The sequence below is a fragment of the Silene latifolia genome, chromosome 3 (genome assembly GCF_048544455.1).
Source record: "Silene latifolia isolate original U9 population chromosome 3, ASM4854445v1, whole genome shotgun sequence".
Taxonomy (NCBI): Eukaryota; Viridiplantae; Streptophyta; class Magnoliopsida; order Caryophyllales; family Caryophyllaceae; genus Silene; species Silene latifolia.
Window position 1 is genome coordinate 1,591,295 of NC_133528.1, and position 70,880 is coordinate 1,662,174.

At 39.1% G+C, this 70,880-nt stretch overlaps 6 protein-coding genes across 9 annotated transcripts in view; 3 read left to right on the plus strand and 3 right to left on the minus strand.

Moving 5' to 3' along the window:
* The first annotated feature begins 14,025 nt into the window (after positions 1 to 14,025).
* On the plus strand, positions 14,026 to 26,374 carry LOC141646659 (putative E3 ubiquitin-protein ligase ARI8). Of its 2 annotated transcripts, XM_074454555.1 has the most exons (16): positions 14,026 to 14,434; positions 17,515 to 17,639; positions 18,193 to 18,298; positions 18,405 to 18,495; positions 19,335 to 19,507; positions 20,051 to 20,155; positions 20,797 to 20,885; positions 21,810 to 21,917; positions 22,672 to 22,762; positions 22,864 to 22,953; positions 23,644 to 23,691; positions 23,811 to 23,882; positions 23,954 to 24,053; positions 24,143 to 24,269; positions 25,232 to 25,389; positions 26,101 to 26,374. In XM_074454555.1, the coding sequence occupies exons 1-16, from the start codon at positions 14,264 to 14,266 to the stop codon at positions 26,103 to 26,105; spliced, it is 1,659 nt and encodes a 552-aa protein (XP_074310656.1). In that variant the 5' UTR covers positions 14,026 to 14,263; the 3' UTR covers positions 26,106 to 26,374. The 2 variants fall into 2 exon arrangements, with proteins under 2 accessions (XP_074310656.1, XP_074310654.1); XM_074454553.1 differs by lacking the exon at positions 26,101 to 26,374 and having other exon boundaries at positions 25,232 to 25,960.
* A 462-nt stretch (positions 26,375 to 26,836) lies between these two features.
* LOC141646658 (leucine--tRNA ligase, cytoplasmic-like) lies at positions 26,837 to 32,060 on the minus strand. 3 transcript variants are annotated; one of them, XM_074454550.1, is made up of 4 exons: positions 31,893 to 31,978; positions 31,007 to 31,088; positions 30,649 to 30,693; positions 26,837 to 30,358 (listed from the first exon to the last, which is right to left on the minus strand). In XM_074454550.1, exons 2-4 carry the CDS (start codon positions 31,030 to 31,032, stop codon positions 27,046 to 27,048), a joined length of 3,384 nt encoding a protein of 1,127 aa, XP_074310651.1. In that variant the 5' UTR covers positions 31,033 to 31,088; positions 31,893 to 31,978; the 3' UTR covers positions 26,837 to 27,045. The 3 variants fall into 3 exon arrangements, with proteins under 3 accessions (XP_074310651.1, XP_074310652.1, XP_074310653.1); XM_074454551.1 differs by having other exon boundaries at positions 31,863 to 31,978; XM_074454552.1 differs by lacking the exon at positions 31,007 to 31,088 and having other exon boundaries at positions 31,893 to 32,060.
* Positions 32,061 to 33,350: 1,290 nt separating this feature from the next.
* Positions 33,351 to 38,749, minus strand: LOC141646660 (putative metallophosphoesterase At3g03305). The gene is made up of 4 exons (XM_074454556.1): positions 38,363 to 38,749; positions 36,693 to 36,934; positions 34,677 to 36,227; positions 33,351 to 34,079 (listed from the first exon to the last, which is right to left on the minus strand). Exons 1-4 carry the CDS (start codon positions 38,649 to 38,651, stop codon positions 33,963 to 33,965), a joined length of 2,199 nt encoding a protein of 732 aa, XP_074310657.1. The 5' UTR covers positions 38,652 to 38,749; the 3' UTR covers positions 33,351 to 33,962.
* A 995-nt stretch (positions 38,750 to 39,744) lies between these two features.
* On the minus strand, positions 39,745 to 44,242 carry LOC141646661 (uncharacterized). The gene is made up of 2 exons (XM_074454557.1): positions 40,758 to 44,242; positions 39,745 to 40,116 (listed from the first exon to the last, which is right to left on the minus strand). Exons 1-2 carry the CDS (start codon positions 43,822 to 43,824, stop codon positions 39,746 to 39,748), a joined length of 3,438 nt encoding a protein of 1,145 aa, XP_074310658.1. The 5' UTR covers positions 43,825 to 44,242; the 3' UTR covers position 39,745.
* A 17,928-nt stretch (positions 44,243 to 62,170) lies between these two features.
* On the plus strand, positions 62,171 to 67,009 carry LOC141646663 (acyl carrier protein 2, mitochondrial-like). Its single transcript, XM_074454559.1, has 2 exons — positions 62,171 to 62,551; positions 66,600 to 67,009. The coding sequence occupies exons 1-2, from the start codon at positions 62,315 to 62,317 to the stop codon at positions 66,774 to 66,776; spliced, it is 414 nt and encodes a 137-aa protein (XP_074310660.1). The 5' UTR covers positions 62,171 to 62,314; the 3' UTR covers positions 66,777 to 67,009.
* A 1,133-nt stretch (positions 67,010 to 68,142) lies between these two features.
* LOC141646662 (calreticulin-3-like) overlaps positions 68,143 to 70,880 on the plus strand; it is a 4,610-nt gene continuing 1,872 nt past the window's right edge. The window contains exons 1-5 of the mRNA XM_074454558.1: positions 68,143 to 68,567; positions 68,878 to 68,985; positions 69,177 to 69,369; positions 70,025 to 70,283; positions 70,752 to 70,808. Of these exons, the coding sequence (XP_074310659.1) occupies positions 68,450 to 68,567; positions 68,878 to 68,985; positions 69,177 to 69,369; positions 70,025 to 70,283; positions 70,752 to 70,808 (735 nt within the window). The 5' untranslated portion in view covers positions 68,143 to 68,449. The remainder of the gene's footprint in view (positions 68,568 to 68,877; positions 68,986 to 69,176; positions 69,370 to 70,024; positions 70,284 to 70,751; positions 70,809 to 70,880) is intronic.

The window sequence follows — 70,880 nt, forward strand, 5'->3', positions numbered from 1 at the left end:
CGCATGTTTGTATATGTTTTAATGTATTAATTACATATCATATGTTGCTTATGTGTTTATTATGGGTGTCATGAGCGTAATTAGGGTTTACGAGTGAACCCTAATGGCGGCATGATAGGCGGCCAAAAGTTCTCTCCGAAGTTATAGCTAAAGCTAGTATAACCTTGATGATGATTCAAGTGTTATAGCTAAAGTTAATACAACTTTGGGTAGTTACTCTAGTTATGGCTGAAGCTACTATAACATTGAAGTACGAGATAAGGTTATAGCTGGAACTAACGTACCCTGAGATTTATGGCTCAAGGTTATGGTTGGAACTAGTATAACTTTGAGTTTCGTGTCAAGGTTATAGTTGAGGTAAGTATAACTTCAAGTTATATATGTTGAAGTTATAGTCGAGGTTACTATAACCTCGCATCCAGAGTTTATGCTATGGTTAGGGTTACTATAACATTGAATTCTTAAAGTTAAAGTTATAGCTAAAGTTACTATAACATTGGTTGCTTATACTTGTTTCATATGTTGTATTGTATTCAACTTGTTATAACATTATATTTGCATATATCTTTGGTTACTCTTGTTCATATGATAAGTAGGATGGTCAGTTATACTATCCTATGAGTTGAGTCGTGATGTCGTTCACGCATGTTAGTACAGTCAGTTATACAGGCAGTGCGTTATACGCTCTGTTCCCCGAGTGTCGTTCGGTGTACAGTTATTGCACCGAGAGTCTGGCCAGATCTTAGACATATAGGCAGTGGTTATACGCTATACATAGTACCTTGGAGGCGATCGTTATACGCTCCACACCGATGGAGGCGGTCGTTATACACTCCATCAGCTAGAGGCGATCGTTATACGCTCTAGCGATTAGAGCGATCGTTATACGCTCTAACGGCGTTCGCTCTATTCGGCTATGCTTTGATGATAGTTTTGTGCCTTCTGTTGCTGTGGATTGTGTGTCGCCATGTTTGCTATGCTTTAATGCTAGCTTTGTGCCTTTCGTTGATGTGGGTCATTTGTCGATACTAGTCTTGTAAGTGTTCATGGTCTAGTGGTTACATATGGTCTAGGTTTGCATGTTTGCATCCGTCCAAGGTTGATAAGTCATGGTAAGCTTTGTTGGGTTTTTCATGAGTATAGATGGTATCACATGTTTACTGGTTTTACATTTCATTTGTTAATGATTGTTGATTATATTCAATTGTTGTAAACATGACTGGGAGAGCATCTAGTTACTCCCGACTGATTGTCGACCCCCTTCTCAGGTTGTTCAGATTGTTGCTGGCTGGTTGATGCTTGCTTGGGGAATGTGCGAAGCGAGCTTAATAATAAAATAGGAGTTTGCTTTTAAGTTTTAGGAACCTTTGAATAATGTATTAGTTGTTTTGGATTTAGTAGCAAACCGGATTGGTCAGGTGTTTCCGCCACCTTGACCCTTTTATCAGTATCGTACTCTGATATTTACTTTATATAAGTTTTTCCTTTGTTTTATAATCCGGGTTGTTACAGTATTCAAATTAAATTTGAACGTTATTTGTTGCGTAAAACTTGCTGGATTTTTTGAATTGTAACATGTATAATTTTTATGAGCTATACGGTTCAATCGTGTAGCGGTTACGATAAAAACAGAAATATTTATAAAAAAAATGTCACGATCAAAGAGAACGGTTCCAGGTAAACCCGCTCTCTATTTAAAATTAACTACCAGGACAATTGTACATCATAATTGTTCTCTTTGAAAAGGTCGAGCAAAGGCGCTTAAAAACTCGACATCTTTATCAAAGAGACCTGCCTTATCAAAGAGACCGGTTACTACAAGCAACCGTTCTCTGAGATATATCAAAGAGCACGGTTCTGTGGCGTAACCGTTCTGGTTGTTATTACAAAGAGACCGAGTTGACTTTATTTCAACCGTGCTCTTATATAAAAGAGAACGCTTGGCCAGAGGACGATCCAAAATGGCTTTAAGAACGGTGTTTGGCCGTTCTCTTTGATCAATATTGTAGTAGTGTATGAACACTTTTCTACAACTTACACAAAATTTGAGTTTACGGTGTCATTATATAAAAATACATATTAATTCTTTTATTATGGAATCGGATCGTAGGACCGTAAAATCGTAGGATCGTATTATGATCCCAACTCTAGAAATTTTTAAATTAACAGGATCGTAAGATTCTGCAACTATGATGGAATCATAGGATCTAGGATCGGTCAAGCATTTTTTTATCGTAAAATCGTAGAATCGTTGGATCGAATTGCGATTCTGACAACAATGCTTTGGAGTGTGGAAATATTGAACATCAAGCAAGCCTGCAATGGGTGCCCTCGTACAAGTGTATTTTGCAATGTCATCATCTTCATGACTAATCGACATGATATAACATTATTCGTGAATACATAGCAAGGATGCGGGTACTGTTTCTGCTGGGAAAGATCTGGATTTCATGTCGACAACAAGGGCTTCTAATTCTCAAGTTTCTGCAAGAAAAGCTCATTGTGGATGATGCATAGAAGAGGGTAGTATGCTGTAGTTTCATCAGAAAGTTTTTTTTTTTTTTTTTAAAATCATTATGAAAGGAAATCAACTTATTCCCGTTTAAGAAGCATTTTCTACGAGATCCCGAAATCACCCAGGAGGTAGTGCTTGCTATCTAAGAATTTTAACCCCGGTTGTTTGGATCGGAGAATTCCCTAGCTTTGCCTTGAACTCGACTAATCTAAAGTGAATTATTGAAAAAAAATTGAATTATTGAAAAAATCTAAAGTGAATTATTGAAATTTTTTGAATGTGAATTTTAAATTCAAACCAATTCCAAACAAACACAACTTTACTTCATAATTATGGACGAGAAATAATTTTCATCTCTCACTTTTTGAATTACCGAAATGCTTAAATACAACTTCATCAAAAAAGAAATGAAATATTTTTTTTAAATGTCTAAGGGGTCGTTTGATTGATGCGTGAATTGCAAGATCAAGTAAAATACAATATCATGGGAAATAAACTCCCCTAATCCAATTCATGGGAATTTCCCAAAAAAAATTGGTTGCCAATGTGGGAACTTACTTCCACAGGAGGTGTTGGTAAGCAACTTCTAAGGGGATGTTTGGTTGGGAGGTTTGGAATGGAATGGATTCTAGTGATTCTAGTTTTTGGTTGGGGTATTTTGGAATGATGTCTAATTCTACCGCAACCCCTTAAAATCTCATATGCACCTTCTTCCAATGGATTCTAACTCCAATCTTTTATATTTATTTTTCTAATGAACCAAACATAGGAAAATAGGATTATACATCAAGTAATATATAAAGCTGTTCCGAGTGTAATTCCAGAGCAAATATTTGTTACCACTCGTGGCTCGTAGAATGATGTCTTTGCTTGACTTCCTCTCGGGCTCTCCTGAAACGACGAACAAACTGAGGGCTCGGTTTTGGCCGAGCGTACTCACTCCGACGCTCAAGTCAGTAAACTTAAAGGGATTAAGTTGTATGTTACTTAGCGCAATATATCGTAGAGAGATAAGGAAGATAATACCAGTTTATGTGTGATATTTGGGAGAATTGTGGATCCTTTCCTCAATGAGAGTTGAGGAGTATTTATAGACTTTCACCTTTTGTCGCGTAGTGGCCAAGTGGCTAGCAGGTGGAAAGACCGTTCTACCCTTGGCCGATGGACCTATGGCAGGCCGGCCAAGGGGTCTTGGATATGAGTACGCGGATATGTGCCCCGGCTGGCTAGTTGTCCTAGCCGGGACCCAAGTGACAGGCCGACAGGTTGCGTCGGCTAGGCTGTCCAAGGTGTTGACTTGCTTTGGATATCTTTGACCTTGCTCATTATGTTGACTCGGTCAGCGGGTGCAGAATATGCCCCATCAATTTGCCCCCAGCGTAGTCTATGTCGTGGTATGGGCTCCGATGTGTGTTGAGCGTATATTCTGCGCAAGTTAAAATTTTTCTGCCCCGGCTTCTTCTATCTCGGCTTGGCTCTGTTTAAGCCGTACCATATCCCCCCTCCACATGGATGTGTAAAGGGCATCCGATGTGGAAAAGAAAGTGACGCTGGCCGAGACCAGGGTTGAGAGTGCCGGTTGTTTTTGATTGCCCCCGGCCGTGCTACCCAGCTTGGTTGATCATGTGGCCGGCGGAGAACAGATACTTAGGAATTTGTTGAGGAAGATGAATAGGCAAAGAGATATGAAGGGGCGTGTTGAAGACGCTTGGTCATTGTTGCGTTGATTGACGTTCAACTGTTGCAACGATTGACATTCCGTGGTTGCATGTCCGACACGTGTCTGCTCGTTGATTGGCTGACGTTTCATGGGCTGTGCACTGATTGGTCTTTCCTCATGGGCTTTCCTCTATAAATAGGGCAGCATGCACCACAAATTCCGCATAATTTCATTCTTCTAAAAAATTTCTTCTCTCAGAAATTTCTTCTCTCAAAAATTTCCAAGGGTTTCTTTCTTTCCTTAACTTTCCGAGTCATTACGTCGGCGTAGCAGTTGTTCTTCAAGGTAATCACACAAATTTTTCTCAATCTCTTATTTGTTAAGTTTTTCGTTGTGAACATGTCTTCTGCTGATGCCGGACCTAGTAACCGTGCGCCGGGTGGTTCCCCGTTGCGTCTTGATGAGGAGGAGGCGTTGGCCGCCATCCCGATAAGGTCTGGGGGCCCTAGGTCTCCTTCTCCCGAAGTTGATCCAAAAGATCTAGAGGATTGGGAGGATGATGATGATGTTGATGATGACGGTGATGATGACGGTGAGAAAAGGGCTCATTCCGATGGTGGGAGGCCGCATCTCCTGGATCATGGCGAGGCCTGTACGACTGGTATTGATCGTGCCTGGACCGATAAGTTCGCCAGTTGTTCCGGCGAAACTCTTTTCGAGGGTCATTTCTCCTTCGGTGAGGGGTACAAAATTGTTATCCCCGAGGAGGGTCAGGCGGTCTATTGTCCTCCCCCGGGCCATATCGGCGTATATATCAGGCACCTGGAGTATGGGCTCCGGTTTCCTTTGAACGAATACGTCATGGCCATCGTCAAAGCTATGAATGTCGCTGTGGCTCAACTGCATCCGTTGGCCATTAGGACGATATTTGGTTTCGTGTGGCTCTGTCTCTTTAAGGGGGAGGTCCCAACAGTCAATTTATTCCGCCGGCTTCACTCTCTTCGGCTGTCAGTCCCCGGTAAGGTGGGGTGGTACAGCGTGCAGACGGAGCCGGGCTACGTTTCCGTGTCCAAGATTACTTCTTGTAAGGACTGGAAACGGCGGTGGGTGTACGTCCAAGTGCCGGAGGACTACCCATTGCCTCGGTCCTTCCAGAGCCTTGTTCACTTGCGGTGCGAGTACCGGGGAGAATATGAGAAATATGTCTCCCGGGGTAAGCTCAAGATGGACGCTTCGAAGGTCTATCTTCACGCGGATGAGGAGCGGGCGATGCAGTTGTTCGATGCTGAGAAGGGATGGTTGCCCCCGACTCAGATTATTCTTCAGGATGAGCTGCTTTGCCGCGTCGGCCTCATACCGGCCCTCAACCAGGGTGAGTAGGGTCGGTGTGAGGCCCATCTTTGCCTGTTTATGCTCCTGTTTTTAGAGCTTTGTTTTACTTCTCTTTATTTAACTCTTGTCTGGTTTCTTGCAGACCGGTTTGGCCAGCACTTGTCTGAGGAGGTCTTGAAGAAGTTGGGGCTTGATAAGGACGGGAAGGTCGTTCAGCGGCATCCTAAGGCTGACGCGCGTGATCGTAGACTGGCCCCCAACGAACTCATGGACAAGCAACTGAAGGCATTGGATCCGGCGGCGGCTCAAGCATGGGTTCTCGGAGGCATGCCGAAGAGAAAGGCAAGGGCAGCGTCCAGGTCGGCGACGACGTCAATCCCGACTCTCTCTTCGATCCCGGCGGTCCAGGCGGAGCCGGTGGAGGTCGTCGATATTACCGGTGAGGAGGCAACTGTTGCGAAGGGCCCTCCTTCTCCCAAGAAGAGAAAAGAGCCGCTGCCTGCTTCCACTGTTGCCGGGGAGAAGAGTGCCTCAGCCGGCCCTCCATTTAAGAAGGTTCAGACTGGTACGGATCTAACCTGCGGCTCAGACTTAGCTGGTTCATTAGGCATTCCTAATGACAGACTCTCTGACGTGTCAGTGAACATTGACATGGATGCTCTGTGTGCATTTTTTGTAGATCCGCCGTCGGCAGTCGCCGTTCCTACTGAGCGGCAATTAGAGAAGCGGCCTGAGAAGGCGGCTGATAGAAATGTCACCGTTGACTCCTCAGTACAGAAGATTTCCCCCACCAAGCTTGTGGCAGAGGGCACGAAAATATACAAGAGGCTGGCGAAGTGGACTCAATTGGCCGGCTCTCACATCTTGGAGCAGGAAACGGTCATGGCTCAAGCTGGGCCACTGATCCAACGGCTTAAGCTTGATCTTTCCGCTGCAAAGGGGGAAGTCGGGAAGGCTAAGTTGGACCTCCTTGCTGCACGAAAGCGTGAGGAGGAAGCTGAGAGGCTGCTCTTGGCCGAGAGGGCCAAAGTTGAGGCTGCTGATGCCGCCGTTGCCAAGCTGCTGGAGGAGCGGGATAGGTATAAATGCGGTTACGACGCCGTGGTTGCCAAAAGGGAAGAATGGAAGGGCCTGTATCTGGCTCAGTCGGAGGCACATAGGGGCACAAAGGCTGTCCTTGCCCAAAAGGAGAAAGATATTGAGATGCTTCAAACTGAGCTCATCCCTAACACGTGGGCCCAGTTCCGGGACCAGGCCGAGGAAGCGACCAGGGAGGCAATCAAGAAGCTTGTTCCTGAAGGCTCCTTCCCGTGGGAGGAATTTGAGCAGCTTCTTGATGAGATGGCCGAGGCTGCGGAGAAGGCGGAGGCGGCGAAGGCAGCTCAGATAGCTGAGGCCAAGGCGGCCTACGATGCAAAGGTGAAGGAGGCCAAAGAGGAGGCTGAGAGGCTAAGGGCAGCTGAAACTGAAGCTGTCAAGTCACCTTCTGGGTCACCCACCAAGAAAGATGCTGCTGATGTCGGCCCTGTCGAGCAGCAACATGCATAGGGAGACTGGCGGTCGTCACCAGGTTCCCCCGGTATCTCGGATAGCTTCAGTTGTTCGGGGGCCAATTATTAAGCCTTTACTCCCTGCCATCTTTTGGCGCTTCAAATGATATGTCTGTAACCTTTTGCTTTTCTTTCCTTGTTTTTGTAAAACTTTGGTAGGTTGTGTTTTGGCTTATCCCTATGGGGACGGCCGTCGTCTGTAATTTCTTTACTTGCAATCATTTTTAATAAAGCTTGTTTATTGGCCCTCGGCTTGGCCGGGGTTTTGATCACAGTTCTTCACTTGTCTTCTTTCGTTATTAATTGAGCGCTTCTGTTTTCTGTTTTTAACTTCGGCTTGGCCGAGGCAGTCAGAATGCGTATCTCAACTGTGTTTAACGTTTTTGAACATGTTGGCATGTTGGTCGCTTCCTCTTTCACTCTCGGTCTGGCCGAGGCGTCTGATTTGTGTTTCCCAACCGCCGTTGTAAACATGTTAGCGTATCTGTAGACATGTTGATCGCTTCCTCTGTCAGGCCTTCGGTTGGCCGAGGCGACTAGAGTTGTGTTTCTCAACTGTACTGAGTTATACGTTTTTTCTTCTAGCTTATCGGCCGCTGTGTCCCCGTTGGGGTAGCTGGCGCGACAGCGTTCGTATCTGTAGACATGTTGATCGCTTCCTCTGTCAGGCCTTCGGTTGGCCGAGGCGACTAGAGTTGCGTTTCTCAACTGTACTGAGTTATACGTTTTTTCTTCTTGGGGTGACTGCCCGGTGGCAACCGTCGGCGTCTACACCCAAACGACTACGGAGAGGACAAGCACTTTGATGGAAAACTTGGGTGATTCTTCATTTGATACAATCATGCGTTGGGGTGCCCACAATGGGTTTGGACACCTCCGCCGCTATACAAAGTACTTCTTTAGGTTGTCAGTGTTCCAATGGCTCATCAAAGGCACACCCTCCATGTCTGTAAGCCGGTATGTCCCCGGTCTCATTTCCTCAACCACTTTGTAGGGACCCTCCCAGTTGGCTGTCATCTTTCCATGGATGTTTCCTTTGTTGGTGGCGGCTGACTTTCTTAGGACTAGATCTCCTACCTTTAAGTCCCTTTTGTGGACTCTTCGGTTGTAGGCTCTTTTCATTCGGTTTTGGTATACTGCCAAGTTGAGGCGTGTTGTATCTCGGCTTTCTTCGACCAGGTCTAGGAAGGCTCTCAGGCCTTCCTTATTTTCGGCTGGGTCAAAGGTTCGCGTTCTGTATGTCGGCACCGTTGCTTCAATTGGCAGGACGGCTTCAGACCCATAGACTAAGTGAAATGGACTGTATCCCGTTGCTTCTTTCTCCGTGGTTCGAAGGGACCACAGGATGCCGGGTAGTTCATCGGCCGATCTTCCATTTAGGTCTTCAACTTTCTTCTTCAAACCGTTGAGGATTGTCTTATTGGCTGCCTCCGCCTGTCCGTTGCTCTGTGGGTGGCAGATGGAGGAGTATGCAAATTTGATACCAAGTTCTTCCAACCAGTTCATTACCATGTCGCTCCAAAACTCCCGGCTGTGGTCGAACACCATGACCTGGGGTAAACCAAAACGAGTTATGACATTTTCCCAGATTACCTTTCTTACGGCAGCCGTCGTCTTCGCAGGTACCGCTACAGCTTCAATCCATTTGGTGAAGTAGTCGATGGCGACGATCAGGAATTTTCTTCCTCCGGAGGCCGTTGGAAATGGCCCTAAAAGATCCATCCCCCACTGTGCAAAAGGAAGGGGACAAAGCACCGGTTGCAGGTCGCGGGAAGGAGCGTGTATCACCGGAGCATGCATCTGACAATTCTTACACTTCTTGGTCTTCTTTCTGGAATCCTCAAGCATGGTGGGCCAGAAGTAGCCGGCTCAGAGATCTTTGTGGGCTAGCGTTCTTGCCCCCATGTGATGTCCACAGATGCCTTCGTGAATCTCTGTCAGTATCAGCTCCGCGTCGGCTGGGCCGACACATTTCAATAGTGGTCTTATTACGGACCTCTTGTATAACTCCCCTTCAAACAACACGTACCTGGCGGCGATCCTTCTTATCTTCTGAGACCGACTGCGGTCATCCGGCAACTCGTTTGTTAATTTGTATTTCATTATTGGAGTCATCCATGTCGTCTCGGCTTCGATGTCGTCCACCATGCAGAGTGTGTCAGTAATGCTTTTAGCGGTCCTGATATCCACTAGCACGGTTCGGCTGATGTTCTTGATGGTTGAACTGGCAAGTTTTGAGAGAGCGTCGGCTCGGTTGTTCTCGGACCTGGGGACGCACTGGATTTTGAAGAATTTCAACTTTGTTGTGTCAGCCTTTACCCTTTCCAGGTATCTTACCATTCCGTCGTCCCGAGCCTCGTATTCTCCTCTGATTTGGTTGGTGACCAATAGTGAGTCTGTTTTCAACAGAATGTGTTCTGCTCCGGCGGCTCTAGCTAACTCGACTCTGGTTATCACTGCCTCGTATTCGGATTCGTTGTTTGAGGCCGGGAAGGTAAATTTCAAGGCGTACTCAAACTCGTCTCCGTTTGGGCTGATGATAAGGATGCCGGCGCCTGCGCTGTTCGTCGTGGAGGACCCATCGGTGAATACTTCCCATACTCCGGGGCTTAGCTCTTCTTGATATGTGCACTCGGCTAGGAAGTCTGCGAGTGTCTATCCCTTTATCGAGGGCCTCGGCTTGTACTGAGTGGCTAGCTAACGTTGTAATGGTGAGGAAATCATCGGGGGCATGGAAAATGTGTGTAGATTTTACCAATCTTAATAAAGCATGCCCCAAAGATTGTTATCCCTTGCCTCGAATAGATAGTTTAATTGACGCGACGGCAGGCTACACTATGCTGAGCCTGCTGGACGCCTTCTCAGGGTATCATCAGGTATTCATGACCGAGGAAGACATGCCTAAATGCGCATTTATCACCAGAGACGGCACATACATGTATAAAATGATGCCGTTCGGTTTGAAGAACGCCGACGCAACATACACAAGGCTGGTGGACAAAGTGTTCCAAAATCAAAAAGGGCGAAATGTTGAGGCTTACGTCGACGATGCTATTGTAAAAAGAAAGTCGGACAGCGAGCACTTAGCCGATTTACACGAGACATTTTGTTCACTAAGGAAATACAAGATGAAGCTGAACCCAAAGAAATCCCCACAGACGGCGCCAATTGTTCCGGGTGTAATTCCAGAGCAGATATTTGTTACCACTCGTGGCTCGTAGAATGATGTCTTTGCTTGACTTCCTCTCGGGCTCTCCTGAAACGACGAACAAACTGAGGGCTCGGTTTTGGCCGAGCGTACTCACTCCGACGCTCAAGTCAGTAAACTTAAAGGGATTAAGTTGTATGTTACTTAGCGCAATATATCGTAGAGAGATAAGGAAGATAATACCAGTTTATGTGTGATATTTGGGAGAATTGTGGATCCTTTCCTCAATGAGAGTTGAGGAGTATTTATAGACTTTCACCTTTTGTCGCGTAGTGGCCAAGTGGCTAGCAGGTGAAAAGACCGTTCTACCCTTGGCCGATGGACCTATGGCAGGCCGGCCAAGGGGTCTTGGATATGAATACGCGGATATGTGCCCCGGCTGGCTAGTTGTCCTAGCCGGGACCCAAGTGACAGGCCGACAGGTTGCGTCGGCTAGGCTGTCCAAGGTGTTGACTTGTTTTGGATATCTTTGACCTTGCTCATTATGTTGACTCGGTCAGCGGGTGCAGAATATGCCCCATCAAAAGCATTGTACAACCAAGGTATAAGAATCCGAGCTTCTATATATTTTTTTCCGGGCTAATTGAAATTTCATATTTTTAATGTGCAAATGGATGAGTTCAAATACTTTCCAATAAAACTCATATTCTTTAACATAAAGCTCGTATACTTTATTATAAAGCTCGTATTCTATACCGTACAACTGGTACATCTGGTTGTATAATCCATGAATTGACCAAACATATTTTGAAAGGTATGAAATTTGAGCCTCATACTCCTATGGTTCTCATTCCAATCCATTCCATTCTTAAGTATTGAACCAAACGACTCATAAGTTTAGATCAATGATGTTTCCAACCTCACCAATAAAAGTACACAATTTTCCAACAATTTGTGAGATTTGCTAATTGTAAAATATTTACATCACAACACAAATTTCCCCCTTCAGGAAATAAATAACCCTTCATATGCTCTTATCAATGTTTCATAGGAATATCAAATTATCTAGGGGTGTTTGGTTCAACTCATAAAGGTATGAGGTATGGGTTTGGAATGAGCCAAACCCATACCAAGTGTTTGTTTGGCAAAAATAGGGGTTTCATACCCATACCTCAAACCCATGAGGTATGAGTTTCTTATACCCAAGCACTACTACAGATACAGGCTATAACAACGGTCAAAAACCGTTGTTATATAAAAAAGCGGACGTTGTTAAAGCGTCCGTTGTAGAAGGTTTTAACAACGGTTAGTTTTCTTACGGAAACCGTTGTTAAAACTATTAACAACGGTTTTAAATATAAAAACCCGTTGTGGAAAGTGTGACTCAATTTTGGGGGGAAAGTTATAACAACGGGTTTTAATATACAAAACCGTTGTTATAACTAAAGACAACGGGTTGTTTGTAAATAACCGTTGTTGTTTGTTCTTAAAAAATAAAAAAAAATTAAATTAAATATTACTAGCTATAAATATTAAAGCATCCTACCAACATATTAAAGCATCCTTTACTAACATTCATTAATTGAAACAACATGGCAATGAACCCTAATTTTATCAACAACGAAGAATGGCTTACACAAACGATTGAAGATGATGGGAAGGTTCTCGCCGGGCTTCCCGCCGATCAACACCCATTAATCAAAGCATCCCTTGAACATCAACGAAATTATTGGATTAAGAGGCGTGAAGCAGTCCGGCTTGTCAACAAAGCCTCATCATCATCATCATCTTCATCTTCATACCCTGGTCGGCTCTTACTACTCGCAACTTGGTCATGCGGCCCAGAGATATGTTGAGTTGTACTCTTCCAACCTTATCTCCACATGCAAGTCGTGTCCTTGCATATATTCAATCTGTTATTGCAAAATATGAAGCCAATGACCCGAAGTTAGCGGTATACCAGAGTGGCGTGATTGGTGGCGGGTTGAGAAGCGCTTTTTACGCTTAACCGGGTTGTTCCTAGCTTATTATACATCTTTTGATTTCGATAATTGCTTTGTAATGTATTTGGTTTAAAATTAAATGAAATGATCATTTTGAAAGTGTTGAGTTATGCTTGTTTGATTTGCTTCCATTTTTTCAACTCCATAGATCTATCAGTCATCATCAAGATCTGATTATGGCACAACTTCCTAACATATATGGCACAACTTCCTAACATATATATTAATTAAAAAACAACTCAACCCACACATTAGTATAAATACATTGCATTATCTCAACTAACATGCATTTCCATTATCTCAATATATTCTCCAAACCCTAACTGCTAAAACATGCTCGATCCGTCAAGGACGCCAAAGAAGATGGAAATGAAATAATTAGAAACACATACATGGAAATGAAATAATTAGCAGATCTTTGAACGGAACCTAATGGTCGATAAAAACACATACATTGAAATGAAATAATTAGAACAATAAAATAATGACGATGAAACAAACCTGATAATTACGAACGTACGTAAAGAGACGATGAAATCAACAAAGTGATTGCGAGAAGATAAAGCGACGATGAGAAAGAGAGAAAGAGACGATGAGAAAGTGTGTGTTTTGTGTTTGTGTTTGGTCTTTCTTTGGGTTTGTGTTTGTGTATTAAGGTTTGTGTTTTGTGGCTGCAGCAGACTTGTGTTTGTGTGGTTTGTATTATGGAAGGTATTGACAACGGTTATTAAACAACAACCGTTGTGAAATATGTTTTAACAACGGTTGTAGAAAACACCCGTTGTTAAATAAGTTTTAACAACGGGTTTCAAAAATAACCGTTGTGATTACTTTTCACTAACTTTGCGCCAATTTTGCGCCAAATTATTAACAACGGTTGTTCATGTGTGACCCGTTGTTAAAACGAATAACAACGGTTTTTATAACCATACCCGTTGTAATTGATTTTAGTAAAATTCGCGCCATACATTCTACAACGTCTATTGTGATTTTCGTGAATAATCGTTGTTAAAGGGGCGTTGTAGTTGCCTGGATTTGTAGTAGTGAAGGGGGGGATGGGTATGAGATTGATACCCATGGGTATCAAGCAATAAAACCAAAAAACATGAAAAAAACTTAAATGGAACATTCTAAATGAATTTTTTTACATTTATTTGATTAACTCTTCATTTTCATGATTTTTTAGTATCAAAAATAATTATTGTCAATGTTGTATTTTAGATTTTTTTAACTTTGATGAAGTTCGATCCCATTCCACCCGAAATTGAAACAAACACATGGTATGAGGAATCAAGTTCCAAACCCATACCACCCGGGTATGATTCCTGATTTCAAACCCATACCCACACGCGAACCAAACACCCCCCTAATAGGGAAAATTGATAGAGGGTTCATTTCTTTTTAATGATCAATATATCATTTAGGGACGATCTAACGCTACGGGTTCTATCACGAAAAATAAAGGAAAAATGTAGTAAGGAGAAAAATGCAATATAATATTCCATTGTGAGAAGGAAATGGACTCGAAAGGCCAAATTTTCATATCCATACAAATCCAATTCATGCCTTCAAAATAAAAATAAATTTTTTTTTTTTATAAATTTTGGTAATGCTTAATCAAATTTAATTACATGATCTTAAATTAAAAAATTAAAATGTTAACAGTTGGCCTTGCTTTAAGACCGTTTTAAATAAAACTTCTTTTATTTCGCTCATTTATTTTAATTATGTCTGAAAGCGGTCTTAAATTAAGACGGTTTTAAAAAAGAATTAGCGAATACTAATTGTTAAAATCAAATTAAAGTGGAGTGAACAGTGAACACAATTTCACCTTTGTCTTCCTTTCCTTAACACAAAGCAACTACCCTCACCAGCCTCCCTTCTTTCTCTCTCTATCTCCTCAATCACTAAGATCCACCATTTTCATTTCCCCCAAATTCTAGGGTTTCCGACAAACTTAATTAATTTAATTGTACTATTAATCTCTGTATAGATTATCATTAATTGATTGAGTTACAAAATCAATCAATTTAGGTCATTTTCGAAGTTAATTTAATGGATTCGGAAGATGATATGCATGATGCGAACGATGTTGAATCGTTAGAAGATTTCTATAGCGGCGATACCGCTATCGATTCCGATGATGCTGCTGGTGACGGTGATTATGAATTTATTGATAATGATTCTGATGATGATTTTGATGATTTTACCTCTCATCGTAGTCAGGTTAATTATTTGAATATTTCGTTAATTTTTTTGGTGAATTTTATGTTGTGTTATTCAGTTAATTTATATTCTGTATGAAATGATTGTTGTTAATTTGATTGATTCTCTTCAAAAAAAAATTATTGAATTTTATTTAGTGTGATTTAGTTCATTTTGTTGGGTAACACCCAATTAATAATCCAACACAAGTTACACAAGGTTTTAATTAGAAATGTTACATGCGTTCAAGATGCACAATTAACATTTTGGAGTTAAATGAATATGAATTCATTTGTTTTTTACAATTACGTACAAACATATGAATGTGATTAATTTATTCATGGGTAACGTGAAAAGTGATTTTATTATTATAAAATCTAACGTCTTTTCACATGCATATAAAGGATGAGAAATCCTTTGGAAAAGTATCTCACAACATATATCAAACAAGGTGACTTAGCTTGGTAGAAAATAGCAAGTCGGGTTTGAGGGTGAGAGGCAGTATAACGAGTGTTATAATACAATAATTTAGGAGGTTACTCTAGGGGTTATATTAGTGGCATTGACTAATATTACTGGAGGGCTAGAGATCGTTATCTTATATTATTGTGGGTTTCGAATTGGTATTAATTCGGGACGGTTACGTTGTACTGGTACTATATTATTATAGTGGATTCTAGTCGTTTTGGCTAGTGGGTTTTACTTCCGGTTTGGAAGGTTTTGCCCTGGGTTTGACCCTAAAATATCGTCTCATCTTATTATTGCTTACATTTATTTACTTTTACGGTTTACTTGTCGATTGGTTGCCTCCGTTGCGCGTGGGAGATTGGCGCTAATTTCCCAACACATTTATTGAAGTACTCTGTAATCAATAATTGTTCTTATTTTGAAATGACATGTCGTTGTTTTTCCCCTAAATTTTAATTTTATGTTGCATGATTATGCTAATTCATAGAAATGTTCCGTATTTAATGATTGATTGTTTAATTTATAGAATTAATGATTTTTGTTTGATATGTTATGTTGTTTTGTTTGAGTTCAGCTTATGTTGATTGTGTATGGAATAACGGTTAGTGTTACCGTTAATTTCGGTTGCATTTTATGGGTTTCATGTCACTTTAGAAACATTTACGGTGGTCAGAGTTGATTGAGGAAATTTGCTGGTGTTTTAGTAGTTTTGTAAGTTGTAGATAAGGTTCGTTAGCATTAACGAGTGAGAATCGCGAGAGCGTGGGTATCATCGAGTGAAGATACTCGGTCTAATTTAGTGTCGCATCTCATGTCCGAGGATGTCCTCCTTTTGACATTTTGGAGAAATAACGAGAAAAAACCATATATGTATTTATTTGCCTGTTTCAAAACGAGAGTGAGTGGGATAGGCGACATGCATAATTTGTTGGTTGGGGATTCTTGCAAATATGAACTTTTGCAGAAGTTAGGGGGAACTTATGGTTTAACAATAGAACCGTTGATACTATTAGGATCGTAGAAAATGTGGCATTTTTAATCGGGATTATTTAGTGCTTCTGGAGTCAGATAATATTCTTGTCCAAGTTACATTTAAGGGTCACTTTAGAAACATTTTTTTGTGTTGTTGAATGAGATAGGTTATCTGCGTCCAAGCACTTTACATCGCTTGGAGCTGGAGCCTCTTTTGAGGCACCGGTATGATGCTAGTGATCATTAAGTAATTGGAATGTTGTTTGTCCGAGTAGGGTGTTGGAAAGTATGATGTTGATGATGTATTCTTCTGATGGTTTCCTTCATTTTGCCATGTTTATAAATGTACGTACCTTGCATATTTTTTGGTTCAGATTCTCGTAAATTCAAACTTTTGCAGAAGTTTAGAGGGAACTTACGGTTAAACTATAGAACCAATTGATATGACAACTATTATAGGAAATGTGGCATGCTTGATTGGGATGCTTCTTGCACTCTTAATTGGGATTGTTTTACTAGTTTGGTACGTTTTAGACAAGTTTTTTTGCATTAATGAGTGAGAATCACGAGAGTGTATGGAGTTTTGTATAAGGTTAGAGGGAAATTATGGTTTAACAATAGAACCATTGATGTTACTGTTACAAGGATTGTAATAAACTCTTAGCATTCAATCGGGACTGTTTGTTGCTTGGGGAGTTGTGGGTATCATATTGTTGTCCTAGTTACTCTTAAGGGTCATTTTGGATAGATTATTTTGTGTTGTGGAAATGAGAAATGTTGTGTGTGGCAGGCAGGGGCGACCCAATGAGTAGCTAAGGGTAGCAGCCGCTACCCCAAACAAATTTTTTTTTTTTTTTTTTTGTAAATACACGATAATCTGCTACCCCAAATCTGAGTGTAAAGGAACAAGTAAGATGAAACGCATAGCATAGACATTGAAACTAGCGTGTTCCAGTGGTGAGGGATGTGCTATTCCATGCAGTAGGGTGGGGTTCAAACCTTGCCATCTGCGTGTTTCTATTAATTATTTTCCCCCTTGTTTATGCCGGCATTGAATAAATCTTTAAATCGTGAACAATAACAATTCCATAGTTTTTCTTCCTTCGACTAATTTATTACTTATTACAAATTTTTAAATTGTTGATGTCCATTATATTTATGCACTTGGACTTTGTTTTTTATTTTATCTAATAATTTTATCATAATTGCATGGAAAGTTAAAAGAAGATAATTTGTCGAATTATATTGTGAAAATTTTACGCCATTGCATAGCAATGGTTAAACGTTTTTTTGTATACAAAGCTATACAATTAAAATTATTGGGGGAAGATAAAATAACGACAAGTTGTTAAATTATAAAATGAGAATTTTCAGTTAGTCTAAAGCACTTATTTAATAGTGCGTTTATATTTTGAATTTTTATATGTTATGAAGTATGTAACACATTTTCTCATGACTTTCATTTTTCTGAATAATTACCGTTTAATACTTTTGCTACCCCATACTTGAAATCCTGGGCTCGCCCCTGGTGGCAGGACGCCTTACAAAGGTAATGTTGCCTGTTCGGGTAGGATGTTGGGAAGTTTAATGTCGATGTATTATTCTGATGTGCTTCCTTCATTTTTCCATGTGTCTAAAGCTGTATACCCTATGTTGTGTAGCAAAACTATACCATATTAAGTGAAGCTGATATCCGCCAATGTCAAGAAGATGATATTATGAAGGTATCGACCGTGCTTTCTATTTCAACGTTTGAAGCTAGCATCCTTCTTCGACACTATAATTGGTAAGTTCTGATATGAAATCTCACGCTATTGATTTATAGAAGAGTAAACTATACAGAGTAGCTCATCACCCTCGACCGTTTTTTTGCATGCTCCTCACTACTCACTAGCCTCATTTCCAAGTCTATAAATGCTATTCTTGCCTTTCTGCGACTTATGTTTCTTGGATTCTTGTATGTGTTTGGATTGAAGTGGTTGCTTCGTCATGATGAGAATTTAGGACACCTGGACCAATTAAGACAAGGGTATGGGGACTTGTCCAGAAAAGCCCAACTCAATCCAGATATTGGGACTCATTTCAAAGTGAAATTTATCTAAGTTTGACAGGTTTAAGGGCTAGGTGGGATAGAAGGTAATTACCGAGGGTTAGTAATGGAGGAAAACAAAGGAGTTGAGATAGTCGTGTCGGTGGGTACACCCTTGTCTCATGCTTTGTCTCCTGTTCTTGACAAACCCGCTTGCCTTGTGCACGTTGCTTTTTCAAAACTAGGCTTTGAGTGAAACTTTTAGCTGGAGCCATGCTTTGGGGTTTAACAATGCTTGTCGTCCTTGCAGGAGTGTTAGTAAAGTGCATGATGAATGGTTTGCCGACGAAGATAAAGTTCGAAGAGTAGTTGGTCTATTGGAAAGACCTGTTGTTGGATTCTCTAATTCAAGAGAAGTAAGAACAGTTGTAATTGCTCAAAACGTTTGTATAAATTTTTTATCATATTATAATATTTTTTTTTAATGAAAGTTGCTTATTACTATTTCCTTTAATGGAATAGATGACTTGTGGAATCTGCTTTGAAGATTTTCCAAGGAGTATGATGAGCTCTGCTGCTTGTGGTCACCCGTTTTGCAATTCGTGTTGGGCAGGTTTGTTTTATTTTGTTTTTCCATTTGTCGCATTTTTTCATTCCAACAGGTTTTATTTGCTGAATCTATTTGTAACATTTCTTATTCCATCATAAAAGTGAAAAAGAAAAAGGTGAATAGTTCTAAGATTGCTTTTGGTTCAGGCTTTACCCTTTCTAATTCAATCTGGTAAACCATTACCACCTTCCAGCATTCATTGGAAGTGACAATGTAATTATAAACTATGGCTTTTAGTGGATTTAATACTAGAGATATGATTGCACGCAAGCCTGTTGCTGTTATTAGGCCAAATGTTTTTGTTCAGTTGTTAAAGTTGAGCCTGGTCGTTTGCTTCATTTGTGGGCCATCTCATACACCTTTGTTAAGCTTGTTCGGTATATTTAAGGAACATTGAGTGTGTGTCGATTCTTGGATTGATTTTCTACGTATCAAATTTATAGCTGTTGGTAGATGCAACGAGGCAAGCGGCTGAAACATGCACTTTTACAGTGCAAGCTGTCGGGGATCTGAACATGTGTTCGTGTAGTTACTTTCTTTGTGGGCTAAAGGACCTTAGTTCAAAGGAATGAGAGTGATTTGTAACTTTGTAGCTTGATAGACTTCTTATCCTCCAATGCTCTTGTGATATATGATAAAAAAAAATTCTGGTAAAAGAAAAGGAAAACAGAACGAGTTTGTGGAATCATTTGATAAGATTTCCCTATTGAATTTGATAAAGGTTGATGTACTCATCATTTTTTACGTTGTCAGTGTCGCGTTTTATCTTCAATTTAGCTGTGATGCAGTAACTTAGCCACATCTCATCTGCTTGAACTGTATTGTTTCCTTTTTGTTTTTAGGTTACGTTAGTACGTCCATTAATGATGGTCCTGGATGCCTAATGTTGCGATGCCCTGATCCATCATGTGGTGCTGCTGTGGGTCAGGACATGATAAATAAGGTGGCTTCTAAAGAAGACATGGAGAAGTATGCTCGTTACTTGCTACGATCTTACATTGAAGATAATAGGAAGGTACATCCTGATTAAATTTCTACAGCGCCTTTTTCTGCATAATATTTTGTTGGGTTACTATCTATGCTCCGTATTAGTTTATCCCCGCTAATCTTTTGTTGAAAGAGGCTGAACTCCTTTTATATTCTCCTTTAAAAGTTGTGTCTGATATATTCAGTAGCTTTCAAGGTGAGGAAAAAAAGCACGAGGTGTTTTGTTTGTTGTGGAGATATTTATACCTTGTCTTCGCTACATTTATGCGAGTAATTCCCCTAAAAGTTCAATTTAGAGATGCTTGAAATATCCTATGATTCCTATCTGGCATATTCTTAAACAAAGTTCAGTCACTTGGATCATTCTAGTGCACAGTTGGAGTAGGTTTGGCGATAATTGTTAGCTTGCAGTATGATATTGAAATTTTTTACATCTTGATTGTTACGCCATTTAACTCTTCATAATTATGGGTCCCCTCCTGGGTTTATCTTTTAAGAGTGTGTACATTTTTTATGTGATATTGATATATTTTTATCTCTGGCTGCTCAATGCCTACTGTAATTTGTGTAGGCCAAATGGTGCCCATTTCCAGGCTGCGACTATGCAGTCGATTTTGTTATTGGCAGTGGAAACTATGACGTATCTTGCCGGTGCTCACATAGCTTTTGTTGGAATGTAAGCCATCCATCTCTTTCTTCATTTGATCAAGAAGATGGTCAAAGAATATGATATGAAGTGACTCCTTACATAGAGGGTTTCCTTTATTTTTATTTCTTAGTTATTTGTTCCACAATCGTGCTATGAGCCTTAGTTTGGCTATGAATGAGCTTGTTTTCCACTTGAATTTTCCAATAGTTTTTATGATAAAAGTAAAACAGACAGATTTTTCATTGTATCACTAAATATAATTGGAAAAGTTATTGGTCATAGTTGAACAAGTTCCACCACAAAATTTGGGCAATTCCATTGAAAGTTGAATGAGTGTTGTATCATATACAGTATATATTTTGCTATATGTGTATTGACTTTGATTAATATGTTTGTCGATATTTTAAATACGTTCTCCAAGCCGTATTCTGCATGGTGCATATAGATGCGAACCACCATCAGTTTTGGCTGGCACACTCATTATCACATCAACCTTCGCCTCTTCTCTAGTCCTCCTAACATTGTATTGGGGTTTGATTAAGCTCGAATCCATCTTAGTTATTTAGTTTTCTTGTTATGTTCTTGTCCTTTTGGGTGGTTGTGAGGAAAGTTGGCATGTTCCTCCAGTCTCTTCTTGGGCTTTTCATGAAAGTTTTGAAATTTTGCAGTGTACTGAAGAAGCTCATCGACCTGTTGACTGTGGCACTGTGTCCAAGTGGATTATGAAGAATAGTGCGGAATCTGAAAATATGAACTGGTATGGTAGCTCAAAGTTCCTTAATGTTAGTTGTGTCTCAGTGTATCTTCTTTGGCAGTGTCTTTGGAGTAGCTGAAGTCTGGTATAGCTTTGTCAAATTAGCGGAGTTGTTTTTATTTCTCTGTATAGTTTCATAGCTCAAAGTTAATTAGTTAAAGAAAGTCGTCAAGCCTTATTTATCGTCATGGATGCTTGCGCTCTCTATATTTCAATCAACAGTTGTTTTGTGTGTGTGTGTGTGTGTGTGTGTGTGTGTGTGTGTGTGTGTTTTGTAACACTCTAGATATAGTGATCAATTTCTATACGAATCTAGGTATATGGCTTGACAGGAAATCAGGAATATCCTGTTTTTATTTGCAAACTAGTTACCCTACTCTCCTTTTGGGCACTAAATGTGAATTTCGAGTATTCATGGGTGGGTATCTCTATAGGAATTGAGGTATGTAGCTTGACAGAAAATCCTGTTTTTATTCACAAATTACTCACTTTTGACTCTCTTTGTGGCCACTAAATGTGAATTTTTTGTTTTTATGGGTTTATGTATTGAGACAACAGAACTTCTTAAGGAATTTCCTATCAAAGTCTTGCAACTATATTGGTCAAACTAGTAGCTAGCTTTTTTCTGAAAGGATGTTGTGCCCTACATGAATGCATCATCTTTCATTTTATTAATACATGTTCCTTACTTGACCAAAAAAGACAATAGTTTAGAGTTTATTTGCGTAGAGGGTCATTTGCGGATGATTTTATGTTTAGCAAAGGACGTCCGTGGGTGGTAGCTGGTTTTCCTGATGTTGGCTGACCTCAAAGGCTCAAATTATTTAAAATTTTTGTTGTTATATTGATAACTGATTCTTATTGTTGGCTCACTGGTTCAGTGTCGTAAGGAAACTATTGTGATTTCTGAAAGTGGTGTCTTTGTAGGATTCTAGCAAATTCAAAGCCATGCCCAAAGTGCAAGCGTCCGATTGAAAAAAACCAAGGCTGTATGCATATCACATGTACGCCTCCTTGTAAATTTGAGTTTTGTTGGTAAGTTCATTCTAGCTTGTATTTCTCTTCTATCTTGTTAACTCGTCAAACTTTGGGAATCTAACTCTTTACCTATCCATTTAGATAAGAAAAGGGTAAAGGACAAAAATAGAGATAAAAATATGGATTGGTTCTTGCCATGCTTGTTGTGGATATATTGTTATGGTTATTTGTTTACTCCCTCCCATTCTTACAATTCATACCAAGTGAATAAAATACTCCTCACGTGATCATGAATTGAAAGAATGAGAGGGAGTATAATATTCTGAACATACATTTATGCTTCAAGTTTTGAGAGGCGCAGTTGAAAGAATTTTTTTTGAAACTCTCAGGAGATAATTTTGTGATCATGTACATAAAGCTTAGGAAAAAAGACAAAATACACAAAAAGTAGTTATGTTATGTGAACAACATTCTCTCCTACTTATACAATTTGTGTGTTTAAAAAGGAGCAGATTTTAGGTGACCCATATATTTTTTGTTGTACAATGTTATGGTTATGTTGAAATCCATCATGTTAAGTAGTTTTAACCATTAAGTCTAAACCTTAGCATGACATGTTCCGTAAAATTTGTCGGGACAGTTACACCCAAAGTTTCATAAATTTTATTACTTCTGCATCAGTTTTCTTTTTCCTTTTTAATCTGTTGCACTTTTTATTCAAAGAGAGTTTCAAGTGTATCTTGGGTTGGGCAGTTTTATCGTTTCTGCTTAAAATTATTAATAAATGTTAGATTTGATTATACACATGCAGGCTTTGTCTTGGTGCTTGGACAGACCATGGTGAGAGGACAGGTGGTTTCTATGCATGTAACCGCTATGAAACTGCTAAACAAGAGGGAGTGGTATGGTGCCCGCTGTCTTTGACTTATGTGTTACTTGCCTTTTTAAAACCTATTCGGAACGGTTCATTAATTGATCAAATGCCAATCACTTCTCATTGCAGTATGATGAATCCGAGAAACGCAGAGAGATGGCCAAGAATTCCTTAGAGAGATACACTCATTATTATGAACGCTGGGCAACCAACCAATCAGTATGTACCGCCTGAACTTCTTTTACCCTTTGAATGGAAGGTTTTGGGGGAAAAGGAAAGGAAGGGATGTGGAGAGTACAAATTTTCATGTTTGTTTGGCAAATAGGAGGGAGTTCGAGGGATCCATTTTTCCCCCTCCAAGACATATCATAGCTCTTCTAACTAGGAAATATTTGGAGGGAAAACAGCCTTGCTTTATTCCCGCTCCCCTCCCCTCCTCCTTCCCTTCCTTTCCGTAATTGCATACTCTTCATCCCCCTCTCCTCCCCTTTCCTTCATTTCCTTACCTTTCAGCCCCCTACCATCTCCTTTCTTCCTCTCTTTGGATCAAGGGTTTCCTTCTCAGGTTTGGTGAGAACCCCCTCCTGCCCTTGCATAAACCAATTTTTGTTTTATCGCCAAATAGTCAGCCAGCTGTGGGCCTAAGGATATAAAGTGACAGAAAAAGTCATTTCATGAGAATTCTTTCATGTGCTCCTTCCCGCTTAATTTATGCAAATCTAAGACATAGAATTAGGTAGGTCATGTTGGCGGGTATGAAATCCCTATAAAAAATCAGGCTACTGGTGCAAGATGCCCGATCTCCTCCTATTTCTTCAGTGTCCTTAGTTTACCTTTTCATGACTTACAATTACCAGAGCTACCCTTTTTTTATCATCTCTGATTCTTCTTTTGGCTTCTCTTGTGCAGTCTAGGCAAAAAGCACTTGCGGACCTTCAGCAGATGCAAAACGTGCATGTAAGTTATATGCTGGCTAGTTGATGTATGTGTTCCTCTTGGAATGATGTTTTTGATGACTATTGAAATGTGTTGCTAGCCAGCATTTTAGACTATTGCTAATTATCGGCCTACTGCAGCTAGAAAAGCTGAGCGACGTACAATGTCAGCCAGAGTCACAGCTCAAGTTTATAATTGAAGCATGGTTGCAGGTTAATTTCTTAACTGTAATATATCCTGATTACTAGCAAATGTTTTCTTATATAATCAATTTTGTGTGCAGATCGTTGAATGTAGGCGTGTTCTTAAATGGACATATGCATATGGATACTATTTGCCAGAACACGAAGTTGCCAAGAGACGATTTTTCGAGTATTTGCAGGGTACACATCTGTTGTAGTTTTGTTTAATCTTAAAAAGTCCTTGGGTGATATTTCATTCCATTATGGGTCTTTTGTTGTTTGCTTTACAGGAGAAGCAGAGGCTGGGTTGGAACGACTGCATCAATGTGCAGAGAAGGAGTTGCAAGTTTATCTTAATTCAGAAGGTCCATCAAAAGATTTTAATGAGTTCCGTACAAAGCTAGCTGGTCTTACAAGGTATCAAAGCTGTAAATTTTCCTTTCAACTTGTTACCTGCTTTCACTGATTTCCTATAGCTGTTTGGGTTTGGGAACCAGTTTTGTGGTTTCGACTCTTCTCTTCTAAGGTCTTACCTAGAGCTGGCAAAAGCTGACCCGACCTGAGGAACCCGACCCGATACACCCCGAAAATTGGGTGAACCGAAACCGAACTGACCCAAACCGACCCGATAACCGAAAGCAACCTTATTTTTTTCCCAACCCGAACCTGACTTGACCCAACCCGACCCGACCTGTGACGCGATATTTTCTCAACCCGATAGATGACCGATAATGAAATAGCTTAATAATGGTTTAAATAACACCAAATTGACATTCATCTTAATTATTTTTACTTAAAACTACAATTAATACACCCCATTATTTAAACATAAAATTACCATCTAAAACTAAATATATAAGATAAAATATATGCCGATAACCTGACCCTACACTGACCCGCTAATGATCTGACCCCACTTTCCACTCTTGATGACCCGACCCGAAGATGACCCGACATGAACCGAACCGAACCCGTTACTGGCCCGACATAACCCGAACCCGATATAACCTGACCCTTGTTGACCCGACTCGTAACCGACCCGAATGACCCGGTTGCCACCTCTCTTACCTGACACTTCTTTTCACTTCTCTTCACTGAGACAGGGGACCCGTGTGACAAAACTGAAGTAGTGAACTAGTGTATGAACTATTTAGAGAAAATTTAAGGATTGTAAGAATTATTTCTCAAAACTTCTCCCCAAATCTCCATATTTAAAATTAAAAATGTTCTAAATAACTGTCTCCATGTCACAACAGTTGATTTGTACCCGTGTCTGACACCCATACCCAATTTGAGCAACACTATATCTATTTGTCCTAATTGTTCATCTCAATATCCGTAATTTATGCACTCATGTCTTATTAATTATTTGATGGCAGTGTGACCCGAAACTACTTTGAGAACCTCGTCCGAGCCTTAGAAAATGGTTTATCGGATGTGGATTCGCACGGTGCAACTAGCCGAACCACAAGCTCAAAGAGCGTAGGTGGGAGTAGGAGCAGGGGTGGAAGGAGCAAGGCCGCATCATCAAAATCAGGTAGTTCCAGTAGGAATGTAGATGATGCAGGCCACTGGTCTTGTGAACATTGCACATTTGTCAATTTGAGGTCAACTACCATTTGTCAAATGTGTCAAAATCGAAGATAAACTGTCTTATTTTCCGAGGCATGCACCGATGCACGGATGCACCTGATAACGGAAAATAGACTCTCCAGGCATAGACCCAGTTCGTGGGTTGGGTTTGCCTGTGATGCCAATAATTTATGCTTGGCAATTGAACATGGAGCTTTTTTTGCTTCTAATTTCCCATGTAAATGAGGTGATAAAGCCGAGTTTAGTTCATACAGAAAATAACAAGGGCGAGGGGTTGCGCGAAACTCAAGGCCCTTGGTATGTATGTATGTATGTATGCATGTTGTATGTATGTATGTCAGTGTCGTCAATCGTCACATTAGTTGTATATAGGTCCTTCCAGTATTTCATGGAAACTTGTATCATTTAGCTACTATCGATTTGTACGGACACCCGAACCTCGGACTCTCAGGCATGTTGTATTACTGAAAACGTTCTGGTAACTTGGGATAATCACATTGCCAATAATTTTTTTTATTTTGGCGGCCGTATAAGAACTTTTTTACGGCTGCCATTGCCAATAATGTTGCAGAGCATTGTATAACTTGTATTTTCACTGATGATAGCGGTTGCTATAATCGTGATCAAATATGAAATTTTGAATTTTATTATTCAGGATGATTTATACGTTTGATGCACATACCATACCCCAAGGTTCAAAAGATGTGGACTTGAGGTTCGCATGGTGCATCTCTTCTCCGCTTTCAACAATCGACTTCCTGCTAAACTTTGTGCTAATTTTTTTAATCTGATCTTAAATTCGAGTTACTTGCAATTTCGATACTTGGGATTGTAATATTTTATAGCGTGATAAGATTAATTGTTATAAACAATGTGAGTTTGTGATAATTTTTCCGAAAAAAAGTACTTAAGAACAATGTTACAATTCATCCGCTAGTCTTGCTATAGACGGTATATCCGTCTATAGCTAAAAACGGGTCAAATAGCTTGAAATAGCTTGAAAGTGGTGACATTTTTGGCCCTCACCACCCCACTTGTTGCTTGTCCAATTAGGAATGTGGTATTGTATTTGGCCCGTCTTTAGTTATAGACGGATATGTGCCGTCTATAATGAGATTTTGTGTTCATGATAATTTTTGTGGAAAAAATCACAATTACATTTACAGTCTCTTGTTTTCAAATTTTTATATTTTCGTAAATATGTGATCGAACCTCTAATGAGTTCAGTTATAAACTTATAATCAGCAATAGAGGTGCCAAGTTAAATACTTTCATCCCTTAAATCAGGTTCAGTGGTTCACCATACATTTTTTTTTGACATTTCTCACTTGCTTTGACTTGATGATAACACTGACCGAACCGAATTAAGATCCGGAAATAAAACTCAGGAATAAGTTGTAAACCAAATGCACAAATTCAATTGGATGGAAAAATGTCTAGGAACCCGTAAATAGCAAAGAACAAAAAGAAGAGTACCAAAAGAATGGTCTCTCAAAATGTTCGCCAAAGTATTTCAACTACCGACTATAAAGGACGTGCAAAAAAAAAAAAAAAAAAAAATGGACCAAACATAAACAGGACAATGATAAAATCAACAATCTCAAGATCGAGGCAAAAATATGGTAGTCGGGTTACCAGGGGATGGAAAATTTTGATTTAGCACTGTTGCCAAAGCTCCGGCTTTTGCAACAGCCTCTGTATCCATAACCGACAAAATCTCAATATCTTCTACTCCAAGCTGCTTCTTGATGAGTTCCTTGTTTTGAGAGAGAACATCGATTTCACCAAATGGTAGCTTTAACTCCAAGGCCTCGGGTCCAAGTGAAAGCGTTTCATCCTTTTTGAATCTCAAAAACGGCATACAAAGCTTTTGGATTTGCTTAAAATTGGAGGACTTACTGATCTCACTCTGTTGCAGTGCCGCCATAATTTCACTATCGGGAGCAAATGTGCGCGTTTCCGAGTTAAATTTGGATTGGAGTATTTTCAAGCACTCCGCTTTCCAACTATCATACTTCTCGTTCACATAAATCAACCCGATCAAGTCTTTGGCATCGGTAATCTGAGTTTCCTGAGCTCCTCCTTTCTTGTTACCCTTCTTTGACCCCTGAGTTTGCTTTTGAATCAGCTTCCTCATCGTCCCTATAGAATCTTGCAGATATTTATTGGCGCTCTTAAGGGTTAAATTAGGTAACTCCGCTGAAGGCCAACCAGCTTTTACAGCAAAGCCTTCCTTCTTCAAAATCTCCCTCCAAACATGTTCTCCATAGTGTGGGCAAATCGGAGTAATAAGACGAGTTTGAATGTCCATAAACTGCCACACCAAATCCCGGTTCATGCCACCAGCCCCATCACATGAGTAGTTGTACTCATCCCTAGCCGCTTGCAAGTCATAAAAGCCAGTTTTGAGAGCTTCTCGAAACATATAATTCTCATAGTGTTGATAAGTCACTTGGACTGCCAAGTTCATCTCATTCTGGAATACCTGGTCAGCATATGTAGATGGACTACCTGATCTCAAAGATAATTTAGATCGACTACCTGATCTTGAAGGTGCTTCTGCGGCAATCACTTCGTCCATCCATGCAAGTTCTTTTGTTAGACGTAAAATTGCAGCATTCGCAGTTTCAAACACAAAATTTGCATCGTCTACACCATCTCCAGCATCAGCAAGGGCAAAACGTGTCGCGTCGGCCGAAAATTCTTCGATAGCCTGCCGAAGAGTTCTGAAGTTCCCAGTTGACTTTGACATTTTCTCGGAATTCAGCAGAATATGGCCATTACATCTGAACCCTCGAGGCCAGTGGCGTTTGTCCATGATAGCAGTGTGATTGTAGATGCTAAATGTCAAATGATTTTGGATAAGGTCTTTACCCGACACACGAAGATCAAAAGGATACCAGTACTCAAATTCCTTCTTCATCGATCTAAGTACATCTGGATCAATAGCTGATGTCTGTGGAAATGAGCCTCCACAGAACAGAAAATCCCAAACTTCATCAGTCAAATGTTCTGGTCTTATTGAACTAGCATTCGTTCCATACATGTCCCCGTCTTGAAAAAAGTGGGCCACAGTGTAATATGCCATGTATATGGTCGAATCTGAAAGAGACTCCACGAGAAACTGTTCATCCCAAGGAATTCGAGTACCGAGACCGAAAGACCTAGAGCAGGCCCACTGATTTAGCCAACCCAAAGTGTGTTCAAAACCATGACGTGTCTCATCAGCGAAGCAATTCATGTTGGCCAAGCACTCTTCGGCTAATTTTTTCCATTCTGATTCACCATATGTTATGTACCACTGATCTGTAAGAGCCACAACACATTCGTCACCTGATCTAGACATCACCTTTTTCTCAGGCTCACTGTACATAATGGCTTGATTCTCTTCTAGAAGCATTTGTCGGACTTTTGGCTTTGCGTCTTGTACCTTTTCCCCGGCAAATTCTCCTACTAGCATTGTCCCGTCAGTAAAACCCCTTAGATAAGTCAGCCTCTTTGCTTCTGCAAGCTTATCTTTCTCATTTTGGCTCTTGATCTTTAAATCAGTGCAAACCTTTTCAGCAGGCTTATCGCCAAATTCAGGAATATTAATAATGGGTATAATATCATACGGAAGTATCCAATCATCTTTCACGCCAAATTTCGCCCGTAGAGCTGGCTTTGCTTTCAGATCATGCATAGCCATATAGTCATCAGGTGCATCACTAGGGACACTTGTGACAATACCAGTACCTTTGTCGGTCAAGATCGTTAGCATGGGAAGAGCGTAAATTATTTCATTAAATGAGAGTGGTGACTTTAAAGGCAAACCAATCAGGTCATAACCAGTAAGTTCAACCAAGCAAGTTGGCTTCTCTGGGATCCTCGAGAATCGCTGGTAAGCAAGATTACGCGCTGCTCTCTCGGTGACAATGAAGACCTCTTCTTGATTAATTTCAAATGCTCCATATTTCCCATCAGGTAAAACCCAAGCATTTGTTTGCCCATACATAGTCTCGGGCCTCAATGTAGCAGCAGCAAGAAACACTTTTCTGCCCTCTAAAGCACTGAACTTTGCCGGAAAAGGTGGCACCACTTCCATCTTGATAATTGTGTATTCCTGGGGCTGGACCCCCTCTCCGGAAGCCCTGTCATGATCCGCACAAGGTTGTCCATCCAATGGTGAGAATATTGCGTATCTTAGATCTTTCACAATCTTACCGGCGGCCTTAAGCTTTCTCATCTGCCACCTAACGAAGGAATCAAAGAACGGATTTATGTCGGTCGTCACAAAAGAGCGTCTCCAGTCAACACCCAAGCCAAAAGCTTTCAAGTCTTCAACAGCTAATGGAGGGAAATAAGTCAGCCATTTATATGGGTCCTGAAACCCTGCGATCTCTTCGTCTGAAAGGCCAAAACTACGCATGATCTCCCATTGGTATAGCTGCGTTCCAGTTTTTGCGGCAACCTTTGATTTTTTACCCTTGAACTTGTCAGGAGGAGCTTGTGCACTAGCATCAGGTTGTTCTACTACTACCTGTCTGACTTCTTCCTGAACTGGAGCTGGAAACACAGGTGGGTTCCCAAACTGCTGAATTTCCCTAGCAAGTTTATCCGCTGCAGCCTTGATAGGCATGCCAGTGCAATGAAAGCCAAACGGAAAGAGTACATTGGCGCCCTTCAATCTGTGAAAGGAAGCAGCAAATTCCACCTTGGAAATAGAAAATGCGTGTCCAAGATGCAAATAGCCATTCATATAGGGGAACGGAAAGTTCCCAAAAAACTTCTCTCCATGTTTCGGAGGATAATCTCCCGCTTCTGAGACAAAAACACAATGCTCGTCCCACCAGCTGCGGGCCTTTGACTCTATCTCCAAAAGCTTGTCCCTCCTGTTAAAGCTTTTACTGCCTTCTGCCATAACACTGCAATAACTGTAATAGAAAGTTTTAAACACAACGCCTTAACTGCATTTGGCTTTGAAAGATTAATGGAGAACCAAGTAACAAAATTTGAGATCAGCTAATATTTATTTAGGTCACAATACAAAAGCATAGTTTTGAATGTGTAGAAAAAAAAAAAAAAAAAAAAAAAAACAACATCAGAGCCTTAATCCCAAAATGATTTGGGGTCGGCTGACATGAATCATCTTTTTGAATGTGTAGAAACCGAATAAAATAAATTAAACTTAGTAAAACATAAAAATGAATATTAACTTGTTTACCTTTGAGTGAATCGACGATGGTTTGTGAAGTTACGTAAGTAGTTCCTGAAATCAAATAATGAAACAATGTTCAGAGGAAGAAAAGATGAGCGAGGGAATCTACTATAAGCAACAATCAAACACAATCAACGGCAAGGAGTTAATTTTTTTTATTACGGTCAAAGATGTATTATTAGCACTTAATGCGGATAACATCTTTCAAAAAAAAGCGAGAAAACACAAAGGTGTAAGGTTCTGTACTCATGTGAACTAAAATTACCCCGTGGAACAAAAACATACTTGGTCAGTGGAGGGCAATAAAAGTTCAGGAAGAAATACAAGAAAAGAGGTGAGAGCAAGGATATAATTGGCTCTTTACCGGAAAAAATTGAAGGTCAAAGTCATGTGGTGTTCTTGAAAGACTCGTATATTTCCATTCTTATGGCAAGGACCAAGACACTCTGCAAGCCAACATTCTAATAGTAAGAAAAAAAAACACCAATTCACATCAAGGTGACACACTCACGGTATCAGCTATCTACTTTCCGTCTACTATTCTACATTTCCACTCCATACTTCATATCTCTAAATACATTCTTCTTAGGGTAGCCATAAAAGGTCAGGCCTTTCAGGAAAACGGGATCCAGGACAACATCACACCATCATAACGAACTGCTCCTCGTGTCGTCTTACATTAACATTAACTTCAACAAGTTCAATTAACTACTATCAAGTCAAACAAAGTCCGACTCACTCATCGACCAAAATTGTATCAAATTATAATCCAATTCCACTCATACTACAATTATCAATACTTTTTCACCTAAATTAGCACAATTAAACCCTAAAATACTAATTAATTATTATTACTCTGCTAATCCATAACAATCAATACAAAATCGACATCGCTGAAATCACATTCATGTTAATAGTATAAATTTGTAAAAAGCAGTTATTTTCAGCTGCATATCATCACAAATTATCTAAATTAATGTTTCATACTACTAACATTATAATATCGTAAATTAAAAACGATATTTCGGTTTGAATAATTTTAATTTTTATTATGACTTAATTAAACAAGTTTCACAAGCTTAATTACTTTAATTAACATATTCTAAACTACTTCCGCATTCAATTTCGATTAATTTACATAGGATTACAAAATTCAAACGAAAAAACAAAAATCAAAAATCAAAAATCAAACAAAAATTAAAGAACTACAAAAAGAAAACGAAGAATACGAAAGATTGAGACGAAATTACCTTGATAGGAGAGAAGGGGATGTTTGGAACTTTGGGGTTTATTTGAGGATTTGGGTCTGTTGCGTTCCAGAATACGATCCCGAACCCGATACGACTTTTTTTAAAACCGTGGTGTGTGTATATATATCGGTTTTTCTAACCTATGCCCGGGTATAGGATATAAAACCTAAAAATGAAGTAATTAAATTATGTTTTTATGGGAAATTACAATATTTTATCACTTTCACTTTTCTTTACAATAAATACATTTAATTTAATTCTTTCCTTTTTGAGTTTCTTATCCTATGCCTAATGGGCATAGGATAGAAAAACTCAACCCTATATATATAAACCGAAAATCAAAGACTTTAATTAATAAAATACTTATATTAATTCTGCTAATTAAAAAATGCTAGGTAAACCTTTTATTAAAATATGTCATTTATAATTTGTCTTTGCAATCTGTTTATGCTGCAATCTGTTTATGCTGAAATTAATCTGTTGTTTACCAAACAGGGTCATACTCTATTATGTTTTGGGAGCCGAAGTAAATAAACATTGATAAAAATACAATATTCTATGATTCTTTAGACTTGTACTTTATTAATAAGAAGTTTAATCACAAACGCTTTTAACTAAAATTCTAATCTAATATTTAATATTTATTTAAATATATAATAAGTCTAATCTCGCAGGAATGAGTTGGTTCGGTCATTTTTTAGTGTCTCATTTTTTTAGGGGATAAGAAAATAGTAAAATAAAACGCGAAAGCGACAATTAACCCCTTTAACTTTGTTTAATGGTGAAATTAGGCCCCTTAACTTTTAATTGTAGCAATCAAGCCCCATAACTTTAACAAAAAGTGAAATTTAATCCCAATTTTTATTTTTCACTTAAATCTCAACAAAAATTCATTCTATATTTATATTATACAACTAATTATACATAAAAATTACTAATTTTAACTTTATTAATTTATACAAGATTAATTATTATTTTACATTCATCTATAATAAACAAAATAAAAATATGATAAAATTTGATCAACTATTCTTACATTTATAATAAATTGTCTAAAATTGTAAAATTATAAAAAAAATTACTTAATATAATTATAGATTGTATAAAATGTATAAGGTTTTAAAATTAAATGTATATTTAATTAATTGGGTTATAAAAATGAATTTTGGTGGAATTTCATAAAAAATCAAATAATGGGGTTTAATTGCACTTTTGACTAAAGTTAAGGGGTTTGATTGCTACAAGCCTACAATTGAAACTTAAGGGACCTAATTTCACCATTGAACAAAGTTAAGGGGGCAAATTGCCACTTTCGCGTAAAACTAAGTATAGGTCCTACGAGATTTTACGTGTTGAAATAAAACATTAATAAAAAAAACAAGGCAAAGTTAAATTTTACTGACGAGGTATACACCTACATTTTTTCATCAAACATATAGTTTTACATGAAAGTGAAACTAAAGAAAATTAGGGTTGTACTTTGTATTCTCTAGTATATCTATTGTTTACATATGCCAAGTCGGATATACCCGATTTTGAAAGTGTATTTCGTACATATAATGCCTAATCAAAACTAATCGAATTACCTTCAAAAAAAAAAACTAATCTAAGCTCCTTCGAAAAGACGTGGTAATATCTCGTAGATCTTCACCCAAATGGAGGGTAATCGAGTTGATCACCAAGCTGTCAGATGCCGGAAAAACCAGCGCTGTTATTTGGTAGGTCCTTTGCCTATTGTCATACGACCTGAGCACCGTGACAAATAGCCAATTCGCATACACGAAAAATTTGTATATCATAAGTAGCCATGACATGCCTGAGACAAGATTGAAGTCGGCTTCCACATTCAGAGACATGTACAGAATGCTGCAGACTTCTGGTCTACCCTTTCAGCTCAGCACAAAAAAATCATATGAGACGGTCTCATACACGTAACCAGCCCATTAATCATACAACTAAATTAGCAACATGTAGATATTTGGGTTGATCTGACTTCTGAGACCGTCTCACAAAAGACTCACTTTGTCAGTTCAGAGTTATATCAAGCCATAGCGAAGCTATTGAATAACGCTAGACTTTGTGAGTTCTGTAGATAGCATATGCCAGCAGCAGCGGTATCCATAGACAGTAAACCGGAAAATGTAGGAACGGGTTCATCTCGTATGCTTTCACCAGACCTCTGCAATTCTGTAACCGAAAAATCTCAGTCACTCAGGAAAAGCAGATAAGTACACTCCTAACAAAAAATTCGTAGAATTTTCTTCAAAAAAAAAAATTCGTACAATTATTTATGGCTGATCAGTGACAAATCTTATAAATCTCAACCATTTATCAGAAAAAGTAGTACCGTTATATAAACTCTCGAGTCTCTACACACAATGTTCACATTTGCTTGTGGGTCGTGTTTGTATACGACTACACGGAAGTGGGAATTTCAATGCAAATAGTTAATTTTACGCCCTTTCATCCTCACTGAGTCACTCTCAACTCAATTAGTGAACTCCATCGGTGATCACCCATTCTACCAAGAGTAATAGTACTTTTTTTTATCATAACTTGCTCAAAATGAAAAAGCAGACTGGTTAGAAATGAGACACAGAAAAAATCGAATACATAAACAATTTGTCGAATATTCATTGGACCAAAGGCAACTACAAACAATGGCAGGGTGAAGGCTAAAGAAGAATCGGATACTGAAATAGTCAATGCAGCACAAACAATCCACAACAGACACACAAAAGGGTAAATAATTGAATATAATGAAATGAAAAGCAGAAAATGTACCTTGAAATGAATGTAAAAAATCCCCAAACAAACCAACAGAAGAAATTTCCGGATCCATCGTCTACCAATATATGATTTAGGGGTTGTATCATTTTGATCAGAGCTAGTATTGAGCCCAGGGGCGTCGTTGTGATCGTCTTCTTTCTTCCCTGATAGTGCTAAGAGATGTATCCTGTGTCTCTCGCATTCCATTGCCAACCCAGTAACTACTAGAAGAAAAGGTAAAACGACAAAAACCAGATGCGGGATAACAATCACCATTACATCAGGAAATGCAACGTACTCCAATTTTCTGCTCTTATCCGAGTGAGTCAAAACCCACCCCTTGTAGGTCATGTAGCCCCTCTCACCGCCATCAGTAAACAACACTCCAGATAACCATGGACATAGGACAAGGTAGAACAAGTAACCTAATATCCCATACCATACATAACGGAGATTATATAGTTCCGTTAAGATCCATCCAGCGCCGTTTATAAAACTTTTATTGACTAGGAAATTCTGCATTGTGTATTGTTTCGAGGAGAAACTCGTAATTGCAACCGGGATAAGAAGAATAGAGAGGAAAGAACCAAGGCAAAACCAGAGTATTGGCAGATATAATGCCTCCCATTGGCAGCCCATTACCTTGAACTCCAACCATGTCCAGGACAAAAATCCACGAACACCGTTTATTGAAAATGGCCTTAGATCAGTTAAAGTTGATCTACCAGTAATGTCGGTTGCTACTATCTGTAACCAATATCTCTCAGGATTAGGGTCCTCAAACGATTTAAAATTCCAAGGCACAGCATAAAGAGCTCCTCTAGAGGTGCCCGAGCCCGACTCAATCTTTGTCATAGATGCCTCTAATACAGAAGAGAGAGTTCCAAACTGAGAGTCATAAACATGGGCAACTACCGAGATGATTGGAGATGAAGAGAAGACCAAAGCTCTTATTGTCATGTAATCAGACGGGTCCACAGTTTGACGTTTATACTCTGTAAGTAAGGATGATCTCCACATCAACCGTGAATCCAACGGAAACGTGGGTAAAATTATGATATTCTTAATGTCAGATCTGAGGTCAACATCCACAAATGACGTGTGACCTCTATCAATGGCAAGAATGCGCATGACTCTACGCGACCTCCAATCACCCATTTCCCACTCCCAGAATTCCTGAACTTTTGACGATCCATTTGAAGAACTTACGAATGGAGTCCGATGCATATTGAGTTGCATAAAGTCATTTCCGGGTTGATGATGGCGTTTCAAGTTTTTGCCAAAACTCATGTGGAGATGTCCACACAGGTAAGCTGATATTGAATGTTTGAGAAAAATATCTTTCAGGTTCTTTCCAGATTCGGAAGCTGCGCTGAAAGAAATAGGAAAATGCCCAAATGAGATCTTTGTCACTGGTCTGGTTGGCTCACCGTCCCATTGTGAGAGTTCGGAATCCAGCTCTGCTAACAGTTTATCTGTTGGGTGTCCGAGAAGATTTGTTGGCCCTCTGAGACCTACAGCCATCGTGCTATCGATCCCAACAAATAGATGCTTTCTCTTTCCCGTCTATATGATGCAATAACTATTAATATCAAATTACAAGCTTGAAAATTTCCAAAGATATCTCAATAAGAATATAAGATGTACAAAATTCATGCGAGTTTTCATTCATTTTGCACAAATTCCTGCATTTGAATCATTGTAACACCACTTTACTCAAGACTAAATAAAGTGGATGCTTTAAGCTAATAACCATTCTCAAAATGTCGGTTACCATTTTATCGTTAACAATGATTCTTACAATTTAGCGAACCATTTTATATAGTTAGTGACATTTTACGACTGTAGTGCCCTATTACTTTCACTTGTGAAATGGTCTCACACTTACCTATTGTAATACCGTGTTACAAGAGACTTATGGTCTCACACCAATTTATTAAATGTTTTTTTTCCAAATTTGGGCTTCATCCAAACAGAGTAAATAACAGAATTCTGATTTTTCCACCAAAAAGATCAAACCAAGATAGTTACCTGAAGTGTGACACTGTTCACATTCCCAGATCTTCCTAACTGGGCATTGATACTGTAATTTGAAAAGAAATCATATGCGCCGCCAACAGATGGCACACCATAATTATCATGATTTCCCCTCATATCATAAAAGATGCTCTTGTCGAGTCCGCTCATCTTGACAACATGCTCCATCACATTCTGGTATTCCACCCACTCCAACTCGTCTTGTTTCGTGGTCAACAAATCTTTGCTCTTCGCATCTAGTAGCAAGAAAAAAACTCGAGGTTTAAACTTACTACTTCATCACCAAGCCTAAGACACAACATCGAACAACAAAGACAAAATTACTTTAGAATAGACGAAAATACAAAAATAGTCATCATGTTCAGTTGTTCACTCAAAGATTTTTTTTGTCCACCTCCTCACTTAGCTTGCGGTGTAGAAGACTCAATTTACGTAAAGCCTCTATTGAAAGGAAGATCATCCTCCATTATTTTGCTTTGTCGATAAATCAAGACCAGGTTCTTCAATGAAAAGAGTGGCGGGTTATTAAAAAAATACACAGATTGTTTCAGGATTTTTAGCGGTCCACATCTCCTCTAGCAAACTAACTAATTCTTTCTTCTAATGTATCATCCACCCCCACACCCTTGTATAGATCATGATTAGATCCTCTAGCAGTGCCCATTAAAGTGCGAGATTACAATTTTAACAAAAGGATTCCATGTAAGTAACAGTTGCGCATTTGCTGTTAAGGTCGAAAGTTTCACAAAATACTTTACAACATGGTTCCGCCAGCCTCGAGTAAATTATCAACTCCACTATATCCCAACCCGAAACAAGCTTGATTAAACGCCACTTTCGCAAATAACCACAGTGGCAGAACTAAAGGGCTAGCAAAGGCAAAAAATTAACTTCAAATTTTCAACTTTTGCCTGCCTAACTGTAAATCATGGCTCCGCCACTGAACAACAATATCCAAAATCTAAATTATCACATGCTTATAAATTACATAACTTCAGTACTACCTCTCTAATCACCAACTAACTATAAATCATGGTTCTGCCACTGAAGAACAACGACCAAAATCTATCATAGCACATGTTCATACATTACATAACTTCGGTACTACTTCTAATCACCAATTAACTAATCATGGTTCCGCCACTGAACAACAATATCCAAATTCCTGCATAACACATGCCTATACATTAAACAACTTCAGTACTACCTCTAATCACCAATTAACTATAAATCAATAAATCATGGTTCCGCCACTGAACAACAATGTCCAAAATCTATCATAACACATGCTCATACATTACATAAGTACTATTTCTAATCTCCAATTAACTATATATAAATCATGGTTCCGCTACTGAACAACAATGTCCAAAACCTACCCTAATACATGTTCATACATTATATAACTTCAATACTACAACAGTACAACTAATCACCAATTATCATATTCATAATCATAATCATACAAATAAAAGAAATCCCATTAAAATTGACATGAAAGGGTATCCCAAAAAAACCACCTCAGTGCCTCAATGGCTCCTGCAAATTGAGGGGTACGAGTGTCGGATGTAGGCAGCCTTACCCTAGCAACACAAAGAGACTGTTTCCGAGAGCATAAAAACCAAACCTTTAAACAAAATAAACAGAAAAAAAAAATTACAAACCTGTGAGATCACCAGTGATGAGAACAAGAGAAGGGTTGACAAATGAAAGAGTAGGACCCACCAAATTAATGAAATCAAGAGCTCGATCATGGTTATTAACACTGAAATGAAGATCAGAAAACTGAACTACCCAGATTACTGAATCTGGGTCATTATTGACTTGTATAACTCTCCTCGAATTTGAATTTTCATGGATAGTATTTGATTGTGCAGCAAAAACTAAAGCAAATGCAAAAACCATGAACATAATTTGGAAAAAGATTGCATTTTTTATGGTTATGGCCCCCATTTTCACTAGCTTGAGCTCTGTCTATTTTGTTCCCGATTGCATGCTCTTCGAGTCTTGATCCTAAGATGTTTCAGCAATTATATTACCTGAGAGTGTGAGACCATCTTACAAAGTGAGACGGTATTTGACATCGCAAACTGGTTAACGGGTCGAGTAATCGAGTTTGGATCGAATCCTTTTCGGGTTTGGGTTTGCAAGAATTCGAGTCAAGTCGGCCGAGTTAGTTCTTTATGGATTATGGTTAGTTTGCAACAATAAACATTTGGTCAAGTCATTTTGGTTCGAGTCAATTCGGTATACAAGTCACGCTCAGATTCTCAGTTCGGCTGTCAGATCGGGTAGAATTCGAGTGATTCGTGACGGATCAACTTTGTCAGGTCTAAACCACTAAAGTTATTTTCATATATAAAAGGGATATTCTAACTCCGTGTTTTTTTTATTTTCTGCATGGTAACCTCGTTTTTAACAAAAACGCCTTTGACTGGCCATAATTCACGATCAAAACTTCTGAAAGCGGCGATTTTTTTTTCAAATTGACCGGCTTTCCGAGATTTTTGATCTGGAACAAAAAAAATTTCAGTTTCTGAACTCGTGGCAAGAATTACGGCCAGTCAAACTTTAAACTTTGACTGACCATGCCTCTTTGTAGCGTGTTCCGAATACGGCATTTTTTTTCCAAATTGAACGCGTTAATGATATCTTTGATTTGAAAAAGAAATCGGCGCTTTCGGAACCCATGGCTGTGAGTTATGGCCAGTCAAAGGCGTTTTTGGTGAAAATGAGGTTACCATGTAGAAAATGAAAAAAACACGGGTTATCACGTAGAATATCCCTAAAAGCTATATAAAAATATCGGACTTTTATTAACAAGAAATAAATAAGTATATTTAAATAAGAAAGAATAGTCCTACAATATACAAGGAGTATTACTGTATTAGATGGTCTTATTATAAGATGGAGTATTACTGTAATGTTTTATGTTCAAGGTGCCTTACAAAATTGGAAGAGGTTAGATAAAACATTTTAATCAGGTATGAGAGGTATGAGAGCCGCTGTAAGTTAAGACGGTCTTAAACAAGAACAAGAACTGGTATTCAAGAACTACTAGGACTGTTATTAGGGTTATTATATGTTCTTGTACTATTTCCATCTTCTAACTGATTCACAACATCTCTCATGTTTGGTCTTTTACTTGGCTCCTTTTCTGTGCATCTTAAGGCCATGACAAGTACATCATATATTTGTTTCATGGTATTACTACTTTGCAATTCCCCTATTAATGCTGGATCGACCACCTTATCGACTCCTTCTGATGGGTTCCACACTGACTCGACCCATCCGACCAAGGCCATTCCTTCTGGAAATGATGGATCAACGGCTTTCTTTCTTGTTAATAACTCGAGTAAAACAACTCCGTAGCTGTACACATCTGCTTCCTTTGTCCATGTAGTCGCAAAGGCGTTTTCTGTTATATGGAAGTTTTTGAATTATTAATGTTTTTGTATTAGTCGGTGGAAAAGAAAAAGTTCAGTATAATGCAGTTGTAGATATAATATAATGAGAGTGCAATTACAGATATGTGATATAATAAAAGCCCAATTACAGATTTGATATAATGAAAGCCCAAGCAAAATTCATTTAGGCGGGAAAATTTTGGAGCTCTCTTATTCTTTTAGTATAAGGGGATGCACTGGCTGATCAAAATTTCAAAGCATTTTTCTTTACGGGTCATCTGCAAACGTAAGTACGTTTGCAACACGGGTAAGGTTGCATAGATATGAGTTATCTGAACCCTAGTGTCGTGAGTCGTGACAGGCGAGACTGTAGGAGCCTTTTATGCTATGGTGTAATACTGTAATGTTGTTTCCAACTTTCCATGTAGGGAATAAACGAAAATTGACTATAAAAAAGAAAGAAATCTAGTCTACAGAAATCCTGTATGAAAATCATACCTGGAGCAATGTAACCGGCGAGACTGTAGGAGCCTTTTATGCTATGGTGTAATATTGTAATGTTGTTTCCAACTTTCCATGTAGGGAATAAACGAAAATTGACTATAAAAAAGAAAGAAATCTAGTCTACAAAAATCCTGTATGAAAATCATACCTGGAGCAATGTAACCAATTGTCCCGGGAATTGCAATTGACGGTGTTGAAGAGGATGTTTGACTCATAAGCTTAGCAATGCCGAAATCAGAAATGTGAGGTTCCATTTCAGAGTCTAACAGTATATTCTCACATTTAATGTCACGGTGCAGAACTACAGGATCACAGTCGAAGTGAAGATATGCTAATCCTTGCGCTGTTCCAAGAGCTATTTTGTACCTTACGTCCCATTCTAATGTCGACAGAGGATCCGCCCTATGTAGAATATATCCAAGACTTCTATTTTCCATATATTCATACATTATAAGGCCATAATTACTCTTCAACCAAAAATCTTCGATCTTTACCAAGTTCCGGTGCTTGATAGTCCCCAGTGTCTGAATCTCTCTAATCATGCTCTTATTTGCACCGTTTTGCTTGCCAAACGTAAGCTTCTTAACAGCGTAAACTTCTTCCGGGCCTAAAGCGGCCTTGTATACAGTTCCATGAGCTCCTTTCCCAATAACATGCATGTCATCAAAATTCCCGGTACATTCAACTATTCTTTTAATTTTTCTGGAAGAGTCTGCCTTATCCGAAGCTTCAAGATCATTTTTGGACCTTCTTTGGAGCTTGGCAACTGCATAACACAGAGATATTGTAGCAATCACTGTCAGAAGAGTTGCGCCAAGAACAATCAATGCAATTTTGACACTGAGACGCAAACCCTTGTGATTATTCCGCTTGATACTACAAGCTTTGATGGATTTGATGTTGGTGCAAGTTGTGGCACCAGAGACAGAACAGTCAACACAAAGTCCTGAATTCCCGAGAAAAGATGATGTCGAGTTGTCTACCAGAGTCAGCAAATTCGGAGGAATAGGGCCAGTGAAGAGATTATATGAAACATTGACTGTTAGCAAACTCTGGACATTCTGCAGGGAATCCAGGGTCCCTGACAAATGGTTCAGAGATACATCTAGCTGCTGTAGGTTACGGAAATTTGAAAAATCCGGCAGTTTTCCTGTCAAATCATTGTTACCAAGATTCAAAGCAGAAATGTTGGATGGACCAACCGAGGGAATTGTTCCTCCGAGTAAGTTCCCCCCGAGTTGAAGATCCTGAAGGCTTCCTAATTCAAAAAGTGACGGTGGAATTCCACCTGTTAGACGGTTGTCTGTCAAATCCATGACAGATAAGGCTGTCAAGCTTCTGAGACTTGTCGGAATTGATCCGTTCAGAGAATTCAAAGACAAGTCTAACTGAATTAGCTTCTGACAGTGACCTATTTCTGATGGCAAAGGGCCCACCAGACGATTGTTCGACAAAATTAGATACCCAAGCTCAGTCAACTTTCCAATTTCTGGAGGTACAGACCCAGAAAGCTCATTCATGGTCAAATTGATCCAAGATAGACTTCGACATTTCCAAAAGCTTGAAGGGATTGTTCCTCTAATGTTATTTGCACTAAAGTCTACGAAACTGAGGGCAAGATTGTCTTTAAACTCGGGAATCACCCCCGTCAGTCTATTATTTTCCAACCGAAATCTTATCAAACTAGGACAAGATCCTAGACCTAGAGGTATGCTTCCATTGAGCATATTATCCCCCAGGTCTAACGTCTGTAATCTTTTACCGGAGCAAAGATAAGGCGGGATTTGACCAGTGAACTTGTTATTCGTAAAGTCAATCTCTTCCAAGCTGGTATTGACTCCCAAACTCTGAGGGATTTCCCCGGTAAACAGGTTGTCAAATAGAGTAAGGTTCTTAAGCTTACTCAGCTCAGTTAGCTCGAGAGGCAACTTCCCGGATAGTCTGTTACTGTAAATTAGAACTATCTCAAGGCTCCGAATTTTCCAAATATCAAGCGGAACCTCACCTGTTAAACTATTAGTATATAATTGCAGGACGGACAATTCAGTTAGTTTCCCCAATTCACTTGGAATCTCACCCTCAAGGTTGTTGTCATTCAGCGTAAGCCCGGTCAAAGACTTGCAATTCCCGAGCTCAGGCGGTATTTTTCCCGACAAACTGTTTTTAGCAAGGTAAAGACCTGAGAGTTTATTCAGCTTACCAAACGAAAACGGTATATTTCCAGTTAAGTTGTTACTCACAACAGAAAATTGTAACATGTTGGTACAATTCCCGAGGCCTGGTGGAATAACCCCTTGGAATCGATTCTCTGATAAATCTACATACTGTAAACTGCTACAGTTACCAGAACCTAAAGGAATACTACCTTCAAATCCACTAGAATTCGCGTACAAACTGGCTAAATTTCCGAGATTGTTTATACTTTCAGGCAACATACCAACAAAGTAGTTGCCATCTAGGTATAAATATCCAAGTTCTGAACAATTACCAATGGAAGATGGTATACTACCAGTTAACTTGTTGGCATTCACCTCAAAATCGTAAAGATTTGTCGCATTCCCTATATTTGAAGAAATAGATCCATTGAGATTATTATAAGCAAGAGTCAAATACTGAAGGTTAGCTTGAAACAAGGATTCAGGAATTTGACCAACCAATGAATTCATAAAAAAGTTTAAGTACCACAAATTTTGCAGGTTTCCCAACTTTTTCGGGATTTCACCACTGAAATTGTTGACAGAAAGATCCAAGTATTCCAGACTGCTACAGTTGCTTATCTCAGCGGGAATCGACCCAAAAAGACGATTTGAACTGAGATCAACTGTTCCTAAATGACCCAATTGACCAATTTCAGGTCCCAGATGACCAGAAATGCGAGCATTAGAAAAGTTCAGAGAAATTACATTATTGGTTTTGTCACATGTGACAGTTTTCCATGAACAAGGGGCAAATTGGGTAGAATTCCAACTAGATTTCACAGACACAGGAGCATCCCATCTGCTCGAAAGCGAAATCAAAGCATGCTCATCTGAGCTTAAACCCCTTAAACCAGATACAGATACAATATTACTGCAAACAGTAATAATAATCACATATGACAGTAAAATGATCATGGGTTTTTTACTGCATGACATATAATTCATCCTCAATAAAACTAAAATATTAGAAGTTCCCTGATTTGCAGGTACGAGAACACAACCTGCAAATTGTGGCATAAGAAGGGGTCGGATCTATGCAGCCTTACTCTTATGCTAGCAACACCCCAGTACCTCAATTCCCTTGCATGTTGCGAGATAATGAGGGATAAGATGTACGCAACTTTACCCTTATGCTAGCAAGTAGCAACACAAGGAGACTGTTTCCGAATAAATAACAAAAAAGCCAAATATAGCAAATTTACCTAAATATGGTGTCTTTGATGTTGGAACTCATTTCTGAATGCTAAAAGTTGTGATTGGAGGAAACAAACATATCATATTCTTATCTATACAAAAAGTGGGAGTTTTACTGACAATTACAGTTTGAATTGAATTTAAAATTCTCAGAAAATTGAATGAAAACCTTTGTCTAGAAGTTTATTCTTTTTGTTTCCCTATAATCTACATGTGTTTTTTATGCATTTATTTATTTTTTGTTTATGTGAGCACTTTATATGTTAGTGGAGTTGCAGGTGAGCAGACAATCAAACAAAGGTATTTTTTATTCTTGGATTAAAGAATTTTCAATGGCATGTTGCATAGAGGTATTAACAATAATATTTAGATATAGTAAATATATTAGATATTATTCTCATATGTAAATATAGGTAGCTTTTTCCTCAAGCATATAATCTTTGTATACCTTCCTAACCTAGCTAACACCTTTCTATATAAATACTTGTATTCATTTTACAGTAAATATAACATTCATTCAACCTTGTATCTCATATCTTATATGGTATCTTCGAGCTCAAATCGATCCGCCAAATACCTCCTCAAACCCCGCCGCTGCTCCACCTCTGTGTTACTCAGACACGCCGACACGGTCAACGGTGTGTCTTGACCAACATAGTAGACACGACACGACACGGCAAAATTTGTTTCTAGTCCTACAACTTTTTTTATAAAGAAAATAAAATAAGAATAAAAAGACATACACATTGGGCCCATATTTAATAGTCGTAGAGTCATAGCCTATTTAATACGAGTTCGTTCTTTGGGAGAGAAGTCAAAGAGGTATGCCTTGTTCACACTTGTCAAACCAATAAAAGAACTAAGAAATTAAAAAGACATACACATTGGGCCCACTGCCTATATTAATGCGGAGTATTCTTTAAAAGAGAAGTTACTATGTGTCATTCACTCAGTCAAATTAACAGTTCCCCATGCAAGTAAAGTTCTAGTAAAAGCAATTCCCGTCCCTCGTAAACATAAATTAAAGATAAAAGTCATCCTCATCCCCTCCGCTCCTTCAAGCTTCCTCAATGGCGCCCAGGTAATCAATCATCTTCACTATGACACTATATCACTGAGTTCGCCAATCCCAACGAACCAGCTCTAACAAACCAAGCCGCGAACGAACGCAGTTCTGGTTCGACTGAACCAGTTCGTGATTCGTGGGTCCGAACTCCGAACCAGGTAACCTAGTCCGTGTCAGTGTCGTGTCTATCAAGGACGTGTCAGACACGTGTCACGTGTCGTGTCGGCCACCGTGTCGTGTCCGACACGCGACACGCCACTGACCTGCCGTGTCGGAGTAACACAGCTCCACCTTCAAACGACAAACACCAATCTCCTTCAAACCCTCATCCTCGACAATGACCAACAATCACCAAGAAACCATTGTCAACAACCCTCACGATGCCAACGCGCCTCTCGTCTCGCCAAACCTAACTCACTGCGTCAAATTGACACCCACAAACTACACCACTTGGTTCTTTCAACTCACCAATATTTTCTTTGGTTTCAGTTTGCTCGGATTCCTTGATGGGTCCAACCCCGCTCCATCGCCAACCATAGTCGGTGATGACAAGACCGAGAAAACCAACCCCTCCTATCTTTCGTGGCTTAAACAAGATGGGTTGATTCTAGGGGCTCTTATGGGTACCCTATCGTCAACCGTCCAAGCCCTCATAATCCGTCCTAAAACCTCTAAAGAAGCATGGGATATTTTAGCGCAAACCTACGCAAACCCTTCGCGTGCGCATATTATGCAATTAAAAGACCGCTTAGACTCGATTGTCAAAACCTCTAACCAATCTATAACCGAATACATGAACACCATAAAATCATGTATTGACCAACTCGCATTGATGGGTAAAATAATCGACCCCGAAGATATTATTTCCAAAGTTCTCAAAGGTTTAGACTATAAAACCTTTAAACCCGTCATCGACACAGTTAGAACACGTGACAACCCAATTTCGTTTGAGGCACTACATGAAAAATTGCTTCAACACGAACTTTTAATAAAACAACAACAACCCGACACCGATATTTTCAATCCCACTGCCAACGCTGCATATCGTCCCAACCACTACAACAATCAGCGACAAACCAACTACAATACCAACCGTTATCAACCCAATCCCACCAACAATACCACCCGCCAACCCGCTGCCTCGTACACCCATAACCCGAACCCGCGTCCCTTCAAGGGGCGCTGTCAATGGTGTCGTCAAGCAGGCCACGTCATAGCCGATTGTCCTCTCTTCCGCAAGCTCTTTCCCACCATCATTTTTCCTGAACCCCCGACCCGCCAACACCAACAACCCCAGACGCATTCTGCCACCACCTCTGCCGCTGCTGCACCGCCACCCAACCACCAGTACCTCCTTGACAGTGGAGCCTTCAACCATGTCACCAATGATCTCGACACATTGGCCTTCCACTCTCCCTATTTCGGTCAAGATGACCTTATTATTGGTGATGGTTCGGGTCTCGACATCGCTAATATAGGTACGTTTCAATTATCAACTCTTCAATTCAAAAATGTTTTACATGCCCCAAAACTTTCTAGAAATATTATATCAATCTCTCAACTGTGTAAAGACAATAATGTCAATGTTATTTTCTCATCTAATTTTTTTGTTGTTAAGGACAAATTGACGGGATCGACGATACTCCAGGGCCAAGCTAGAGATGGAATTTACGAGTTGAGCCCATCGTCTCCAACCGCAAATTTAATTAAGAAAGGCTCATCTCCTATTTCATGGCATCATAAATTAGGCCATCCTACTTTTGATGTAATGAAAACTATAAATAAAAGTTTACCATTTAGTTTATCCAATTTTTCATCATGTGATGCTTGCAATATTAGCAAAAGTACTAAATTACCATTTGCGATATCTTCATTCGAAACAACCACTCCACTCGAACTAATTTATTCGGACCTTTGGACTAGTCCCGTTCTTTCATACGACCACTACAAATATTATGTGATATTCGTCGACCACTTTAGTAAATATACTTGGCTATTTCCTTTAAAACGAAAATCCGACACAACCAAGGTCTTCCTTCAATTTAAAGCACTTGTTGAGAAATACTTTCAAAAACCAATCGTTAAATTCTTTTCCGATAATGGTGGAGAATTTAAAAAGCTTACCCATGATTTACTCGATAATGGAATTAGTCATTTTACTTCTCCTCCGCATACTCCCGAACATATTGGATATGCCGAAAGGAGACACCGTCACATTGTTGAAACGGGCTTAGCCCTCCTCGCTCACGCCAAAATGCCGACCACCCTTTGGCCATTTGCCTTCAACACCGCTACTTATCTTATTAATCGACTTCCAACCCGAACATTATAAGGTCAAACCCCATACTTCAAACTACATAATAAACCTCCTAATTATACAAAACTACATAATTTTGGATGCCTATGCTATCCTTGGCTTCGACCGTATACAAGACACAAACTAGAATATCGATCGACTCCTTGCATTTTCGTAGGGTATTCATCTACTCAGAGTGCTTTTCATTGTTTTGAACCAAAAACCAATCGCATTTATACATCGAGACATGTCAAATTTGTTGAAGATAATTTCTCTTATACTCAATTAATTGCTCCTGACCCACCTGCTAATACCAACACCGATCCAAACAATTGGTGCCCGCTCATTATACCCATTGTACCACCTACACCTCCACCCGTGTCACCCTCCACCTCTTCACCTGAGCCTCGGACACGCCCTCCCATAACCCAGGTCTATCATCGTCGACCTCCTCCCATTCATCCCGTCTCCTCTGCCAGTCCCACACAACCTGCCACCGAACCCGTCACACCCTCTCCTGCCACCAAACAAACCCCTGCCTCTACCTCACAACCCGCCACACCCTCTCCTGCCACCCAACAAACCCCTGCCTCTACCTCACAACCCGTCACACCCTCTCCTGCCACCCCACACACCCCTGCCTCTACCACACCGCCCCCTCCTCCACCACCACCACCACCTCCTCCAAAACGAACCGTTGTCACTCGACTGGACAACAATATTAGAAAACCCAATCCCAAGTGATGCGTGTCTTTTATATAAGGTTTTTACCTCATTTTTACACGCATTTCTGTACTATTTATGTAGCATCTAGCTACAAATACCCCCGAATATCCTACTTTGGTTCGCTTTATGTAATTTGCAGGAATTAACCGAAGAGGAGCTAAATCGAGCCTTTTACTGTCCGTTTTGCATGCATTTGGAGAAAGAGTAGATTTGAAGTGGAAATGTCGCTGCATTGGAGTGCGTGAAGTCGTACTTAAGGCGTTAAAGTAAATCTAGTAGCTGCGTTGAAGAGTATGTTCGATTAAGTGTTCAAACAGGTCGATCGAAAGGAAGTCACTTTGGAATGCTCGATCGAACACCTCGATGGATCGTTCGATCGAAGGAGTTTCTAATGGAGATGCTCAATCGAACAGTCTCCCCCCTCTGTTCGATCGAGAAGATTTAACGCAAGGAAGCTCGATCGAGAAGGCTTATGTCGAGACTTTATTTATGTTATGTTATATTTATTTTATCTTAGATAATAAGTTCTCTTATTATAAATAAGAGACCACCTAGACCTAAGAGAATATCAATTACATTTCCTGTTACTCAGTATCACGTTACAACGTTTTGGGCGGCGTTCTTCGCTTCTCCGTCGGATCCCTTTGTAATTTCTTCTCTTCTCTTAGACTTTAATTCTATTTAGTTTTATTCTCAATTCCCTTCTTATTGCCCTTAATTTCTCTACTGTTATTTATTTCTCTTATGCTAGTAGATCTCATTAATTCCCTTATTATGCCTCTTGATCTAGTTTATTAGTATATGACTGTTATTGTTAATTCGTTGGCCATGAGTAGCTAATTTCCATTATGCTAAGACTATAGGGGATCCATAATTATGAAGGGAGAGTAATTGATTTATTGGGTTAATGCTAGTATAGTCTTTGTTGGTTAAATGCTACATTTAATTGTATCTTTCTAATTGAGTCGACGCAATTAGACCTATAATTCCTAGTGATCCTTGACCTGGACCGAAAGGTTGGAAGAGGCGAGACTTGTAGCGAACAATAGAGTATTGCAGGTGAGGGCGAAAGTTAAGCTGTTTACACTTTAGGGTGAATTAAGGACCGAAAGGTGACGTTCGCTACCCCTTAGACCGTATTTGCATTGACCTGAGACCTAAATTACTTGACCGGATGATTATGGTGAACCGTCTGTCTTAGCTATTCTCTCTATCTGTTTATTTCCTCCTTTTTGCTCTCTTCTCCTTATTCTCTTTAGTTTAGAAAATCACATTTAAACCCCCATTTCGTGACATCCCGACAGATCGAGTTAAATAGATAATTAGCAAAATAGCCTCCCCGTGGAGATCGACCCTACTACTTACTCGCTAGCTATTAGTTAGTTGTACTTAGGTATTTATTTTTGATACGAAACGACCGTGTCAAATTTTGGCGCCGTTCTTGGGAGGCGGCGCTTTTATCTTTTTAATTTTGTTCTGTTTTTCGCCTCAAGGGAAGACCGAGTACCTTGAGGCCGTTCTAATCTTTTTCTTCATCTTTGTTTTGATAGGTCTACGATCTATTAGTCGGTTTTTATAGAAAGATTATCGAAGGGAAGGCTTGAGTACCTTCGATTCTTTGCCAGGATGACGTCCGTTTCCGACTTATTGCTCGGTTTGAAGCTCAAATCAAAAATCTGCCAATCGGGAGAGGAAAGATTCTTGGGGTTGTGGTAATTACTATGATGTCGCTCCTCGACCACAACCGTTGCTGCAACAAGGCTATCAACAGCCTTGTTATTTGTCTCCACCGCAACCAACCCCTTCACCTGCTAGGAATGATGAGGCTGAAGAAGTTAAGTCACTGATATTGGCACTTGCACTACAGTGTCATAATTCTAGTGCGGAATTTGATAGCCGTATGAAGAAGCTAGAGGCTCGGTTTGATCAATTAATTACCGAGCAAGAGCAATGTGAGACGGTGTATGCTATCAACACCGACACCATTCCGTTTCATGAAGATACCCCGGAGGATGATTTAGACGAGTTTTTGGAATTAATACTTGCTGCGTGCAATGCAGACACTCGATCGAGTGAACTTCTTTATCCCATCACTCGATCGAACGAAGCTGGAAGGGATCACCACGATCGAACAGACTCAGATACTGTTCGATCGATCACCGCTGGGAAAGAGAACCTTGATCGAACAGTCACGAAGTCTGTTCGATCGAACACGGCGAAGAACAAAATCTGGATCGAACAGTCTCTCGTGGATCGTTTCGATCGAGCAATATGAGTGAAGAAAGCTCTCGATTGAATACTTTGTGATACCTCGATCGAATTGCCTTGCTATGGACAAAGACATACGATCGTCAATAATGCCTATTTCTAATGACGATAAAAAGGAACATATAGTCAACTCCTATTCTGTTCAAGTTCCTTATCCACAACAATTGCTACCACACCGTGCATTCCTAGACCGTATCCGAGATCTCAATGTCGCTGATCACTACAAAGCGATGATTGCCCAGGTACCCTCGTATTCTGAATTTATTGGTCAAATTAATTGGTCTAAGAGGGATATTAGTGATGTTAAGACGGTAATGAATGTTGCTATGACTGAAGAGTGCAGCGCACTTCTTCGAAATGGGACCCCGCCCAAAATGTCTGACCCAGGTCGTTTTTCTATACCATGTTCAATAGGGACCCATTCAATTGATAGTGCTTTATGTGACCTAGGAGCTAGTATTAGCGTTTTACCTTTGTCTCTTGCCTTGAAATTTGGGTTGACTAAGTTCACACGCGCTAAAACGACTGTTCAGCTAGCTGACCATTCTTATGTTCGGGTCAAAGGAGCTTTACATGACGTACCTGTTAGGATTGGGAATTTCTATATTCCCGCAGATTTCATTGTCTTAAACATACCCGAAGACCGCAATGTTCCCATTATTTTGGGACGACCATTTTTGTGCACTGCTGGCGCAATTATCGATGTCGGGGTTGGGACACTTACCTTTCAGGTCGGAGGGGAGGACCTGGTTTTTACTAAGTCTGATGACCCTAGGGAACCCATGCACATCACGCCATGTGATGATGTCCCTCATGAAGAGTCCTTTGATACACCGTCTGATAGCCCTTCTGAGTCACATATTATTGCTGCTTTTATGACGCCTCCGCCCCATTCTGGGAGCGAATTGGAGGAACATGCCTTTGTTTCTCTTTCTACAGGTCTTGACAAGTTCAAAGACCCGGGAGGTGAGATGGGTGCTCTTAGCATGAAGTCGGGAACTGCCTGGATAGACGACCCAGGAGGAGGTGTTGATAAAGCTACACCGTCTAGGAACAAGTTGCTTGATGAGGTGGTAGATTGGGACCCGGATGCTATGGGAAGCTGCTGTTCTTACATTGCCAAGCTGTGGAGGCCAGATGTCCGCTGACGATTCTTTGAAGCTACCGCGTCCGATCGAGGGCCTAGTAGTAGGCCGATGATTTGTGCTGTTGGATGATCTGGAAAAAGGTCGTGCGGGACCTCATAAACCAGCGCTCTCCGGGAGGCAGCCCGGACTGTTTTATTGAACCTTTGTTGAACTATTTATTTCTCTTTAGCTTTCTGTTGAACTTTAAACGCTGTTTTACGAACTCTTTATGCTTCTCTAGCTTTGGAATGCGTGTTTTGCAGGACCAAGTACTCGATCGAGTGGTTTTGTCCTCGATCGAGCACTTTTTGGGGCAGTTTTTATTCGATCGAGTGATAATTGTCCTCGATCGACCAAAAGCAAATGCAAGTTTACTCGATCGACCGGTTTTCTGTTCGATCGAATCCATCCTATTGCCAGTTTACTCGATCGAGCTGTTCCAAGTGCTCGATCGAGTAGTTTTGACTCCCAGCTGATGTTTTCCTTCTATGGAGCTACTGTTTGACTTTCTTTGACCTCCCATGTTCATGGTCGGTTTGGGGAGGTCCCTCCTTTTGACGTTTTGTAAGTTTTCCGACTCCACTTCTCCTTTTCTCTTCAGTTTGCATTTCTTTCCCTATTTTTGGTACAATGAGGGCATTGTACGGTTTGGTTTGGGGAGGTATGCATCCATATCTGTGTCTGCATGTTTCTTGCATTTCTGGTTGCACGTTTATTTATTCGCGCATGCATTGTTGTTTTAATTAATTCAAAAAATCATATAAAAATCATAAAATTCAAAAAAAATTTCAAAAATTTCATGTTTAAATTGAGTCGGAACGTTTGAACATTGACGCTACTTTAAAGCCTTACTTGAGCCTTGCATATTCTTGACATTTAGTTGGCATGATTATGTGCATAATCTACGAGTTTTTGTTTCTCTCTTATCTGAACGAATAGACTTGATTCATTATGTCGGCAAGCTACATTACATTCTGAGGTTAGAGCCTTATAAACTGGTGACATTCATGACCGGTTTCGTTTAGGATGTGAGTAGTGCTCTCTTTAAGGCATGTAACATCAATTTGCATAAGCATGAGTCTAGTCTTCTTAATACCTGTATGCATTCGGTCTGTGGATGGTGACACATGTTAGGAGAGGCGCCTTTTATTTCATTTCACCCATGAGCCCCACATAGCCAAATTGCCTTTTTGTCCTATTAGCTACTATCTATAATACTTTCTACCCTAGCCGAACTAGTGACGAGTAGCTGTTGGAATGTGTTATTGCAATATGGTTATTTTACCTGATTTCAGAGGATGGTGGAAGAATCGAAGGGAATGAAAAAGAAAAAAAAAATGAAAATGAAAAAAAAAATTGAATTGAAAAAAAAAGAGAACGAAAAAAATGGAAATAAGAAAAGAAAAAACATGTGAAAAGAAATTGGATAATGATTTTCACTCCCATGTCTTATTTATATCTTATGGGGAGTTGACGATTCTTGGTGTTTTGTGAGTTTAGTGCATGATTTTGCACCGTTTCATCTTGCTATATTGAGTACGAAGTTGGGATGCAGTTTATATTTGGATTCGTTGTTGCTAGCCTGGCTATTAACCCCACATATCCAAATTCATTTTAGCCCCTTCTTACCCATTACCTCACTTACCCAAATGTAAGTCCTCGGCATGTGTCTTGGTCATTAGTATGGTTGGAATGCATATGTACGGTTGTAGAGACTTTATTCATGTTAATTGCATGCATGTTCTTATAGGTCGAGTTAGGTGAGTGTCTTACTTCTTTCTATCTTTCACATATATACTCACCTTGAGCCTAATTTTGAGTGACGAGCGACCCGTGAGAGTCCGAATCCTTTGAATCTTGCAAGGTCGACGGTTCAGTAAGTTCGAAACATTGATTTAACTCGTTTGCACTTCTCATTTGCCACTTTGTCGCTTATTGCATTAAATTGGTTTTAGTGGGTGATTTGTAGCCGATGCGTTGGTCCTGTTCCACTTGTTGTTTCTTAGTTGCATTCATATTTGCTTGGGGACAAGCAAAGGTTTGGTTTGGGGAGATTTGATGCGTGTCTTTTATATAAGGTTTTTACCTCATTTTTACACGCATTTCTGTACTATTTATGTAGCATCTAGCTACAAATACCCCCGAATATCCTACTTTGGTTCGCTTTATGTAATTTGCAGGAATTAACCGAAGAGGAGCTAAATCGAGCCTTTTACCGTCCGTTTTGCATGCATTTGGAGAAAGAGTATATTTGAAGTGGAAATGTCGCTGCATTGGAGTGCGTGAAGTCGTACTTAAGGCGTTAAAGTAAATCTAGTAGCTGCGTTGAAGAGTATGTTCGATTAAGTGTTCAAACAGTCGATCGAAAGGAAGTCGCTATCGGAATGCTCGATCGAACACCTCGGATCGTTCGATCGAAGGAGTTTCTAATGGAGATGCTCAATCGAACAGTCTCCCTGTCTGTTCGATCGAGAAGATTTAACGCAAGGAAGCTCGATCGAGAAGGCTTATGTCGAGACTTTATTTATGTTATGTTATATTTATTTTATCTTAGATAATAAGTTCTCTTATTATAAATAAGAGACCACCTAGACCTAAGAGAATATCAATTACATTTCTGTTACTCGATCACGTTACAACGTTTTGGGCGGCGTTCTTCGCTTCTCCGTCGGATCCCTTTGTAATTTCTTCTCTTCTCTTAGACTTTAATTCTATTTAGTTTTATTCTCAATTCCCTTCTTATTGCCCTTAATTTCTCTACTGTTATTTATTTCTCTTATGCTAGTAGATCTCATTAATTCCCTTATTATGCCTCTTGATCTAGTTTATTAGTATATGACTGTTATTGTTAATTCGTTGGCCATGAGTAGCTAATTTCCATTATGCTAAGACTATAGGGGATCCATAATTATGAAGGGAGAGTAATTGATTTATTGGGTTAATGCTAGTATAGTCTTTGTTGGTTAAATGCTACATTTAATTGTATCTTTCTAATTGAGTCGACGCAATTAGACCTATAATTCCTAGTGATCCTTGACCTGGACCGAAAGGTTGGAAGAGGCGAGACTTGTAGCGAACAATAGAGTATTGCAGTGAGGGCGAAAGTTAAGCTGTTTACACTTTAGGGTGAATTAAGGACCGAAAGGTGACGTTCGCTACCCCTTAGACCGTATTTGCATTGACCTGAGACCTAAATTACTTGACCGGATGATTATGGTGAACCGTCTGTCTTAGCTATTCTCTCTATCTGTTTATTTCCTCCTTTTTGCTCTCTTCTCCTTATTCTCTTTAGTTTAGAAAATCACATTTAAACCCCCATTTCTGTGACATCCTGACAGACTGAGTTAAATAGATAATTAGCAAAATAGCCTCCCTGTGGAGATCGACCCTACTTACTGCTAGCTATTAGTTAGTTGTACTTAGGTATTTATTTTTGATACGAAACAACCGTGTCACCAAGTACATCCAGACCAACTCCAAATATGCCAATCTCGCTCATGCATCCGCATCACCCAATGCCCTTCCCAAAACCGTCAAACAAGCTCTCATAGTACCTCCATGGAGAATCGCAATGCAAGAAGAATTTAATGCCCTCGAGAAAAATCAAACCTGGACCTTAGTCCCGCGTCACCCATCTCAAAATGTCATAGGTTGCAAATGGGTCTATCGCATTAAATATAATCCCGATGGCTCTCTGAAACAACACAAAGCCCGCTTAGTAGCAAAAGGATTTCATCAAAGACCCGGTATTGACTACACATAAACTTTCAGTCCTGTAGTCAAACCCACCACCGTTCGTCTTATTTTATCTCTTGTTGTTAGCAATTCATGGACTTTAAGAGAACTCGATGTAAATAATGCTTTTCTCCAAGGGACTTTAAATGACAATGTTTTTATGAGTCAACCACAAGGCTTTGTTGACACCTCTAAACCGGATTTTGTGTGTAAACTAAACAAAGCCATTTATGGTCTAAAACAAGCTCCTCGAGCCTGGTACACGGAGCTCAAAACCTTTCTCGTTACTTATGGATTTAAACAATCAATTTTCGATTCATCCTTATTCATTTATACAACCAATACCACTCACATATTTATGCTAGTATATGTCGATGATATTATTATTACTGGTCCTAACCAAGCTCATCTACAATGTCTTATTGACAACCTATCCAAACGATTCTCCCTAAAAGATCTTGGACCACTTTCCTACTTTCTTGGTATTGAAGTCACACTAAATCCAAATGGTCTTCATTTAAATCAGTCCAAATACGTACATGACCTATTAACCAAATACAAAATGGACAATGCAAAACCAATTACTACTCCTATGTCGCCCGACATACACCTCACTCGGGAAGATAATAAACCAATTCAAAATCACCCCGACTATCGCGCCATAGTTGGAAGTTTACAATATCTCTCTCTTACAAGACCTGACATTGCTTTTACTGTCAATCAGTTAGCTCAATTTCTCCATCATCCCACCGATACTCACCAGGGGCGAAACTAGAGAGTAGCAAGGGGTAGCGGCTGCTACCTCAAACCCAGAAAAAACCAGAAAAATAAGGGGAGAAGATGAAGTTTTGCAACCCCAGTCATTATGCAGGTATAAGAATAATATGGACTCTGATAGTAACAGCATCATGTAGTTGTTCAAGTGGTAAAGTTGAGTTCTTGTTGTTTAATGGGTTTCATCCTGTACTGCTTGGGTTTGACCCCCAATAGAATCATTTTCTCTCTTTTTTTTTTCCACATCTTTATTAAACTAGTTGTCCCTCCGCGCGCGTTGCGCGCGGAGTTCCAAGGACCATCTCCGTATTCTTTGAAAACATTTAGCTTAAATATTAACATACGATTAAACTAATAAGCCCAAAGTTTTGGAAGTTACATACCCAAGTATTATAGATTTCTAAAAGGTGCTAGTAACACCGCAAAAAAACATCTTGATCTGGATGTAATATGGGAGGGCGGTTCAGTTAATTATTTAAGTCTAGTCTTAGTACGCAAAATATTAAGGTTACAGGCCATTACTATTAGTCATTCTATATATGCCTGTGCTGATTCTGATACTGCTCTCCCTTCAGTTATGGAAGAGGTGTAGAGGCATGTAGTTTAGAACCATTACAATGGTGTACACTGAATTGCATTGGTTCTGAAAATCTTCCTCAGAAGAGGCATGTAGTTCATGAAAATACATTTGACATAACCAGGAGCAACAAGAACATCTTCTTCTTGATCACCCCTGTCCTTTCCCTTCATAATATCTTCCAACTCATTGCACTTCAGCCTATACAGTCGGCTGCAACGCTCTAAATAGCCGCATCTTTCAAAGGTCAAGTCTTCAACAAGAACACCCCACTTCTTACTCAGACTGCGCACAGCCTTCTCAGCAGCAATTTCACAAGACTCCTCAATTGTGTCAGCATGCCCACTAACATATGTCAAGATTAAAAACTTTGTTGATCGCAACCGCCTAATGTCTGTCTCCACTGACACATAGACACTGTTCTCAGACATATCTAACATATGATAAACGGGCTCAGGAAAGTTCAGGACAGAAGTGATTTGTTTTAGCAATGGATGATATGGAATGGTTATCCGATTAGCCGTCACAGGCAACACCTATATACAAGGTAAACACATGAGTGAAACTTTTGATGTGAAGTAAAATAGGCAACAGACCAAAACTTATCATCAATTTTGTCTTATGTCTGTAGTATTTGTACCACCATTATCAGTATTATTATTATTATGATGAAACAACCAATCTTAAAGGCAGAAATCTAAAATAAGAATAACAAATGAGTAGGAGTGCTGAAGGCACAAAGTTGAAGAGATTATCGAGCAAGATCAGGCCACATAACAAACTTTGAAGCAGAAGTTCAACATGATTTTGATATTTCGCCTATCAAACTTTAACGGACCTAAAGCCACATAACAAACTTTAACAAACTAACACTAACGAAGCAGAAGTCCAACAATCAATGTGTACTCCTCTCGCTAAATAACTAACCAGAACGTAAACTAAAGACTTAAGAAACTCAAAAATTATAAGTATTTGAGGTAGACCTAGTTGTTTCAAACAATCAGAGGTTAAACATGTAGATTACAACTACAAAGAAGCATTTAACAAATCATCTTCAACATAAAGAGCCGTTAAAAAATTTACCATAAATATCACGTTAACAAGGTATAATAACTGAGAGAAAGATAGACCTTAGGGATCGACATGTGGATTTCAGGCTGATGAAAAGCCATTGATGATGCTTGTGTCTATACCAGAACTATGTAACGACGATACCGTATATTTAGAAAATAATATATGGTAATTTATGAATCGCACATTCTTATTTGTGACGGAGGGTATCCGTCACAAACAAGAGACGGGTACCATATTGTCTCACAAAAAACCCATAGGGGGTGAGAGAAGGAGCACATGGGGTGGGTGCCCACCTTGTCCCCTCTACCCATTTCCACTCACAATATACCCGTCGCAAGATCCGACCCGTCACAAGGGAGACCTACTTTATATAAGAAGTAAGCATTGCACATAGGATTCAAAGATTTAAGAAAGATTTGTAGGAAAGCAAAAAACACACGCATGAGAAGAAGCAAGGTGTTGTAACATATTTGAGGATAGGGAAAAACCAAGTGTAAAGTGTGCTTAGATTTGTGTGTACCTTTTAACTATTTAGGATTGTGTAAGTACAGATACTTATGAAAACCGTACTATTGTGAGACGACACCACCAAGGATTGGAGCGCTAGATAGACCTGCAATATTCACGAAAAGAGGCCGCAGCGGTCGGAGGACCGGGTCTTGGGGAGTCAACATACCCCACACGGCGGTTGGTGGCAAAACAATATCCAAACGTTGAAATAGTTTCGGAGCCTCACCCACTATGCGATCAATCCTATTCTGTAATCCCTGAACTATATACGCGTTGCTGCTCATTTTGGATTGACACGACTGACCTACAATAACTTCTCCCTAATAGAATTACACGGTCAACTTTAATCAAGCCAACTCAGTATAAAAAACAACTTTAACAACCACCAAATCAAACAGAAGTGGACCACTGTACACACTATGCAATGTCCATTCAAACAACAATCTGTGACATTTATAAGAGTTGTAGACACCAATTAAGCACACACGACACAACCCGTTAGATGAATTACCGAAAAACCAAAAGGGACAACCCTAAAAGTAACAATAACCAAATATACATCTTATCATTTAGGACATATAGGTACAAACAGCAAATCAGTTAAACAACAAATTTGCGCCGAACAATCAAATGACTTTTGATTTTCTGAACATGTATCGAAAATCCAGAAAACAAAATAATAAGAACCCTATATAAGAAACTCAGAGACGTGTCGCTGCCCATCTTGAATAGGCACTCATTCACCCACAATGAGATAATACGAACCCTATATAAGAAACTACGAAATGTGTCGCTGGCCATCTTGGATAGGCACGATTCACAGATCTAAAACCACGCAACAAATTTAATCAAGTATCAAGTTATCATTTACCCAAAGAGAAATCTTCAATCTCTCGAAAATTGCATCTTAAAAGGACACACAAACACAGATCTAAAACCGCACAAGAAATTTAATCCAGTATCAAGTTATCATTTACACAAAGAGAGCAATGAGCCTCTGAAAAGCCGAGACTCAATTTATATAAGCGTAAACATATAAGCAAATAAAAATCTGGAAAAAGGGAGATGAGCTTCAGAAAATATAGAAATCTGGAAAAAGGGAGATGAGCTTCAGAAAATAAATCTGGAAAAAGAGAGATGAGCTTCAGAAAACCTGTAATCAAATGATTTTGTAGACGAAGAATCACTTACAGATGAGCGAAGAACAACCTGTAGCAGGATAAAGACGGCGATGAGTAAGAAAGCCAGGAACAAATTGAGAGCTCAGGAAGAAAAGGAAAAGAAGCTAAGGAAAAAATGTAAAGAAGTGAAGGAACAGTTGTTACACTGTAGAGCACGCGAGGAGCACGAAAAACACTGGCCTACTGTAGCATTTCAGAATGTTTTCCAATGTTCTTACATTTATAAGGGTTTTAGAAAAGAGAGATGAGCTTCAGAAAACCTGTAATCAAATGATTTTGTAGACGAAGAATCACTTACAGATGAGCGAAGAACAACCTGTAGCAGGATAAAGACGGCGATGAGTAAGAAAGCCAGGAACAAATTGAGAGCTCAGGAAGAAAAGGAAAAGAAGCTAAGGAAAAAATGTAAAGAAGTGAAGGAACAGTTGTTACACTGTAGAGCACGCGAGGAGCACGAAAAACACTGGCCTACTGTAGCATTTCAGAATGTTTTCCAATGTTCTTACATTTATAAGGGTTTTAGATTAGGTATGGACTAACTACTAAATTATTATTTGTTACTCCTTCCGTTTCAAAAATTATTATTTGTTACTCCCTCCGTTTCAATCATCTTACTTAGAGACATGTGTATTAAATTAGGTACGGACTAACTACTAAATTATTATTTGTTAGTCCCTCCGTTTCAAAAATTATTATTTGTCATGTGTATTAAATTAGGTACGGACTAACTACTAAATTATTATTTGTTACTCCCTCCGTTTCAAAAATTATTATTTGTTACTCCATCCGTTTCAATCATTCATTTATTTACGTATTTATTCTTGTGAGTGATTAAAGTTACTCACAAATGAGTTTAACGTGACTAGTGAACAATTGACACAAATGATGTATAAATATTTTGTTATTACAAGTTGTGTCACATTTTGTTATTATGTATTGTTTACCGATCACGTATATAAACGGTCACTAGTCACGCTAAACTCCTTGAATTTTTGGGCCCCGACAAAAAAACTCGAGAACAATAAGGGCGAAGACAATTCGTCTTCTTAAATTGAAAAATGCGATTATTATTATAAAAAAAATTTACATTCATTTGCGTTATTGTGTATATTCTAAGAGATCGAATAAATGTCACAAAAATTTCACTACCCCATATAATAAATCCTGGCTTCGCCCCTGATACTCACTGGTCTGCTCTCAAACGTCTCCTTCGTTATCTTCAAGGGACTCAACACCATGGCATCCAACTATACTCCAATAACCCGCTCTGTCTACATGCCTTCTGCGATGCTGACTTTGCCGGAGACAAAGACAATTACATTTCGACCACTGGCTATATTATCTATCTTGGACGTAATCCTATAACATGGTCCTCCAAAAAGCAACGTGGCCTATCACTATCAACTACTGAGGCCGAATTTCGCGCAGTCGCTTCCGTCACAACTGAGTTACTCTGGCTTCGAAATCTTCTCACAGAGCTTAACTTCAATGTCACGAAACCGCCAGCTATTTACTGCGACAACATGTCAGCGTTTTTCATTCCCGCATGAAGCACATGGCCTTATCTTTTCACTTTGTTCGAGAAAAGCTTCATCAAGGCTCTATTCGAATTCAGCACATTGCCAGTACCGATCAATTAGCTGACGCTCTCACCAAACCCCTGCACAAGCAACGATTCCTTATTCTACGAGACAAGATTGGTCTACTTTCTCCGACGTCCATCTTGCGGGGGCGTATTAACAATAATATTTAGATATTATTCTCATATGTAAATATAGGTAGCTTTTCCCTCAAGCATATAATCTTTGTATACCTTCCTAACCTAGCTAACACCTCTCTATATAAATACTTGTATTCATTTTACAGTAAATATAACATTCATTCAACCTTGTATCTCATATCTTATAAGAGGTTGAAATAAAGCATGTCGGGATATATTGGGTTTCGGATTTTGTTGGAGCAATAATAATATTTTCACAAATTATACTTATAGTATAAGCCGCTTTATAATGTAAGACCGTTTTTGTTTGTTCTTAGGCGATAAGACTAATGTGTAGATTAGTGAGACAAGTCGGTTGGAACTTGGAGGTTAAAATAAAGCATGTTGGAATATATTCGGGGTTCGAGTTTTATTGGATAAATAATACCAGCACAACTTATGGACTTAAATAACTTATAATGTGAAACGGTGCTTGTAAAATCTCACCATCATAGGGTAAGATTATGTGCAATTTAGTGAGATAGGTCATTATATAAGTAACATGATATTATATGCGAAAATGCAACATAAGTAACAACTTGACAATCACTAATTAAGAGGTTTCATAAAACAGAATTATATATAACGGAAAAAAAGAACATACATTGGATATTCGGATGTAGTATCTCAAACTTTATTTGTTTTTGAGCATTTGTGTATTTTTATTATTAAAGTTTATAGCTTAGATTTTATTTTAATTTTTCCCTTCAACAACCAAATTTAACTAAAGCTTATATGTAACCTTTTTTTACTTTTATTGTAGTAATTTTTTGAGCTTAATTTTTAAGTGAATAAACTCAGAAACTTTATAAAAAAACTCATAATTTTTAAAACAAAATTCAAAAACTTGATAATAATGTTCAAAAAGACAAAAACTATACAATTACTGTTAATACATCAGATGTATAATCTACGTACTGATCATTGATCGATGAATTAAGATCCATACAAAATTTGTGGGCGGGCCCAAAATACGAAATCGAACCCGAAAACTGTATGCTTTGATTGGCCGGGTTTTATTTGGAGCCCCATGGCCCCCAACTCCTTCAAAAATTCTCGAACAAATCTTTGGACTTATTTTTTTGAGAAAATTTATCACGTCATCATACCAAAACATCTCAAAAACACAGATTTTGCCATAAACCCTAAATCCCCAAAATCCCCAAATTATCCATTTCGAACCTTTCACTCTCCCGATTTAGCTTCAATCAACTACAACAATGGCGACGATGATAAGAAGCTCAATCCTTAAGCTAATGCGAGTAACAATTGCAGCAAACCATGTCTTCCAAAATCCCAGATCATCATTCTCTGTTTCTTCCGCCATCAACAACGCTTTCTTCCGCCGTCAATTCTCGACATCCGAGGAAGTTCGTGGTTCTTTCCTCGACAAATCCGAAGTTACTGATCGTGTTCTTTCCGTCGTCAAAAATTTCCAGAAAATCGATCCTTCTAAGGTATACTACATTTGTAATTTAGGGTAATGCAATGTTATTTTACTGTGTTTATGATTTTAGGTTAAATGTGTTTTTGATTGATGAATTGATGATGGAAAATTGGAGATTTGTGTTTATGATTTTAGATTATACTCCAGTATGTGTTATATGGTTGAGTGAAGTGATTAATTAGTTAATTAATCAGAATGTTTGATGTTAAGTACTCTTTAGTTGCGTAACCAGGATTTGTGGTTTAACGGGCGGAAATTTTAGGGGGCCAGACTCCAGAGTATTTATGGAATCACAAATTCTCATTATAGACGGACACTATCCGTCTATACGTATAGACGGATACCATTTCTCCTCACAAAATACCCATTTGTCATAAAGTGGAAAGCACATGGGCGTGCCCCACCTTGTCCCCCCTACCCACTTTATTAGAGGTCTTTACCCGTCTGTTCGCCCCACCCGTCTATACCAAGACCTATTGTTATGGAATAAGGTAAATTAGAAAAAAGATCGAAATTTAGACAAAAAGTTTCAATTTTTTGTATTGCGCAGGGGGAAACCACCCCGAGTAGCGTCCCCTTAGTTCCGCTACTGATCATGGTATTGTTGGTCATTGTTGGGTTGATCTTTGAAATGGAGTATAATGTTTGATTGTCTTGCTTACTGATATGTTGAAGGTATGATGTTCGATCGTTGTCTCTGTTTAGTCTACTTGAGAAGAAAGAGTGGCAATAGTGAAGTTGAAGGGTAGATAGCTAGGCCCTGTTCTTTTGGACTTAAAGTTACCCCCTTTAAGTTCAGTTTAGCTCAGTTCTTAAGTTCAAGTTCAGTTGAGTTCAGCTCCTATAAGTTCAGTTCATAAACCTTAAGTTAACTATAAATTCATGCTCATTTTCTATTATTGACGAATCTACAAAAATGGTACCATTTTATTTAAGCGGGTGCAAAAAAAAAAATCCGACATTAAAATTATCCTATACATTATTATTAAAAAATAAATAAAATAATCCACTAAAGGAAAGTATTATCTAGTAGACTCCGGATACCCGAATAAAATAGGATATTTGTCTCCTATTAGCGATAAAAATGCTCGACGTCATCTGCTCGAATATAAGCACAATATAAAATATAGGCACAATACGAGCACAAACCACCCAAAGGAATTTCAGAGCATTTTTAATTTTCGACATTCGTCATTGAGAATGAAAGTTGAAATGACATTTGGTCAATTAAGGAAAAGGTAGAAGGTGTTAATAAATATGCCCCAAATGTCACATAAATATCAAATTTCCATTATTGTTTCTTCTTTTACACTTCGTAACTTTATTACAAATTCTCATTTAAGACATGCATTATCCGTCTTAAGTTTAAGACGGGTCAAATACATACCAAATGAAATGCTAAGTTGCCTAAGAAATGCCAAAAGTTTTTTCTTTATTACCACCATGTGGTAGTATTTGACCCGTCATTAAGACGGATAGTACCCGTTTTAAACAAGGCGCAAAATAACATAGTCAAAAACATTTGGCGAGGCAATGGATGCGATAATGTGAGTGAAATTGAAGATGAAGAAGAAAGTGACGAGGAGAATGATAATATGGATGTAGATGATTTGAAAAAAAATGTAATATGTGATTTATTTTTTTATCTTATCTTGTGATTCAGACTGTTTTTTTTTAATTATTTTTATCCTATAAGTTAAGTTCAGAAAAGTTAAACTCGTATAGGTTCAGTTTAGCAAATTTAAGTCCAAAAGAATAGGGCCTTAGTGGTTCATATAATATTTTATTATGGTTTCTTACTTTCTTGTTCATCGGCTAGGTGTTTGTGGTGATCGCTCTTCTTTGATGCTAGCAGTGTTGTGAATTGTACAAAGTACTTGCCTTTTGTTTGGATGTGGTGAAATGGAGATAAGGGAATTCTTTTGTTTTGATAACATTTTAGTGGGGAAGGGAAGAGGATCGTGCTGTGAGGATCTAGTTTATCTTTTTCTTGATGATTTATGACTCAATCATCTTCATGTCATAGAATTTTGGGTGGTTACTTTCTTCTCTTTGATCCATTTTCCATTTTGTCCAATTTGGATATCAGAACATATTTGTTTCTTATATTAATAATGGAAAATGAAGGAAAGAAAAAGGGTATTGGGGATAGAAAAATATTTTCATTGTTACTGGCGAGTGGTGTGTATGGCGTATCTGCTTTAAGCTGCGTTATGGTGTCTGGCTCAATTTACAAATTACATACTATATTAGGTGCGTATAGTGAATTCGTATTGAGCACGTACTACAAATTTGGTGACCCATTGGATGGCAACGGTGTAAGGTTAAGGAAGGGTAAAGGAGGGAACTAGGCCTGAAAAGTTGGAAGCATTAGGTTGCGAATTTCTCTCTCCCATCGCTCATCCTATTCCACTATCCTCCTCCATAAGACCCCCTCCGCCCTACTTTTTTCATATAGTAATGATATTTTAGAGTCATCCAAAATTGTTTTTCCCCATCCTCCCCTCATTATCTTTCTTCCCGGCATCCCCTCCCTTACGAGGCATATGAAACCAGTGAAAGTATGATGGTTAGTGGCACTAGCATATCTTATATGTGATTTTTTTTATTGTTCTCTAACTCGCTGTCCTGTTAAATCAATTTTTCGGAAGCTATCACCCCTACCCATTTTTTCTGTTCAATCTTGCTTCTCCTCCGGCTTTTCGTATTCGCTTAATATCAATGGAGTATGATGATTGGTGGCGGATCATGTGTAATTTTGTTTTTTTTTTATTCCCCTTCCTGTCTTGCTCAACGGTTTTTGGAAGCTACCACTAGAGGGGAGCTGATGGCCTAAATGTATGGACTGTGACTTGTGGCTCACTTTCATTAATTGGTTATTACAAACTGTTTTCCTTATGATCGCTGCCTTTGTTATGCTGTGCTTCTGCTTGTTCCATTTTTGTTTTTACTTAAGAGTAGTAGGCTTCATGAGTACGCGCTTTGGAGCACTACCAGTCTACCATCTATATTTTTAGAAGGGAATGCAATGGAGCACTCTCTCCAGAGTCCAGACCCTAGGAGATTATTCAGAAAGTTCCTTAACCCTTTTGAATTGGCCTCAATGGCTCAATGCAGTAACATATGACGTGTGAATTGAGTGAGATAGACTTCGCGTCATGTTTGCATCCAAGAGGTCGATTTGCGAACATGCATGCATTTGTCATATCAAGCGTCCTTCCTTGGATCTTTATTTCTTGTTTTCTTGAGTTCCGTGTTGTCACTAGGAATGATGTGACTTCTTGCTGTAAGTTTAACTTTTGTCTCCCTTGCCGGGAATTCATGTGTAATGGTTTCTCACTTGCTGAAAAATCTATTAGGCTATCTTTATCCCCAGACGTAAAATGGGTGTTAAGAACTAATAATTTAATTTTAAGACTCAATTTAAACTCTCATATTTTTCCACTTTATCCCCATACTCATGAAAAATCTCTATAACAGTATATGGGACCCACTTTCCCACTCACTTTTTAATATTCATATGTCTCAAGTTGAGTCTTGGATTTCTATGACCTAACTTACGACTTCGAAATAGTGAATGTACTTTATCGAAAGTCTCACACGTGAAGACCTGCATGAGTCTTATCCTTTGGGTCTGTGGATATAGTTAGTCTTAGTCTGATCTGGTGAGGGCTACTGATATGAGATTCATATTTGTTGTGGTTTCTAATTTTCAACAAGTCACCAGGCATGCAACTATATATTTGTTAGGCACAAATGGGTGGCAATTTCGATGCTCTGAAGTCTTTTTGTACTTGTAGTGTTAGTTGTTGGCAAAGGCGCCTGAACTTTATTTTCATCTTGGTTCTTGGATAATGGATATAGCTGAATAGCTGATTTAAGCTTCTTTTGCTCGTATGAAACATACTCGAACATCAATTGGGTAGTGTAACTATTCATTTCTCTTGATTCTTCGTTGCCTGTTTAGTCTAGTCATATGAGATTATGAGGGCAAATGTCGTTTGTGAGGGCATTACTTCGTATTGCTTATCTGCTTCTGTACTATTGCTTGGTCGTAGGTTACAACTAATGCACACTTCCAGAAAGATCTTGGGCTGGATAGTTTGGACACAGTCGAAATCGTGATGGCACTCGAGGAAGAGTTTCGTTTTGAGATCCCGGACAACGAAGCAGACAAGATCAGCTCCATCAACATGGCTGTTGATTTCATTGCATCTCACCCTCAGGCTAAGTAAAGGAGACCATGAAATCCAGTCACCTTACTTTCTGGTTTGTTATCAGTGTGGTTATTTGGGAGTAATCTTAGGTTTTCAATTTTTTTTTAATATTTTCTTTTTCGGTATTTTCGACTTGGACACCATTTTATGTGGCGTGTTCTCGCCCTCTTGAAGAGCTGGAAATTTTTGAGAAGACTTTCTTGGTGGCATCCAGACCAAGGATTTAGAATAATCCATTGCAACGGAATAAAGCTAAACGACTGCTAAATTTTTTGCTCTTTATACACGGAAGACATTTTTAGCCATTGATCGACCCAATGTTTGAAAGATATCAAGTTCCATTACGAGTTGGGTCGTATTTGGAAAAATGTCCTATTTTTTTGTTGTCATCCCAATGACTGAGTTATGTACCTCTGAACCACCCTATCCCAGTCGTAACACAAGCGCCATTGCGACATTCCAGGTTATATTTAATGTTAGCGAAAAATTTAACTCGAGATTCCGACTTTTATTCTGAAAATTTGCAGTGTTGAATTGTTGATTGGTTTTGATAGTGAGGATGATATTTGAGTGAAGAATGGGCCAAATCTTAATGCACTTTGGCTGGGATTGGCCTCTGCTTTCATTGAATAATCAGTGTTTAAATGAGAAGACTTTGGAGTGGACTTTGAAGTAGGTGGCTATCAACTTGACTGACTAATCAACTTGTCCACACTCTTCACTCTTATCCCCCTTGTATGATTACCCTTGCCCACCTGAACAATTACGGAATCGCCATTGGATTAATGAGACTTGAAAAATGGTCTACCATTTTCTCTCATTTGAAAGACTTGATCTCCCTTATGACATTACCAAGACCAGCTGGACCATTATGGTTACATTTGACCATAAAATGGTCATAAAATTCCGTCTTATTGTTTCAGACGAAAATAGCCCATCTAAACTCTGAAACAAGAATTTGTGCATTTGAAATGGTTTCTCTCTACGTAGTATAAGGGCTCGAATGTAAATAACTTTACCAAGGATGTACGGAGTATTGTATAACATCTCACATTTACTGATGAACAAATGTGGGTTTAGGTCAATCACGAGTCGGGTTTGAAATGGAGTTTCTGGCTTATAATCAAACGGGCCATCGGATTTGAGGTAGATTTGCAGGTTGAATTTGTGTTACCCAATGATATGGGACTATTGCAATTCGTATTAGACTGTCTAAAGATTCGTTGAAAGTACAAAATACTATGTATTTGCTCCGTCTCAAATTTGTTCACCTTTAATTAAAATACCTTTCACAATGAATACAAAAGGTAAACAAATGATTGAGACGGAAAAAGTAAATATTTTTGTTTTAAACTTATAGTCCCTCAAATTTGACGTCCCAGTTAGTTTAACTTTGTGTTGCTTCTTAGAAACTGCAAATCAAACGTATAGAATGTGCCAAGTTTCCTCTGGTCATCCTTCTATATAATTAAAAGGGTCCTACACTATGTGGAGCATCAAAACTATTGGCTTCTGCAACTCTTAGACTCCTTCCATTGGTGAATATGCATGGTCCCACATTAGAGAAAATGATCGATGGCAAGACCGTAAATTAGTCGCAAGTTTGGTGCATTTCTGTAATTCCATTCCTATAACTTAGAGAGTTTCCTGCTTAGTTACAAGCAGTAGCAACATTGCAACTTAGTAGCAAAATGTCTAAGCCAATGCTTGGTTCATCACCTTTAGTATTACTTTGCCTTCTTGTTATGCAATTTTGTTGTATTATTAGTTCGATATCGTCTGAAGTTATCTTTGAAGAGCGGTTCGAAGGTATTTCCTTAATCTCGCGCATTTATGAATATCTGTCTACCTTTTGTTTATAATGTACGGATTATAAACAATGTTTGTTTTGTGGTTGTTTCTATAAAACTGTCGGTTAGTCGTACTTTTGTGGTCGAATTTTATCCTGTATTGAAAACTATGCTTCAGTATGTAAGAAACGAGAGCAGTTCAGTTGATACATTTTTATATTATCTTATCGTAAAGCCAAAGAATAATAAGTCTTTGGCTCTGTTGAAAATTTGAAGACGTCGAGTTTATCAACATGTGTGCCTCGTCTTTTTGCATGGGAATCGAAAAGATGGATGGAAAGGCAAGTGGGTAGTATCTGACTGGAAAAGAACTGAGGGAAAGGCTGGCTCATTTAAGCATACAGCAGGAAGTTGGGCTGGTGATCCTGATGATAAAGGTACATTTTTACTCTGTCAGTTCTTTCTCAAATTTTGAAACAGAGAATCCGTCTCTTGAAAAGACCGTCTCATGTTAATATAATGTCTGACCAACTAATTCAACAGTTACCCTTATGGCCTTAGTCCTTACCCGTTTATCCGCTTAGGAAATAATTGTCTCTGAAATGTTATTGCATTAACGACACTGCAGGAATTCAGACCGCTATTGATGCAAGACATTCTGCCATATCCGCGAAAATAAATGAATTCAGCAATAAGAACAGAACATTGGTATTTCAGTACTCAATTAAATTTGAGCAGGAAATCGAATGTGGCGGAGGCTACATAAAACTATTGTCTGGATTTGTCAATCAGAAGAAATTTGGAGGAGACACTCCTTACAGGTTTATGCTTCTTCCTTCTGTTACATCTAAATTCTACATTCGATTTATATAAGCTTATATAAATACTCTTAGTTGCAGTAACTGGAGTTTACCCCATTGCCTCATTGTCTTTCACTTACGATGAGGTAAGGGTAAAGGGCCGAACGTACACTGAATTTCCCTTTTAAAGTCATAATAAGGCCATTTCTATGTGACCAAGTTATGCTATAAGTACTCACAGTCTATGTTACTCCGACACTTCACTTAACTGCCGTGTCGCGTGTCCGACACGACACGACACGACACTTCGACACTTCAATTTAGATCACAAAACAGGAAAATTCACCCCAAATAGCCCGTGTCTGAGTAACACAGCTCACAGTTCATGATCAATTCACCACTTCAGTTATTATGAATTATGAGATTCATGGTACTTTCGCTTTACATTTGTTCCGCATTACAATAGGCAATAGCAATGCCCTTGTTTCTCTATAAATTGGAGTCGGCTAACATGCCCACAATAATGCAAGGAAAAGAAGCATCCTACATTCTGTTTTTCCGAATCAAATAAAGAGGAATGAAATTCTGATGGAAGTTTCAGATTTTCTAGTACCATGGAGTAAACCATAAGTGTTTCATTCATTAATCCAAGATGGAAAATTTGTTTTCTTTGCAGTTTAATGTTCGGGCCGGATCTATGTGGCACAGATATAAAGAAGCTTCATCTTATCCTTTCTTACCAAGGCCAAAATTACCCTGTCAAGAAGAATCTGGAATGTGAAACAGACAAGTTAACACACTTCTATACATTCATACTAAGGCCTGATGCCACCTATAGTGTCCTCGTCGACAACAGAGAGAAAGACTCGGGTAGTCTATATACCGACTGGGACATCCTTCCTCCTCGAAAAATCAAAGATACCAAAGCCAAGAAGGTTTGCCTCTCCTCTCTCACTAAAGTTCAAGAACTTTAGGTTTAATATTAAACACAACACTAAAAGCTCCCGCTTATGGCGAGTTAAGGGAGGTCAAATGTATGCAGCCTCACTTTTGTTAGTTCGACACAGAGAGGTCATTTCCAAAAGAAATCATAATAAAAATGGCGAGTCTTGGGTTCCTTAGAAATGAACTTGGAGCGGCCTCTTGCCAAAATAGCAAGGGAAGTCTTACCCCTATTACACCCTTGTGGTGGGACCCTTCCCCAGACTCTCGTCTAGCGGGGACGCCATAGTGCACCGGGCTGCCCTTTTTTACCGAGTCTGTCAGAAACATGCAGGACAAATTATACTGCAGCTCTTTGAATGTGCTCTTCAGTTTAAAATTTCTCAGTTTTTTTTTTTTTTTTTTTTTTTTTTGGCAGCCATAAAAATTTCTAAGTTAATTGCTTTTTCTTGAACTTTTAGCCTGCTAACTGGGAAGAAAAGGAATATATTGATGATCCAAACGACAATAAACCCGAGGTACGAAGTGTTGAGTTAGCTCATAACTCACTGTAACTGTCAACTATTCTGAAATTGCAGAATGTAATATTG

Bases quoted from the DNA above. Each gene is read 5' to 3' on its own strand.
- LOC141646659 (XM_074454553.1), top strand. From the start codon at position 14,264: ATGGATTCGGAAGATGATATGCATGATGCGAACGATGTTGAATCGTTA. The intron at 18,496-19,334 runs GTTTGTTTTATT...TTTTGTTTTTAG, and splicing joins TTGCAATTCGTGTTGGGCAG to GTTACGTTAGTACGTCCATT. The intron at 24,270-25,231 runs GTATCAAAGCTG...ATTTGATGGCAG, and splicing joins AAGCTAGCTGGTCTTACAAG to TGTGACCCGAAACTACTTTG.
- LOC141646658 (XM_074454550.1), bottom strand. From the start codon at position 31,032: ATGACTTTGACCTTCAATTTTTTCCG. The intron at 30,694-31,006 runs GTAAAGAGCCAA...ATTTGATTTCAG, and splicing joins TTGACCTTCAATTTTTTCCG to GAACTACTTACGTAACTTCA. The intron at 30,359-30,648 runs GTAAACAAGTTA...TTTCTATTACAG, and splicing joins CATCGTCGATTCACTCAAAG to TTATTGCAGTGTTATGGCAG.
- LOC141646660 (XM_074454556.1), bottom strand. From the start codon at position 38,651: ATGGGGGCCATAACCATAAAAAATGCAATCTTTTTCCAAATTATGTTC. The intron at 36,935-38,362 runs GTTTGTAATTTT...TCTTGCTACTAG, and splicing joins CATCACTGGTGATCTCACAG to ATGCGAAGAGCAAAGATTTG. The intron at 34,080-34,676 runs GTACATTTTCTG...TTTCGGTTACAG, and splicing joins TTTTTTACATTCATTTCAAG to AATTGCAGAGGTCTGGTGAA.
- LOC141646661 (XM_074454557.1), bottom strand. From the start codon at position 43,824: ATGCCACAATTTGCAGGTTGTGTTCTCGTACCTGCAAATCAGGGAACT. The intron at 40,117-40,757 runs GTATGATTTTCA...TCCATATAACAG, and splicing joins AATTGGTTACATTGCTCCAG to AAAACGCCTTTGCGACTACA.
- LOC141646663 (XM_074454559.1), top strand. From the start codon at position 62,315: ATGGCGACGATGATAAGAAGCTCAATCCTTAAGCTAATGCGAGTAACA. The intron at 62,552-66,599 runs GTATACTACATT...GCTTGGTCGTAG, and splicing joins AGAAAATCGATCCTTCTAAG to GTTACAACTAATGCACACTT.